Genomic DNA, 72,089 nt, shown 5'->3' on the forward strand with positions numbered 1-72,089 from the left:
CCCAGATGCATGAAAAGGGAGTATTACAGCCCAGTCCAACTCAAAATGTCCAAATGATGAGATCGGAACCATGCAAAGAAGACCCGAGAATAAATATGGTATTGAGGAGCGACACACCCATGGGAGGAGATGCATGGAAGGAATTCATAGAAAATGCGATGGATCGCGATACCCCAGCAAGGGAACCCAAACTGGAAGTGGAACAAGGGACGAAGACGCCTAAGGAAGCTCCAAAGAGCTTCACGAAAGTCTCTACTCTAGGTAGGAGGGACCCAATTGACCCAAGGATGGATCCCTCATGCTTACTACCTTTTTAGACACATGTATGAAGTTGTTGCATGATAGTACAATTGTCAAGGGTCTCGAAGAGCTGATTACTAAGTGCGCAGGGTCGAGCGAGCCATGCGTAGTTCAGAAACTGGGAAGACATGCTCTGCGTACTGGATGGGAGATGCGTATGACAGTGCAAATCGGTGAGTACGAGATGGACCAGGTCATTCTGGATTTAGGATTGGATGCAAATGTGCTACCTAAGCAAATGTGGGAACTCATGGATAGGCCCGCACTGCAGTGGTCTCCTATTCAACTAAGGATGGCCAACCAGTAAAAGATCCTACCGATGGGCCGACTGCAAGGGGTGACAGTGGACATTGAAGGCGTAAGTATGCAGACCGACTTTGAGGTAATAGAAATTGTGGATGAAACTAATCCCTACCCTGCGTTGCTAGGACTTGATTGGGACACAGACATGAATGGGGTCATCAATTGAAAAAGGATGAAAATGACGTTCGAAAAGAAGTCACTACGGGTAATTGTCCCGCTGGACCCAGCTAAAGGCGAGCGCTACACCGAGCCAGTGTGCGATGAGGAAAATGATGATGTACTAGACTGCATATACTAGATAATAGCGCAAGATTAGGGTCAGGTGAATCCCTCAGTGGACAGAAGATTATCATGGGAGCACGATAGTTCATGCACATCAGATATAGATGAAGAGATGGAAAGATGGCAGAATAGATTACAGGAAGTCACCACACTCAACTGTAATATGATGATTAGATCATTGCGGCACATAACCACTAAAGTAAGGGAATGGTCGGAAGATAGCGGCACAACCAGTGAGGGGCAGTTCGCTAACCTTGTCACCTTAATCGTCACCCAGAAGTAGCATGTCACGTCAGACGAAGCACCATGCATGTAGAGGAAGCTGAGAAAGAGAAGACAGTTCCATGTACAGATTGTAGGACGTGCGCACTGGAGCAAGGCAGTCATCCAGTTACAACAAAGGGCACGACCATCCCACCAATTGAACCTGCGCGTAGCAAGGGTCTGCTGGGCTAATATGACCATACCCAGAGCAGGGTATGCCAAGGGAACTCCATCCACAGATGGATGGGCTACTATCCCCACGGTCCAACCTGAACATGAAGACCTGCGTGATGGTATTCGACAGTTATGGGAAGCTATTCGGCGCGGTAAAATGAGACTTCATGAGTTAGAGGAAACGGGGGCTCGGCTACGAAAGAAAAGTGCGAGGCTGGATGAAGAAATTGATAAAATAAAATTAGAAGTCAACCACACGGGTCGCACGCAAGAGCTCTTGAAGGGACCAGACCCAGCCAGTTCTCCTACACTACTAGGACAAGCCACAACCCTGCTATCATGGTTACGACTGCACCCTAGAGCACAAGGGAACACAGACCATGTCACGCTATCAGACTCAAAGAAGTGTGAAGGGTGCCCGTAGCCCGGGCTAGTAGGGCAGTGGAAGGCTCGCACGACAGGTGCGACCACCTGACTATCTGTAGGGGGCCCAGTCCCAATGCTCCACGCAGTTGGAAGAGGGCGTGGGACTATAAAACAGGCTGCAGGAAAGATACGCAAGTTGACCTCGGTGCGCACGACGCATCTGCATACCAGGGGCTGCGCTACCGCGGGGATGGGATGGAAAGTGACCGTTGCAGGTACTATTCATGATAAGATGTACCATTTAAGACATGGAGGAGTGGGCGGCGGGCAATTAAGGCGTAAGGATAACCGCCAACATCATATTAATGAGCCACGAGGAGGGCGACCTTCCGACTTTGAATTTTAAATTATATATAACAAGCGAGAAAAGGGGCATACCACAAAGTGCGATCATTCGAAGAGTAGAACGCTCTGGGTTCAAGCCGAGAGCAGCAAGATGAATGAAAACGTACTGGATGAAAACCTGTGGTTTCAGGCATTGTCGAAGGAATACCGCGAGTCATTCCTTGGGCCGATAAACCCTACCACGGAGAGTCCACAACATCCCATGCCGCAGGCAGCCAAAATCCCAAAATCACCCAGAATGTCGTGGCCCAAGAAGGACCCTCAGATACCAGGACCAATAAGGAGGTTGCCAAGACATCTGCAATTTAGCAAGCTCACAATGGAATAAAACGGCAAAGCTATTACAATTGAAAGTGAAGAGGAGGAAGAGGAACCTCCAACCTATGTCGAAGAAATAGACCGAGATGAGGAAGGCGGAGTAGATATCCAGCCAGTCCAGTGACCCAAGTATGTTCCCCCGAGCAAAGGAAAGGCTAAGGTCCCTACAAATATGGATGATGTTGATCACATACTTGTCACCTCGTCGCTTCCCAAAGGGGTTTCGCTTAAAGGCACGGTAACTAGCCGAATTGCGCCGATGAAGTTTGAAAACTGGGACCTTGAAGATATAGCAAAATTTCCCCATTTGGCGACTGGCGAACTGATGGAGCAGAGCACGGAAGGGACAGTTACGACACTTTGACAGAAGGAATGGCTGCGAAAGGTGGAGAAAGCCGAGTTACTCTGTCTCTTGTCCATTCCCCACTTTCTCTGGCCCCCAATTAAAATATTTGTCATCAGACAATTGCTCTGTCTGGTACATGATGCATACTTATGGATCGGCAAACGCATCCCCATCACGATCATTCATAGGATCTCACAGCTTCCCTGCGATAGAAGAGACCCCAGGGAAATTGTTGATAAGAGTGGCGATGTGACGATGATAGAAACCCTAAAAAGGAAATATAAGCTGGAGAAAGGGCAGCGAGGGTATGCTATCGATAGTATTTCAGAAAAGGTAGTCCACGTTCCTACCCAGTTGTTGGAAGGGAAAGTGATGCAGAAATGTCGCGGCAACGAGGTTCCATTTATAGTCATTGCGCTAGCAGAGGAATGTGTAGCTGGAGAATGGTTCAATTGGGCACAGTTCCTTTTTGAAGATTTCCTGACCAACTATAGGGAGGTCCAAGAGGAGGGAAAGACCTTCCACTATGTGTGGCTGATGTTGTCCATTGTGCTGGTTACCACTGAATTACCCGAAGACAGCGAGTTTCCCTCCTTGGACTAGGATTGGCCAGAAGCTGCAAGTATGTGTCACTTTGGGCGACAAGGGACACTGCAAGAATCTAGGGCATCAATATTTTTTGGATACTGATGGATGCAAACATTTGGCAATGGATCAACCAGCAACCTCGGTTGTCCAACAAAATCTATGACAATGTGAAGCACATACCCGAGTTTAAAGCGGACATGCACTTTGTCTACATCTGGGCGTGAAAGGACCCCGACAAAACGTGGACTACACTTCCTTTAATTTCCATTGATGAAGCTATCGATGCAGTATTGGATACTTGGCCACCGGAATGGTGCAGCCCCAATGCGGTGGGGCGCGATGAGGTCACCATCAAGAAACAAAAAGCTAAAGTTAAGCACACCGCACAATAGAAGCAGAACGAACAGCACGCTGCGGAGGTTCGAGTAGCCTGGGAGGCATCACAGATTGCGACAGACGAAGAACCAGCTGGAGTGGCTGCCAAGGACGAAAGCTGGCAAAAGGTGCCCACAGAGATGGCCATAGAGATAGGGGCAGCCGGAACACCATCAACCACCACGAGTGTGCCCTTAAAACAACCATTATCGACAAAACAGACGAAGCTGCGGAAGAAGGAAAAGGCATCTAAATGGGACAGAGAATTGACCACCTTGACCAAAGGTGACCTAGGTTACATAGGGGACATAGTTTGCGAAGTCACTTGGGACACAATCGACGAGGCCATGTCAGAGCAATAGATTGTGTTGGGGGAGCTCCGTGCACAGATACAAGAATTATGGACATGGGCAGCGCAAATGAGAACCACCGCTACTCTGGGGATTACTGGTATGTCAGCTACTGAGCAGCTGCTGAAGGCCCAAATAGCTCATACTATTGCAACTCCAACAGGAGCATTGATAACCGAGAATGAAGAGGACAGAGCTATGGTAGGATGACTTATGGGGCTGGGCCTCAATTTGGCTGCCCTCCCGCGCGAAAGCTTGTACCAGCTCCAGGACAACGCCACGATGGAGCTCCGTGCTAGGGAAGGGCACGTGGAATAGGTACTCAGCGAACAAAGAATTAATATAGAATAGTTGAGCCTCCAGTGGGACGAAGCCATCGCACAGAGTCAACAAGTGGAGAAACTTGTAGGGGAAGCATGTTTGCGTGCCCCTGAGTTGGAGATTGTGGCCGATTTACCTATTGGCATACGAATCCACAAGCTAGCTAGTGGGTTCCATGAAGCAAAGGAGGAGGCTGCGAGGATGCAGTTGGAGCTTAGCTTGCAAATCGATGAGCTGAAATTGAAGGAACAGTCTTTGATGCCACCAAAGGTCACCGAGTAGCGCAAAAGCATCATTAACGTCGGGTGGGCAATGATCACACATTCCATAAAGGACTGCACCGACTTGTTGGCTCAGTCGCTTATTATGCTCACTTCACTTCAGCAGGATCCCACCCTATAGTGACTGGAAACAGAGGCAAGGGAGCTCCAGCAAGCCTACGACAATGTCAAAGGGACCACACAGACAGTTTCTATTACGCAACACTTGGCCAAGATGAGGGAGGCCAAGGCCCTGAAAATACAAGCTGATGTTGCCCAACAAAAGGAAGCAGTGATTGAAGAATGACTCCAACCATGGATTGATGAGGCATTTTCTGTTTCGACCACCATCGAGTGCAAGGTGGCACACATGTAGGCACAATATGCAACCGAGGAAGCAGCTGAGACAGAGATTGATGTGTCGACGGCACACGTTGAACAGGTACATCTAATAATGGAATAGTTCGCTGAAAGTACAAGCGAAGCACAAAAGTTCCTCACTGACCTCCATGTGAAGATTGTCGCACCAGCCGAGTGACTTGGGACGAGTCACATTGATTTTGTTGGGGGACTGTTGGGTACCAGAGGCCCTGTGTAATGGTTTTAGGGCTTAAAGCCCACAATTTTGGGTAAAGGTATGGTAAAGGCTTTGCGAGATGTGTGGAGCATGAATTAGTCAAGACAAAGGGTTTTCCACCCAAAGATAATGTAAAATAATTCGGCCGCCCATGGTTCGCGGACCATGGAAATGTATAAATAGAGCAAGGCTCTAGAGTTAGGAGTCAGTTTTTTGGTATGTACTTTTGGATCCCGAATGTAAAGGGTTTTTGAAGAGCGAAGTCTTGAAGTGTCTGTAAGTCCGAGTCAAGGGGGTTGGTAGGTAGATAGAGGCTCTGCAGCTGTGTGCGTAGAGGCCTAGTAGAGTCCACAGCTGTGTGCACGGAACCCTGCCGCTGAGTGTGCAGGGTGGATCTGGATGTATTGGTGAAGGAAGTAAATAAAGATAGGTTGATTCTGAAGTTCTGTGTTAAATCTGAATTATTACGGATCTGACTAATTTGTGGTTGATATAACTGTTTTATCTATGTGCATATGCTTATGTTATGAGTCTATGTGAATCTGTATCTTTTCTAGGTGTGCGAACTGGTTATTTCTTTTAAACATTTTCTTAAAGAACATATAAAGTAGATCTAATCTATAAACAACGCATTAATAAGTAGTAAGGATTTCCCTGGATCCGGATCTACGCGAGACCGAGTGGTGTGAAGCCACAGAACAGAGTGCAAACCTTCCACACCACATCAAGACATCCCAAGTGTGCGGAAACCTGGTTCTAGCACCCTCCCTACTACCTCGAGTGAGACCTCAGTCTGCGCTCCGCGGGCTATTGCCGAAAGGGCCGGTAGTTGCTAGATTTGTTTGGCTAAGTAACTCTTCCGAACCTGGGTCAGGCCCATATAAGCCAACACCCCCATATTTGACTGTGATCTAAGAGTTGAATATAAGATCGACGGCTAGGATTGAGTGCGAGACTTCAGCCACGATCAAGGAAATCCATACTTTCCTACCCCCGCAGTTGCTAATCACCGTCAATCTAACAGAACTATCGATCAGATGATCCAGATCCATTCCTCCACCATTCTTCATCCGCAAGCACTTGGGTTTGATCTCCGCCATTCATTTCTTAACTCCATTATGTAATACTCCCTCCACTTATTTCTTTCATATTACTATTAACTCCTTTGTTAACACTGTTTATGCACCTCCGCCAATGTGTTCCTCTTTGTTTCTCTTGGCTTCCAATGACCTCTTCCTCTTACACTTTGGCTTCATGATGACTTCCGATAAATTGCTTCCAATGAACTCTTCCAATAGCTCTTCTTTGACTACTCCTGTTCTTGACATCCAGTGGCTTCCAATGTCTTTCCAATGGCTTCCCTAATGGCTTTTATCATTGGCTTCTTGCTCCTATTCCTTCACGGATCTGCTCTTCTTCTCCTTAGCTTCATAACATCATTTAGTATCCTAGAATATTTCCATATTGACATCAATGACAATCTAGATCAACAATATCCCCCTTTGTCATTGATGGAAATATTATTCTTCTCTCCCCCTTTGACATCAACGGAAAAGGAGTGCTCAGGGACACTCCTTGTCGAATTGCTCCCCCTATCAAACTGCTTCTGTTCTTTATGAATAGTAGATCTTCAAGGGTATGTTACTCCCCCTGTCATAGAGCTCTTATTTTTACTCAAGATTGAAGGATTGATGCCTTATCATCAACTAGCACATTATCCCTTCTTCATGTCTCAAAAACTACTTTATCTTGGCTTCAAAAAAGCTTAAATATGCTCCACTTCAATGCTTCCAAACAGATTGCAAATAGCCACACACCAAATGTTCAAGTCCAAGTTTTTATGCTTCAATCCATAGTCTGTTATCTCCATATTCAGAATTAAGAAGCCTTCATAGTTTGAATCAAGAGAAAATTCCACTGAAATTCTTTCTTGTTATCTCTCTTCAGATCCAAGTTCCTTTGTATCTTTGTGCTTCTCCTTAAGTTGTTGAGCTATATTCGACATCACAAAATTCTCCCCCCCTTTGTTTTAATATCTAATCTGTGACTGTCTTTTAAATTCTTTTAATTGATTGGCATCTTTTTGCAATGCTTCAGTTTTGTTAGATGCTGCCAACTGCTCTTGCTTCAAGCTCCATTCCCAAATGTATCTGTTTGTTTGAAGGTTGCATCTATTTGTGTCCATAATTTACCTTTTCTCACATCAAATCCCTGAGCAGAGACATTTAACATCTATAATAACAACAACATAGTTATTTTCCTTATTAGCATTAGATGGCCTTCTCCACTGCTCCAATTTCTTCTTAGTGATGAAGTGGAAAACATCTTCAACAACAGTCCAAAGAATAGTTAAGAGATCATGTTCTTCAATGGAGTGCTCCTAAGAAATGATCTTTATCAAAGAATGATTGTTAATATAGCTCATCAAGGATTTCATAAGGACCCTTCCATGGATAGCTTTTGCAATAATGATCAAGAATAACAAGCTCCCCCTAACTGTATGCACGGTCTCCTTTTGGTAGAATCCCATCATCAAATACTAAGAATATCAAGGATATCTTCATGAAGTCAACAACATGTGTTGTTGGTTGGAGAGTTCAGGAGATTTTCAGATTGTATTTGCTTCCTTCTCCATACTTGTGTAACTTTCTTCTTTTGCATGGTTCTAGCTTGAGAAGGTGCCCAAATCAAGTTACAATTATGTGCCATATGACCAATGTTATGACACTTGAAGCATTCTATGTTGTTCACGAATAAGAATTCATGACTTCTCCTTGTTGAATTTCTTCTCGTAGATTGACGGGGATCATTATAATCCCTACAATATTTTTCCATGTGGCCAAAGTTTGTACAAGAATAACAATAACCAAGAAATAAACTTTGGTACCTGGGAGATGGAGATTTCCTTGATGTAATTCTGAAGCCTTTTTGCCTTGAGATCCTTTGATGATCATTATTGCTTCTTGCATCCTTAACAACATTTTCATTTCTTCTTGGAACATGACTTCCTTCATTATCGCCTTGACTCTTAACTCTACCTTTGTTGAAACTAGGAGCATCAACATTTTTTTCTAAACTCCTCATATGCTTGTTGTTTGAAGCATTATCATTCTTGCCTGAGGATACACCTGCATACCCAAGACTTGATTTATCAAATGGACATCTTTGATGGCTGAGCATATCATCCAAGGCTTGAGAGCTCTTTAAGGTTTTGTCCATCCCTTCAACCTTTTCCCGAGGGAGACAATCTCTTCTTCCAATCTTTCGTAATCATTATTCTTCTTAGCAAGTTGTTTCTCAATCTCTTCCTTATTACGTATTGCTTCATTTGCTTCTAATTTAAGGGAGATGATATCTGACTTCATTTTGAAGATTTCTTCATTTTCCTTTGCTATAATGCTCTCCATTTCTTCCTTGATCCTTGTAGCTTTACAAGTTTCAGCCTTGAGAAGGTTGATGTTAGATTTTAATTTGAAGATTTCTCCATCCTTTTCTTTTAGTTGACATATCATGGTGTTTCTCTCCTTTTTTGCTTCATCAACCTATCCTTCTATGATTTCCAATGCTTCCATTGTCTTCTCAGCTCCTTGTGCTTGTTTCCTTGCTTCTTCTAGTTGTGATCTAAGGGAGGAGACCTCTTCCTTGTATTGACCAATCTCTGCTTCAAGTCTGTTCAAGATCTGGTGCCTTTATTCAAGGTGGCTTGACAAGTTATATTCCTGTTTCTTTGCTTTATCCAATTGATTTTTCATGGATATGACTTCTTCATGATGTTTTCTTTTTCTTTGATGAAATTCCTTCTTAAGATTAGCAAGCTCTTCATCCCTTTCTTGTACTTGAAGCTTGACAAGGTCAACTTTCTTCCTTGTTTGGTCTTGGTCACCAGCTAGTGCTTTCTTATTAAGCTCCTTGTTTTCCTTTTTCAAATTGATAATCTCTTCCATGGTAGCCATAATTTTAGTGAGGAGATCTTCTTCAAGATCTTTTTCATTCTCTTCATCTTCCAGGTCTTCTTTAGCCTTGATGTCACATTCTCATTTTCAACTTCTATGATGGGTTTTGGATTTCCTTCTTAGTTTCCATCATCTTCTTGACTAGTGGTCAAGGTCAATGCTCCTTTTGAGTGAAGTTCAAGAAGTTTGTCCCATATACCCTTCGTTGATGAAAATTTTCCTAAATTGTTCTTTATGGAATCACGTAGCCCATTCAATATTTCCTTCATTGCTTTTTCATTTTACTTCTTAGATTCTCCATTCATCATGTTATCAATAATTACTGATTCCCGTACTTCAATGCCTTGAGTCTTTAAGAAATTCCCCATTCTTGCTTCGCATATATCAATGTTTCCATTGAACCATGGAGCCATCACAAATTGATTGACTTCAATTTTGGTGGTTGAGGGAGATACATCTTTAGGAGGATTGGAGACTTTCTTCCTTGGCTTCGCCATTTGTGTTCTAATGGTCAAGCTTCAAGCTGTTAGGCTTTGAGTGAAGGTACTGACTCAAATACCAATTGTTGGAAATATTGAGAGGGGGGTGAATCAGTATTCCTTTTCAATTTTTATTTTTACCAGTTAAATCATTTATATTTAGAACACAAAATGAACAATAGGAATAAATGATTTTATTAATATAATCTTTACAATAAGTCAGGTACAATATATATAACGCTCCAACCTATTTCCAAGAACCAACTTAGACTTTTTGTGAGGCTCCAACCTCCAGGGCACCAACCCTGTCTTGTCAAGGCACCAACCTTGGATTTAGGAGCACCAACTCCAAGGACACCAATCCTTCCAATTCTGAGGCACCAACCCCAAGGGATCCGACCCTATCTTGTCAAGGCATGTTTGATAGTAATTCTCTGCTCCCAAAATCTTCTTCACTGAATTCTTTCAATCTATAGCTTCACTGTAGTCTCCATGCTACCTCATCAATGAAAACCTGTCTTCATATGAAGGAGTCTTCACAACTCTTCATACTGTCCACACAGAGTTTGCAAAGTTACCTCATGATGATTTCAAATAGCCATCATGATCTCCAATAATGTCTCCACACAACTTCAATGTGTCTACAATGAACTGCACTAAGATCTGCACAAAAAAAAACTCTCTGTTTCAAGCCTTTGTTCTCACTATCACGGTAAATGCTTCAGAAGTGACTGCTTTAGGAGTAACTGCTTCAAGAATGAATTCTTCAGAGGAGTGACTGTCGCAGTTTCATATTGTGCGTTCAATTAAAAACAACCCTGTTCATACTCATATAATCTTCTTAGATCCGCAGAGCATCTTTTTGAACTGTTATCTAAATCACTGTCAAACACAGGTCCAAGCATTTCAATAAATAACCCAGTCAACAGACTGCTCAACTTTCGACTTCCTTCTTATTCTGCTGGACCTTTTGGCTTCCTTCTTCGCTTGTTCGACCATCGGCTTCCACTTTCGTTCACTCGACCTTTGGCTTCCTTTTTCGCTCACTCGACCTTTCGACTTCTCGATCTTCGGCTTCCTCTGTCTCTTCAAGTTCACGAGTTGTGAACTATTACTTCTTCTCTCTGTTAGATGCCTGAGATCGATTACCTGAAGTGAAGCATTTCAACTTGTATATATGTGATTTTTTCCAATAACAAAGAGACATGTCCATTGGGAGGAGAGGCTGACTTATGAGTTCACATATTAAAATTATATCAAAGAGTATTTCATCCATAGACTTGATTATTCACGAAAACCATATAAGAGAGGCTATACCCATAGGGAGGTCCCACATGCCACATCACTACCTCAATTGCAATCGCAACTTTCGGAGGTCTTTTATAAGTCGTGCCCATAACATAGCCAATAGCCGATTTCCCCTACTGGATGTGATATTATATTAAACTGTTTTGATAAACATGTTGGGTCCAACACTTTATCACAATCGTAATTTCATAAGACTCCTACAATCGCAACTTTATGAAAATCCACATTAATATAGGTCCCCACACATCATGGCTTTAATCTTGCGATCACAACTTCATGAGAATCCCGCAATCACAACATTCAATATCATTGATATTCACATGTCCCCCGTAGCGGATGCGATATTTAATAAACCATTTTTAATAAGTCCAATGGGTCCACACCTCTATCGCAATTAGCGGTTTGACATCCCTTTGAAACTTGCGATTACTGCGGATGAGATATTTTATTAAGTCATGCTATAATGGTGCAGCAGGTCCGAAATATATATCGCAATCGTGGGTTTTAACGTAATATCCCTTTAATTCTTGCGATATGAAGGTTCTGAAACGACAGATGTGATATTTCTTTGGGGTGTCTTATAATGGAGTGATCAGGTCCACACCTTATATTGCAATTGGGGTTTTCAGGACTTCGACTAGCACACGGATTAAATCTGCCTTAACCCCCGCAGTTGAATGTGATCTAATAGTTGAGTATGAGATCGATGGCTAGGATTGAATATGGGACTTCCGCCACAATCAAGGAAATCTATACTTTCCTACCCCCATAGTTACTAATCATCACCGATCTAACAGATCTGTTGATCTAACGATCCAGATCTATTCCTCCGCCATTCTTCTCCCTCAAGAACTTGGGTTTGATCTCCACCATTCATTTCTTGACTCCATTAATTAATACTCCCTCCTCTTATTTCTTCGATATTACTGTTAACTCCTCTGTTAACAGTGTTTATGCACCTCCGCTGATTTTTTCCTCTTTTCTTCTCATGGCTTCCAATGACCTCTTCCTCTTATGCTTTGGCTTCATGATGAATTCCGATAAACTTCTTCCGATGAACTCTTCCGATAGCTCTTCTTTGACTGCTCCTGTTCTTGACTTCCAATGGCTTCCAATGTCTTTTCAATGGCTTCCCTAATGGCTTTCCTCCTTGGCTTCTTGTTCCTATTTCTTCATGGATCTACTCTGCTTCTCCTCGGCTTCATATCATCATTTAGTATCCTAGAATATTTCCATACTGACATCAATGACAATCTAGATAAAAAAAAAAAAAAAAAAATCAAAACTGGAAACGCTTACTTGGCAGTATTATAGAATAGTCATAGGTTGACTTAGAGAATAATGGCCCTTGAAAATGAGTCTGATATTGCTCAAAATATTGCACAAGCTAAAAAAAATATTTGGCTAGATATCAATGAATCCATAACTCAGTTATGACCTTCAATAGAAATCATTTTCAAACAAGAATAATTATTGGAGAAATCAAAGGAAGCAGTATCAGAAGTGAAGAAGGACCTGGGTCATAAACCAAGAGATGAAACAACAATAATTAAGATTTTAAATTCAAAAACAAAGGAAGAGCTTGAAGATAATGAGATTGGAGACAAGACTAAAACCATTCTATAAGTCAGGAGGATACTTACCAAGAGAAATTTAATGATCCAATTAGAAAACAAGTGTCCTAATCTAGAAATTCAAATCAATAAGTTTCATAAAAAATTCAATGTACTACATCATAACGGACTTCCGGGTTTGCAAGGGATAGGAGATAGGTTGGTTACTCTTGAAGAATACTGGCGTAGATTGCATTCTAGTTGTAGATAAATTAAAATTTGCTAAGATGAAAGGAACCATTACAGAAATGGATTTTATTGAAGGATTAAGTTTTGATTTACTAATATACCATGAGATCAAACACTTGTTCATAGTCAAGCCCATCTTTCAGAAATACACTAAAGTGGATGAGACTTGCAGGAAATTGATAAAGTTTTCCATTCCTGATGAAGGCAGATGGGAAAAAATATGTCAACTCATTGATTGACAAAACAAAAGGTTTACAACAACATGCAACAAACTTTTAGCGATTGGATGTAAGATTTTAGGAGCAAAGGGACATATAATTAGGAAAAACAATAGAATAAAATATTTACAACCTTAGTTATCAACATAAGCCTCGAATTATGTGCAAGATGTTCAAGAAGTTCAAAATTTCTATTTTCTAGTTCCATTTTTTTAATTAGTTTCAAAAGATATTTTGTAAATAAATCTTGATTTTTAAATCAAGAAATTTTGAGGAAAACTTTATAAATACTTTGTAGCTTGAATTATGAAGGGTTGAACCCTTGTGATAAACTAGTAAGCAGAATGTAATTTTCTGAGTTTTGTTGTGATTAATACAAGGATTCTGGATTCATCTTGAATCATCTTGTGTTTATGTGAGTATTTCAGTTTTCTATTATGTGTCCAGTTTGTTTATCATTGCATATGTTTGAAATTAATGGGAAAATATGGGTAAGATAAGTTTGAATATCAATATATCTGGAAAAACCTATGAAGTTATGATCAATTATAGAGATTAGTTAGTTGAAACTTTATGTTTGAATTAATTCCTCTACATCTATTAATTGTCACTTCCCTTTAGTTTTAAATATATTTTGTTTAGCTGTAAAAGAATTTTACATGCATCATCATATGATTAGTTGAATACTCAGCTTGAATATTTAATGAATCATATATTTTCTTAAGTTCAACCTTACATATCATTTCAAAGCTAAATTCTATTAAAGGTGAAGAATCAACCCTTTTAGTATATCATAAATAATTAAGAGTCTGCATCTATTTAACAATTTAAAGTATTGGTAATCCAAAACTCCAAATTTAAAAACATTTTAGATGCTTTGGCACACTTCCTTGACCTAGAATTGTCTACATATGTACAATAGACCCTTCAGTATCATTGACATGATGTTTTCCATGTGTGATTACTTAAGAAGTATGTTAGAGATGTTGATCATGTGATTGACTGACCTGTATTGTAGGTGGAACCAAATGGAGAATTCCAGTCAAAGCCTCAGTGTATATTGTAGAAAAAGGTGCTCATCTCTGGAACTGAGAAATCGAGTAAGTTAAGGTGTAATTGAAGCACTTTGGGCCCGATGAATCTACATGGGAGATGTAAGATCAAATGAAAGCTATGTATCCTTCCTTTTTCTCTTATTGAGGCAAAGCAATTTTTTCTTGTTGTTTTGGTGAGATTTTAGTATATGCTTTGGTATACGTTTTGATATATGTTTGGGGATGTTGGTATATGTACATATGCATATGGATGTAAATACCTCCATGCTCTATGTTATAAAGCTCCAATAAGCGGTATGGGTGTCATGTCATTATGATGTTATGTTTGTTACGTTTTCATGTTGGTTTGCTTCTCACCAGGTTGATCATTGTAAATATTGCATTGAGCTAAGTTATAAAGCTCCATTAGTAGTATATTTTTCTTACAAAATTTTGGTGTTTATAAGTGTTGTTGAACATCAAGGACAGTGTTCCCCCAAGGGTGAGGGTTCTATAACAACCTTGGTGAAAATTCCATGTAATAAAAGTAAATAAAGGCAAAATAATAACCACAGATGATGGGACACTTATTCCAAGCTAAATGTTGGGTAGAATCCTAGTGATGAGGATCACTTGTGGTTGTTTATGGCTAAGGAAATTGGTAAAGGAAATGGATAAGTCTTTGGAAAGGAAAAATGGAATTTTTGGCACATTTATTTATGAAAATAATGGAAATTAGAAGAAAAAGGAGGTGTAAGGTCATAGGTTGCATGTGAGGAGGAAAATGAAGGAAAATGAAGAAAATAGAGGCCTCATTCATAAAAAGGATTATGAGGATTAGTTGGTAACCTTTTTTCAGTTCATTTTTGGAGCTCTCTCATTATTCTCTCTCTCTCTCTCTCTCATACTCTTGAAGGCTTAGAGTTTTCTTGGAGCACTCTTGGAGGGTGTGGCATACTTGGATTCTTGGAGAAATAAGGCAAAGGAAGAGCAAGAAAGAGCAAGAAGGCATCGATATCAACAACTACATGAGATTTTCTTGCAGGTACCATGTTTCATGTATGTTTCCTTATCTAGTTTTGGAATGTATGGCTTATGCATGTCGACTTTTGGTTGTGACCTGTCATTCGCATGGAGGGTGGCCGGGATTGACAATCAATTGCCTAGCCTTGCCATTTCCTGGATATCCATTGTGATTGCGGGTTTACTTTCATTGTTTGTTTTTGGTTGGTTCTCATGTTTCCTTAGCTTGGGTTGAGTTACTAGGCCTAGAAGCCCTGGTAGGAAAAATGCTCTACAAACCCTATAACAGCTTGGGTTGAGTTATTAGTATTGGAAGCCTTGGTTGGATAAATCCTATGGAAACCCTTGGTGGGTTGAGCTACTAATCTTGGAAGCCATGGTTGGAAAAACGCTCTAGAATCCTTGTATAAGTTGTGGGTTGAGTTACTACGCTTGGAAGCATTGGTTGGACAAACACTCTGGAAGTCATGGAAGACTTGGATGGAGACCAATTTGATGATTGTTTTACGATGTCTGACCATGAGGTGGAATCAATTTTAGATGGGTTGAGGTGGATGGCCTATGGAAGCCCTGGATGAGTTTTGATTGATGTTTTCTATGAGATCCCACATTCATGCTTGGAAAATGGAAAGGGGTGAATGGTTGAAGAGATATTTGGTTCAACCATTCTATGGTCAAGTGGAACGTGGAAGTCCCATCCCAGGCTTAGATTTTGCATCATTAATGAAATTTTATTTCTATGAGAATTTTTATGGATTATATGTGGTCTATATGGTTATACTTTCATGAGTATTGCTGCTACTATTATGTTGGTTATGTATGTGTTTTATGACAACAACTATGTATGGATTTCATCATTTTTTACTTGTAATTAAATGATTAATGTATCTATGACCTAATGGATGGAATGGATTTTAATGTGTCGAGACATCAATGGTTCTTCGTGATTCTCAGCTAAGTATGAGACCCCTATGCTCATAACTATTATTTACACTTGTATATTACATATTTGTGATATGTTTTATGAAAGGCCTGTCATGGCTAGTAGGGGTCTAGTCAAGGTTTCATTCAAGAATTTGATTTGGTACTTTCATTTCCATGTTATTTTACTGTTATTAAGGTGTCATGAAATTATGGGTAGTGACCTGGGCTATGGGCCTAAAAAAGTGGCTCAAATCCCCGGGACACTGGCATAGCACTGAAAAATTTAGTCTCTGGACACTGGCAGGCAAGCCCATGAGAGCGAATTTGGGTTTCTAGACATTGTCATGCCTATAGCATGAGAACGACTAAGGCTTAAGCTGTCCAAAAGTTTAGTGGGACCCAAGGTAATCCGTCTAAAGTATTGGATTGTTTCCTGAGGGCCCTGAAGCTGATGTTGAATGTCTATATGGTGTGTTTCCATCGGTTCCACTTCCTTAACATGACTTAGGAGGTCAAATCATATCATAGTGGCCTATGTTTTCATAAGTTACATTGATATCCAATATGCAAGAATTGCAAGAGATAGTAGCATCAAACCCACAATAAGCATCAGCATGCAAAGCACAAAGTGATGAATACCCACAGACTAAAACACAATAAATAAAGAACTAAATAATGCACAGGAAAATATGAAAGTGGGAACCAAAAATACCATCACCACAAGTCTTTATCGATACCTTTAAATCCATAGATTATGATGTAAACATATTGACTACATAATCCTTTAAATTGTACCAAAACCATTCACTCAATCTATATTTTCTTTGAATTGATTTTAGCACTAAGAATTGAGCTTTCCTCAACTGCCATTATGCATTTTTGCAATATCCTTCTAGGTATAAAAACAATATGTCAATGAGATACCAAAATATCAATATCAAACTTACCTTATCATGATGGCCCTTTCATAATTTTCTTACTTGAATCTTTTGAGATCAACATTCTTTCGCATGATCCATCTCCATATTGTAAAAGAATATTTTTCCATGCATTCATTTTTAATCAATGTGCCTATGGATCAAACTTGATTATCAAACTACAATATCTTCCTTGGAGTTTTCATTGTTAACTCTTTTTCATTCTTCCATAAGATCATACTTGATGTTGATCAATATCATTTTGTTTATGCCATGCTACCTTGTGGAAGAATCTTGATATTTTAGCCATTACGAATCATATCAAACTTATTATTTCAAGCTTCGAGTAATCACATGAAAGAATAACTGAGAATAATTTTATAACAAAATATTTTTGCAATATTGTTGCAGATATGAACCTGTTGTTTCTACTAGAACAACCTTTAAAATATCACTACATTTAAATTTTGGAGCCTACCTCATTGTTGTATCAAGTGTCGCCTCGGTCACCAAGTGTCATTTTGTGTTTTTTTATATGTCTTAAGTGTTCTTGAGTGTTCCCAAGAGTCGTCGCATTGACCAGAAATTATCTATATGCTTTTCATGGTCATAACACCTTTGTTGTTGTAAACTGACACTTTCAAGTCGTAGTCGCACAAACTTCACTATTTATACTTGGGGAATGTGCATAAAGTGGCATTTTGATGTATATTAATAGTTTATCAAGACTTTCTAAGTTTTATTTATGATTTAGCTTGTGTTACACATGTCTATATTTCTAGAACGCATCATGCTCACCCCTTGACTAATCATCCAGACTTAGATAAATTTTGGTTGCAAAACGAGCTCGTTAAGGCCAAGAGCACATGAGAAAACTTTGAATCCTTAATGGGAGACCCTTCATTGTTCAAAATTTCTCCCTAATCCCTCCTTGAGAGCTAGGTGCACTCCAAAAGCCTGAATCCCCTTCCTTTTTCCGAAATGCACCCTCCAAAAATGGCTAAGTATTCCTTGAGTTCATTCCTTTGACTTGAAGAAGTGTGCCCTCCTTGAGCACATTGGTGCACCCTGAAGACCCAAAGCTTAATCCTTTAGCCTTCCTCTATATGCCATGGACCCTCCTAAATTTCTTAAGTGCAATGACACAACCTTAAGGCATGAAGCCTCAGCCTCCAGCCTTCAAGAGTATGCCCTGCACCCTTCCTAAGGCCTCTTAGGTGCATGAGCTCACCCTGTTGGGCAGCGGATCCCCCCATAGCATGTTTTTGGGGCTTGAAGCCTAAATTTTGGTCAAGTGTAATGTGAAGACCACGTGAAATGCGGGCACGAAGTGCAAGAGTCTAGGGTTGTCCACCCTAAGATAATGTAATTTAATGTAGAGTGTGTCGGCCTACTCCCATGGTCCGCGGACCATGGGATTGTATAAATAGAGCGAGACTCTAAGTGTAAAGGGAGTCTTAGTCTTTGGAGAAGTAATAGATAGATGCAAAATTATGTTTAGAAGTTAGAATTATATTTGAAGGTATTGGGTCATACTGATAGGTAGAGGCTCTGTAGCTAAGTGTGCAGAGGCCTAGTAGAGTCCGCAGCTAAGTGCGCGGACCCTTACAGTTGAGTGCGCAGGGTTGAGTCGGGTCTGTAACTGAACTTGAGTACTAATAAAGATAATATTGATTCAGAATATTGTGCATCTTTTTGTAGATCTTTATTTCCATGTTCTGGTTATCTTTATGCATTTATATTGCTTTTAAGTATGCACGCTAATCTGAAAGTTGAACAAGTAATAAGAATATTGGGCCCACATAAACTAAGCAATAATATAATAGCACAGTAAGGATCGGATCGGAATAACATGGTATTCACCAAGGGCGCATGGGTCGTGAAGAATAGAAAGTTGCGGGGAGCAGCGCAGCGTGCGAATTAGGATCGCGAACCTTCAAAACCCTCATCAAGACATCCCTAGGGTGCGGAAACCTAGTTCCAGCACCCTCCCATACTACTTCAGGTGAGACCTTAGTCTGCGCTCCATGGACTATTTCCGAAAGGGATAGTAGTACAGGGATTTGCTTGGCTAAACTCACTTTTGAACCTGGGTCAGGCCCCACATAGCCAACACACCCCAAAGTTATGAACCCTCAGCCTTTAGCCTTTGAGAGTGCACTCTACAACATCTCTCTCTCCCTTAAGAACATAGTGCACTTGGGAATCCCAAACCTTTCCCATTCATCCTTCGGACTTGCGACATGTTCCCTACCTTGAATGGCTTCTTCTTTTGGGTGCATGACTACATGTCGAAGTTGTGAAGCTCCTCCTCCCTAGTATTTCATCCTTTTAGTGTGTGCCCTTGCACCCTGAAGCTTATGTGACTTTTTTAAGAACACTAAAGAGGCATGAACAAGAAAATTGTCATAAAACATGGTAGAGTAGGGAATTTTTAGTCTAATAGATACTCATCATGAGTGATTTCAGAAACAAGAATTCTGGGGACCTAATGGCAAGCAAACATGCAGAATATCAAGAAAAGAGGATAAACAAAGGACACACGAAAAGAACTAATAATACTTGAATCTTGATGAATGAAGCACCCTAAAGAATCCAAGATTGAAGACCCTTTGGAGGGTGGAAGCACTATGATCAGAAGATGAATAAAGAAAAGATACAGTGGGAACTATGTCACCATTGAAGAAAATCCATGTCATCAGTCAGAGTCAGTCCCAATCATCGAAGTTAGTGGCGTGTCTTGTTTCATCATATGATGGTGTGGAATTCAAGATATAATATTGTAATCATTGTAAAAGACAAGAAAGTACAAGTCCAAGAGTTATGTATGAACTCAAGATTCATGGAGTCCAAAGGACATGTAATACCAAAATACATATGTAATTTCAAAAGTCATTTGGAACTCCAAAGGTGATAGAAGTCCAAAGGTCACTAGAATTTAGAAAGTCAGGAGTCATGACAATATGAAAGGTTACTCCTAAAGTTCTAAATATATCGTCATTTCTCATGGAAACTTACTTTTAACCTTGGTTTCTACCATAAGTTATAAGAGAGAGAGCTTAGTACTTTTGGGAAGCAAGTAGTGGCTACAACTCTCCACTATTGGAGAAAGTGATGTTCACTATATTTACCCCATAAGGCATTTCCCTTTGAAATGAACCCCCCAAAATGCCTCTGTGTCTTAATTGTAGCCGTTAGATGTAATGTTAGATGATTGAAGAGAAATCAACCGTCTAACTAATTAGGCCGAGAGGCCTTCCTGAGCTTTTCGTCTACTCTGCTGCAATCTGTTGTGCACGACCTAGCCATTGGTTATTTCAGTATACCCTGTTTACAGCGTCACTGTGGAGGGCGCTTTAGGTCCATTGGTTCGGCTCCTGGAATCCGGGAGCTCATTGTGTAAAGAAAAGGCTGCGGCGGCCATTGGAGGGCTGACGAGCAATGCAGAAAATGCTTGGGGAATTGTGGCTTATGGTGGGTTTCAGTTCTGAATCATATTTGCAAATCGGGAACCCCGGCTGCACAGGCCATGGCTGCAGGGGCACTGAGGAATGTGGCTGCTGTAGAAGATATAAGGAAAAAGATGGCGGAAGAAGGGGCAATTACTGTTCTGCTCAATCTGGTTTCTTCTGGTATGTCGTCTGCGCAAGAAAATGCAATAGAGTGCCTGCATGCAATGGCTTCCCAAGATGAGAAAATGCGTCAGTTGATTGCCAAAGAAGGTGGAATTCAAACCTTGCTACGTATTTTAGAAGAACCCACTACGCCCAAATCACAGGAGCTCGTCATCAGAGCGATAAATAGTCTTTTTGCTTCTGTCAGCACTGTTAAAGCCTTGGTTTCTTCTTCAAGGTTTCTGAAGTAGTTGGCTTCTATTTTGAAATATGGGCATTCGACTATCCAGAAAATGGCTGCTTCCTCTATCTGCAATATTTCATCAGCAATGAAACCAAGAAGGCATTGGGGGAAGCAGGGTGTATTCCCCCTCTGGTGAAGATGTTGGAAGCCAAGCCAAGCATATCTCAGGAGGCAGCTGCTCAGGCACTTTCTGCATTGCTCGTTGTGCAAACCAACTGGAAGGAATTCATCAAGGATGAAAAGAGCATGGCCCGTCTGGTGCAATTGTTGAATCCCAGAAACTAGACTCTGGCTAAAAAGTTCCCCCTTTCTGCATTGTTGGCTCTCTCAACCAGCAAAACCTGCAGGAAGAAGATTGCCACAGCTGGAGCATGTCAACATCTGCGGAAGAAGATTGCCACAGCTGGAGCATGTCAACATCTGCAAAAGCTCGCAGAGATGGAGGTTGCAGGTGCCAAGAAGATTCTTCAAAGACTTGCAGGAAGCCAGATCCGCAACATCTTCAACAGGAGATGGAGAGAATAACTTATCCAACAGGTACAGAAAACCCAACATCTACACCTAAACCACAAACCCTATTGCTGTCAATTATAAAATTTAATGCTCTCTTATTTCAATATCTTCGCTGGCTCTCCCTTCTCCTAAATCCAGTCCCTCTCCTTATCACCATAATTGGTGCTAACATCATCAGCTGCCATTGCATAAAAAATTCTAGTATCGAGCATGCGGGTTTTGCTCCTTTCCCTCTACAGTTACCATGTTTTATATCTCTAAATTCTAATTATTCGACTTTTAGGCCTTGTTTCATAGTCACCACTGGGTCATGAAATTACCCTAAAATCAGATGCAGAAGAGTGTTAATTATTAATTTGGTTTGTTTAGGTCCGTGCCATTTATTTCAGAAGGCAAGGATTGTCCCAGTGTTTTCGGGCTTATATAATTTATTTACTGAGAATTTGTCTTGTGATCAAGAACTCTTGATCCAGGTGTCAGCCATTCTGTTGTTTGTGCATATTCTGGTATGGGTTGACACAGTTGGGAGAGGAATGCAATCCTCTGAACTCATATCATATATATTGCCAAAATATTATACCTGATATGATTGGATGGGTAGCTAATTCAATAGTTAACACATTTTTTCCCAACGTGATAAGCATTATGCTTTAGTGTGTTTAGTAGCTCTAGCATATATGTGCAATCACTTCAAAGATCAAATAATCTGTACAAGGTTTTTGGACAAATTTTGTTCATAGTATCAGCTGTGGCTACAAGGGGTGTATTGTGTCTCGGATTCCTCTTTTACCGATATTGAAATAAACAATACGATGTAATAATTTAATCTGATTTGTCAAGCACAAATGTCGTGCCTGTGTTTCTTTGTATTGTTCCTGTCCATGGTTTTTGGACCAATTTTGTTCATAGTATCAGTGGTACTGGTGACTACATAAGCTTTATTGTCTCAGATGCTTCTTTACCTATACTGAAATAAATTATATAATGTATTAATTTAATCTGATTCCTCAAAGCACCAATGCAGTGACTATGTTGTTTCTTTCATGGTTCTATTTCCAAACACACAACGAGAATAGACTCTTTATTGTTCATCATCCACCATGTATACACCAAGAATCAGGATTCACTAACAGGTTAAGGTATAAATTAAGAGTATTGTGGCATTTTCATTCAGTCTGTTATATCATCCCAGCTTTTTATCTTTCATTAAATTAAGGAAATTTTATATAGATCAGAAAACACAGTCGAACATCTTTTCAGTTGAATAGAAACCTAAATAATTACATACATCGGTACGTGAATAAAAAAATATGAAGAGTAGGTTTGATCCTATGCATGCAATGGCATAAATATCTATCTTTACTTATATCTATTTACACTGGAACAACCTTTTCTCATAATCAAAATGTTTAATAACTCTAGTTTCAAATTTACAGAATGATTTTCTATTTCTGTTTTTATTATCAAGTTGATTTTATAATTTGCAGTTCACTTTAAACTAACCGTAATATACTTATTTTCAATATATTTTACCAATATTTTTCAAAATATTTTACCAGTATTTATCAATGTAAAAACTAGATGAAAAACTTAAACATTAGAGTTTCTGTCTCTGTTATTTAGATGTTATTTTAAGAAAAGTATCGAGTATTACCTGAGCTCCAACACCAGTAGCTTCTAACTGCACTGAAATTCCCATGTCGTAAGATAATTCTGAATCAGGATTAAATGCAAATTTTCTCCCATTTTTGGAGTTTTCTATGACATGTTTCAAAACCGAAGCATACATTATATGCTCTGAAAAGCAGTCCTCCTCTGTAGTATCCCAGGGCTTTTCATGGCTCTGCATTGTCAAATGAAGCATCTTCAAAACGGTGTCAGAATTCTCAATACAAGCTGCACCACGGCTTGAGCAGAACATGTAAGTGCCAACAGGTCTATAAGGGCTTCTCTGTGTGATCCTGTCCGACCACTTTTGAGAATCAAACACATAGCTTGGAGTATACTGCAGGACATTATTAAGAAGAATCCGGCAAGCGTCTTGAATAGAAGAATATGGGACTTTGCCATCCCAATAGGGAAAAATAGCAGTCAAAGGCGCAGAAATTGCCTCAATCGGTGCAAGGAGCATCCGAGGAACAATGTCATGCTTGGAAACCACATGACAAAAGTTGCCTCCCCAATTCTCACGGCCAACTGCTTCAACAAGTCTTTCATCTCCGACCAGAGGGCAACCAAATGTGATACAAAAGGAAGAGATTTGCCTTATCCTCTTTTCCAGGAACCACAGTGTAGCCAAGGTTGCAACTGCCCCTCCTAAGGAATGACCCACAAATATAATGGATTTGAGTTTTCTTTGTCTGGAGTCAGTAGAAGCCTGTAACTGATCGATCTGGAATACATCAACACAATGTTACTTTTCCCTTTGAATTTCAATAATTTCATCTATAATAACAGAAGTAAACCCTCTTGTTGTGAAATCGAGTTTACTTTTGACAGGTGCATTTAGATAAATCACTTTACCTTTGCTTGGAAATCTGTTTTCTCCATAATATCCAGGAACAACTTAAGAGCTCCCTGATGGACTTGGGCTGGTTTATCATCGTAACCCTTGAGGCAATCCAAGAATACCTGGTTGTTTGTTTCTATAGTCCCCTCTCCATCGATGAAACTTTCAATTCTGAGAAATGATGGGAAGGCAACATATGTAACGCCTCCATGCTCCTTCAGACTAAAACTCTCTGAATTATTTGCACGACCTGACTCTTCCCAAGCATTCAACGGTATTTCGCATGAAGCCAGAAAAGCTGCAGTCTCCTGACCAACAGTCAACCTGCAACAACAAATGAGTAAATTAGCACCGTAAGGGAAACCGAGTATGGATCCCTCAAAATTTGGAATTCTGTGCATACAATTTTGCACATTTTTATGAATCAGGAGATAGGGATGCCTTCATTATCTGAGATGAAGATCAAAAAATGTGACAATGAAAAACACTATATAAGATTACATATACAACCTGGGCTTCTAAACAGGATAACTGAGGTGTCTATCACACTGAAACCACTTAGCTTGCCAATTACTGCAGATCAAGAACCAGATTATTGCATCTGCCATTACTGGACAGGAATAACTCACAATACTAATACCAAAGCTGTCCTCCCCTGCCTACACCTCAGGAAGATTAATACCCATACTATTCAAGGGGAAAGCCTCCTAAAGCTTAGTGGGGAAATGATGGACCTAGAGCCTGCAATAGATGAATGGGTAATTTTACAATGAAAAAACACTATATAAGATTAAATATACAAACTGAGCTTCTAAACAGGATAACTGAGGTGTCTATCACACTGAAATCACTTAGCTTGCCAAAAACTACAGATCAACAACCAGATTATTGCATCTGCCATGACTGGACAGGATCAAACTCCCATTACTATACCACAGCTGTCTTCCCCTGCCTACACCTCAGGAAGATTAATACCCGTACTGTTCAAGGGGGAAAGCCTCCTAAAGTTGGCTGGTAAATGATGGGCCTAGAGCCTGCAATAGATGGATGGGTAATTTAAAATGAAAAAACACTATATAAGATTACATATACAAACTGGGCTTCTAAACAGGATCACTGAGGTGTCTATCAAACTGAAACCACTTAGCTTGCCAAAAACTGCAGATCAACAACCAGATTATTGCATCTGCCATTACTGGACAAGATCAAACTCCCATTACTAATACCACAAGTGTTCTCCCCTGCCTACACCTCAGGAAGATTAATACCCATACTGTTCAAGGGGGAAAGCCTCCTAATTATAAAATCAACCTAATAATTTGTAGACGATGTTTTTGATATAGGGCAAGAGAAACACAGAGCTATAACTCTCTGTTTTTTAGGTACCTATGTTTGATTCTAGACTTGGGAAACACAGAGCACTGTCTGTTTATTAGGCACTTGTGTTTTTCATTGTCACTAGGGAAGCCTGCACTGCCTACCTATGTGTGTCAGAGAGGTTTTAGCTTTTTCGAACATAGACTTTGTTCAGAGCATTTTTAATGTGGCATTGTTAAATCTATTTTGAGGTGTAATAACGGTATTTCACAGAGATGAGAAACTTTTTCAATTTACTCTCCAAGCCAGCGAAGCTCAGAGCTTTAATGAAAATTGATGCTTATAATATCATCATCCACCTTCTTGTTACCTCTTTGTTACGATGTATGATGTTTCATATTGGCCTGGTGAATATAAAACGATGGTTTTATTAGGAAAATACAATTCATTGAGAAGAAGGTGATTATAAATGTCAGAACAAAATCTCAACATAGAAATATTCCAAGATTACTTATAACATCAAATGTATGAATAATAATAAGAAGAATAAGAAAAAGATAACTTGTAACATTACATGAACAATAACCATAAAATATTACACTAAATAATGTGATGGAATATAATAAGAAAAAGATGATGTTTTTGGTTTTTATTGAGAAGAATCTGTTGGTCTCTTACTTCTTACTTTTTGGTGACATGGAGTTAATTTCAACTACTACCACTATAACCTAACAACTACTATTATTATGATTTTTAAATCCTACTTGCAAGCACAGATGAAAACTTCTTACGTCACATAAATATCAATTACAATATGATTTGAACAGAGATTACACTGTAAGGTTTACATAGCAATACACCAAAACAGTGAAAAACAACATTAAAGTGAAAAAATTGATTAATGCTAATAGACAATTTTTCTCCTTTTTCCATCCATGTTGATGTTTGTACCCAATTGAAAAAGAGAAATATTTGTTATTTTTCTCATATTTGTTATCCTGTGGGCAGAGAGTGAGTCTTTTCTTAAAAAACAAACTCCCAAATTAAGTGAAATGTATATGTGGGATTCTGAAGCAGGAAAGGAGATGGGCCAGGATGGATATGGACAAAATATTTGTGAACTGGACAAAGGATGAGACAAAAACTTTAATCATAGATGACACATGCATTTGTTTCTAGTTGGATAGGGGACAGCCTTACCTTTCAGCATCTCAAATGTGTAAAGTCGTGCATTTTTCAAAAGCCATAGACGCCGCATATAACGCTACTACTACGCAGCACCCACCACCACCACAATACCTGGGTGGTGCGTTCGCTTTATCCACGAAAATGACCGACTACTAACTAAAGACGACACTACACAGAAGATTCCATTGGCCTGTGTTCGAAACGCCTTAACAGTTATATCCACATTAAGTTAACAGTTATATCCATCGAATAAATCATGTAAGGCTGATTAAATTTACATATTTGCGGTTATTTAATTGGATGGAATGATTGTTATCTTTCCATGTGGATTTAAATCTTTACCAAAGACATGTTGAGCTTTGAAGCATCTTTGTTTTATTATAAAGTTGACTTAAATGTGGGCCAGAGCCAATTTATCTATTCATCAGAGTTTTATTTGATACAGTGATTAACAATATTTTGGATTTTCTTGATTGTGGTTATTTAATTTGGTGGAATGATTGTTATCATTGTTATCTTTTCCATCTAGGTTTAAGTCTCCACCAATGACAGGTTGAGTTTTGATATTTTGATGATTTTTGTTATAATGTGTTCAAGTATAATTGTAGGCTGACCGGTGGTTGGGTGAAATGATTGTTATCTTTCTCATCCAGGTTCAAATCTTCAGCTTTGATATCTTGATGAATATTATTGTAATGGCTTACAGCCCCAGAGAAACACTCTTGAGTATAACTATGAGCTGGCTGGTGGTTCAGATCTATGTAAATACCATGTTTAGCTTTGATATATTAATAAATATTGTTATAATAAATTAACATGTAAGAAAAACATTGTGAACTACTTAATATCAGCAATCTCACTCTTTCCTTAAACTATAAAAGAGGTTCATTTTTTTTGAAGAGGTTAATATCAACAATCTCACTTTTTCCTTCAACTATAAAAGATGTTCAATTTGTTTCAAGAGGTTCATTTCTTTTTTGTTTGATAAAAAAGAAATGTTTCACATTGCTGTCATAACAATGTTTCAATGCCCTAATACTGTTTCTTTTTGTCTAAGGCCCAAGACCCAGAGACAACTGGCAGGTGTGAAAGTTTGCCCCCTTACTCACCACCAGCAGGTTATTCCAGTTGGGGCATGTTTTTCCTTGAATAAGAGTGATACATTAACTGTTAACAACCAAAGATAGTTGTCCTCACTGCTGGTTTGACAACTGAATTATGATAGGTTTTTCCACCTTGTTAAAATAACACACAATATTTCATAATTTTATTCGATGAAAGTTGATCGTAAATCATGAGCAAAGTAATGAAGTTCCAAGGTTGGTCGTAAATCATGAGAAAAGTAATGAAGTTCCAGGGGATTCGAAGATCATTCACTGCATTAAAATGTGAGAGTTACATGGTCCAGCTAGCCAGCCAGCGTTACCAAAGGATAATGGAATATTTCATCAAATTGATCAAGAAAAAGCACGGAAAGGATATTAGTAAGGATAACATAAATGAAATAAGACATTCAATGTGTTCCTTGTAATATAGATATAAACAAAACATCTAAAGAAAAGTAATTGCACAATGATCCACTCCAAGAAAACAAGGTTTTCCACAAACCAATTAACTCTTCTAGAAAAATTCAACAATTCCAGTTTAATAATCCTATCGGCCTCTCTTTGTACCTTTTGGGACAATTGCTAGTAACTAATACGTTAATAAATCGGTTTTGTTAATAAATCGGTTTTAGTTAATAAATCGGTTTCTGTTACGTACCAAACTTTACCCTAACGACCTCACTAAACCCGTCCTGCCCGCGGATATCCGCGTTTGATGCAGAGGAGGGCGGGGGTGTTGAGGATGGCGCAGTGGAGTTGCTGCAGAGGAGGGCGGCAGACCTGCAGAGAAGGGAGAAGGGTTTCGACGAGGGCCGCAGAGGACGAGGCGACTTTCTTCGCTGCATGAGGGCCGCGTAGGCCGTTTTTCCTGCAGATCGTTTTTGCCCTCGCCCTCTGCCTATTATGGTGGTAGTTATGAGGTTTTATATATATTTGGGTCACTGTTATCTTAAATTTTACTTTATCTTTGCTGTTCGTGAAAACCTGCAGGTGTATGGAGGATTGATTCTACTCTGCGTAAGGAGAAAGCCCTACAAGATTTTTCGGGTATGCATTATTATTATCTCATGTGAGAGGTTCCTCTGGATATTTTGCTCATGTGCATAATCGATTTTTTAAACTACTGTTATCTGAAATACATGTTACTTCACTGTCTCATGTGAGAGATAACTCTAGATATCTTGCTCATAGACAAAATGGGTGTGTGAAACTGTTGCTATATGTGCAATACTTGTTAATTTTTGTCTCATGAACTTTGGTTCATTACTGTGCATAGATCAGTGGTTGCATATTACATTTACTATTTGCTTAACAACTGTGTATGTTTCATTTTTTGCGTCAAAAGCAGCAAATCGTCTCCCAAGTCCACCATTTGAGACAATGCCCCTTTTAGAGCTGCAAACCAACCTCAAGAAGCATTCCTGTTCTCAAATGTGGTCTTCTCCTGTGCTGAGACTCGAGAGTCTGTAGGAGTTTTCTTCCTTGTTCATGGGCCTTCTCTATATCTGTTGTTTCTATAATTTTGGTTCGTTTCCTTTTGGTTTTCTTCTAATCTAACTGGGTCTTATTTTCGTCCTCTCAACTTTTTGGATCCCACAGCAGGCCATCTATGGAAAATCTATTATGGCTCTGAATGTCCTTCCACTTGTTGTACCTTTCTTGTGTAGCCTGTCATTAGACGGCCTGCATCTTGGCAGAGTCTGCATTTGAAGATTGTACTTCCATAGTCATCTGGCTGGGTTGATTGAGATCCTTTCAAATCTAGGTCAACCCTATGAGGCATACCTTTGTTGACAGTTCTACACATGTTCAGGTACAATTGAAGATTTTACTCTCCTCGTTGGTCTATAATACCTGAGATAAACATTGGTAAAAAATTACTTGAATCTTGCAAGGGGTACCAACCAATAGTAAAGGGTACATGCGTGAGGCATTGAACCATTAAGCATAATTTCATTGTAAGTATCTCTCATTCGTTCATAGTTGAATTAGGTGCTAACCAACCAAATCCAAAATATTGAAATCCTCTTAAGCCACTTGTAACATCTATTTCCTGCAAGTTTTATCTGTTTTATACTTCCATTGAGTGTACTTTCGTTACAGAAACCCTTTTTGTCATTTCCACTGAGTGTGAATTGTTTAAAAACTTAGAATTGTTTAGATACTTTTTGGGTCATGAAATCGGTTTCATCAATAATCTGAGCCAGACCAAACAGTTCCTTCTTTTATATGCATTATGTATATTAGATCCCCTGCCTTAACACTCTAATCTGTAGGTTTTGTCTCACTACTTGTTGACACAGACCATCCTGTGGTCAAATCATGTTAAAACATGGACAGTGAAGAAAGTCAAGATATGTATTTCCAGTTCCACAAAATGGGGGATATTTCAAGCTCACAAAAGCTTTTTCTCTCTGACCCTCAAGAGAATAGCCCCACTTTAATGACGACTGATATGACATTTTCTAAAAGGGCAGCAACATAATTGTATTCTGCATTTATTATTATATAGCTCAGGAATCTTGCTTTTCATTTATCCAGGCTATTAAAAGTCTTGATTGGCCCTAGATTGTATGCCTGTGGGCCAGAAAGCTGCATGAATTTGTACTATGTTTTCATTCTGAGTAGTTTCTAGGTTTCCAAGAGTGCCTTTTTTGGAAAAGTTTTCCTAGCATCAGATGGACATTACACATGAATGCTCAGTAGAGTCCCCACCTTGTTAGAGAAGGTCCACTCTGCCATGAATTGTACATTAGCCACAGAGCAGATACAGAGTCTTATAATTTTGATTCAAAATTAATTCCCAATTGAATTGATTCAGTTATATATATGCTTTCTTGATTATTTAAACTTTATTCCTATTTGATTGGCAATTTATCTTTACTGCTGTTAGAGGATGCTGTCTATTCTGCTAAAACAAAACCACCAACCAGACATCGCTTTTTGATCCTTGTTTGAATCGATTTTTGTATCCACTTTCCACTGTCGAGGATTTGGCAAAGGGATCTTATGCTTTCTTGATTATTTCAACTTTATTCCCGTTTGATTGGCAATTTAACTTTACTGCTCTTAGAGGATGCTTTCTATTCTGCTAAAACAAAACCACCAACCAGACTTTGCTTTTTGATCCTTGTTTGAATCGATTTTTGTATCCACTTTTCATTGTCGAGGATTTGGCAAAGGGATCTTGATCTTCTGTGGTCTTCTTCATTTCATTTTTTCCCAAATTCGGCTGTGGTTGGTTTTCTTCTCCTGGTTCCTGATCTCAATTGTGGTCTTCTTCTGTGCTGAGACTTGTTTTTAGTGATTTGTTCATATGGTTTCTCTAAATTCAGACTTCTGTCAGTGATTCGTTCCGTTGCCATGATAGTCAGAAATAATGATGAATAATGCAATAATTGGTTTGTATCTTATTGTCAAGTTCAAAGATTAGAAAAGGAAAACTAAAACAAGGGAGCCTATGTTGAACAACAAATAAATTGCATATTGTTTATGCTTTTAAGGGTCCTATCTGAAGCAAATGGCACTGGAAAATATTGTCTACTATACATTTGCATGAGTTTCTACAACAACTTAGATTTGTACATTGATTTATCATGATTCGGTGGCTTGCTTCTATCCCAAACGTTACATTGGAATGTCATGATGTCATCCTTGATTGGCTAGAGAATTGGAATTTCCAAAGCACATTCAGTGGACACCACATCGAGCTGAGATATGTCCGAGGGTAATGTCGATTGATGGTTGATTGAAATGCATCAATTAGAAGTATATTCGCTTAGCCTAATAAGGATTTTTAGAAGAATAAAGTAGAACTGTGTTCTCATTAATTTTTTCATAGCTACTTAAGATTTTTTAAAAGCATAATCCTTCATTTAGTATCATGATAAGATCGTCTTCTAAGGTTAGCTGTGAACTGGTGAGAGTTTACCACAACTAGCTAGGGGTTGATTTTCGTTCATTCTTGTCTGGTTTCTACTTGAGAATCCTTCATGCAACACATCCCCACTCCCATGCAAGGGAAAAAATTGGGTAGTTTCTGTCCCCAACAAAAAGAAAATTGGGTAGCTTCTTTCCCCAACAAAAAGAATTGATGCTTTACGTTCTCTAAAAAGGTTAGGATTTATCCGTACCAGTTGGGAAAATTTGGGGACGTGGCCTTTCACACTTAATGGGGTTAACATTGTATCTTAACACTCTAATCTGTAGGTTTTTAAATTGTATTTTAAATCTCTGGTCTATACTTTGTACTGAAGGGGAATCATTCTAACTTAACCAATGTAGTATTTCATCGATGGACCATGATAGAGAATCCTCTGCCATCAATTGTACATTAGCCACAGAGCAGATACAGAGTCTTATAATTTTGATTCAAAATTAATTCCCAATTGAATTGATTTACTTATATATATGCTTTCTTGATTATTTAAACTTTATTCCTGTTTGATTGGCAATTTAACTTTATTGGTGTTAGAGGATGCTGTCTATTCTGCTACAACAAAACCATCAACCAGACATTGCTTTTTTCTCCTTGTTTGAATCGATTTTTGTATCCACTTTCCATTGTCGAGGATTTGGCAAAGGGATCTTGATGTTCTGTGGTCTTCTTCATTTCATTTTTTCACAAATTCGGTTGTGGTTGGTTTTCTTCTCCTGGTTCTTGATCTCAATTGTGGTCTTCTCCTGTGCTGAGACTCGAGAGTATGTAGGAGTTTTCTTCCTTCTTCATGGGCCTTCTCTGCAGCTGTTGTTTCCATAATTTTGGTTCCTCTCCTTTTGGTTGTCTTCTAAACGAATCGGGTCTTATTTTCGTCCTCTCAACTTTTTGGATCCCACAGTAGGCCATCTATGGAAGATCTATTATGGCTCTGAATGTCCTTCCACTTGCTGTACCTTTCTTGTGCAGGCATTCATTAGACGGCTTGCATCTTGGCAGAGTTTGCATTTGAAGATTGTACTTCCATAGTCATCTGGCTGGGTTCATTGAGATCCTTTCAAATTTAGGTCAACCCTATGAGGCATACCTTTGTTGACAGTTCTACATATGTTCAGGTGCAATTGAAGATTTAGAGATCTATTATGGCTCTGAATGTCCTTCCCCTTGCTTTTTGCTCCTTGTTTGAATCGATTTTTGTACCCACTATCGATGATTTGGCAAAGGGATCTTATGCTTTCTTGATTATTTAAACTTTATTCCTATTTGATTGGAAATTTAACTTTACTGCTGTTAGAGGATGTTGTCTATTCTGCTAAAACAAAACCACCAACCAAACATTGCTTTTTTCTCCTTGTTTGAATTGATTTTTGTATCCACTTTTCACTATCGAGGATTTGGCAAAGGGATCTTGATGTACTGTGGTCTTCTTCATTTCATTTTTTCACAAATTCGGCTGTGGTTGGTTTTCTTCTCCTGGTTCCTGATCTCAATTGTGGTCTTCTCCTATGCTGAGACTCGAGAGTCTGTAGGAGTTTTCTTCCTTCCTCATGGGCCTTCTCTATAGTTGTTGTTTCTATAATTTTGGTTCCTTTCCTTTTGGTTGTCTTCTAAACTAACTAGGTATTATTTTCATCCTCTCAACTTTTTGGATCCCACAGCAGGCCATCTATGGAAGATCTATTATGGCTCTGAATGTCCTTCCACTTGTTGTACCTTTCTTGTGCAGCCAGTCATTAGACAACCTACATCTTGGAAGAGTCTGCATTTGAAGATTGTACTTCCATAGTCATCTGGCTGGGTTCATTGAGATCCTTTCAAATTTAGGTCAACCCTATGAGGCATTCCTTTGTTGACAGTTCTACACATGTTCAGGTGCAATTGAAGATTTTACTCTCCTCGTTGGTCTTATGAAATTTTATAAATTGACCTAAGAAATATCTGAACTCTTCCATAAGAACTACTCTTTTACATTACCCCATAAAGAAAGGAGAAATAGAACGTCAAGGTCTCACATTCACAACAATTTCAAGAGTACCTTCTCTACAAGATCTCCGGATTAGCCCCGCATTCAGTTTCGACTGTTACAGTAAAATGAAGGACAACAAAAACATTGCTCGCAGAAAACACATAGAAGAAGTTCTCTGTTCAATGCCGCCTCCAGATAATCTGCTCCAACCCATATTTTAACATCACCAAAAGGTTTCATCCATTTATTTACCTCATTCTATTTCATAACATACTTTTCATATATTTCAACAACAACCAAATTTAATCAACATTAATAATTAAGCAAATATTAGAATGTCTTTATATTATCTATACATCTCATTCTAACATTTTCTTTGTTTTGCAATAGGACATATGGACTCAGAAATAGCATACCTAAGCAACTACAAGTAGAATGGCAAGCAAAAAATATGCGTCTCCAACTATGCATAAATCTCCAATGGTGTTCAGTATGCCATTATTCACCATGCATCTTCCACTAAGGAAATATTTGAATGTCTTTATATTATCTATACATCTCATTCTAACATTTTCTTTGTTTTGCAATAGGACATATAGACTCAGAAATAGCATACCTAAGCAACTACAAGTAGAATGGCAAGCAAAAAATATGCGTCTCCAACTACGCATAAATCTCCAATGGTATTCAGTATGCCATTATTCACCATGCATCTTCCACTAACAATATATAAATCCCCATGGCAAAGGTAACTTCATTTCCATTCATTCCAAATTCATTTTAACACAACTCACCTGCAAAGTATTACTAATAAATTTCCACAACTGATTTACATATTACTAATTCTAACAAAATAAATATTTTGCAGGTCCATTACTGCTTCTTCAGGTCTTCGATGCCTCCGACATGTTTTGATACAACTTCAAATATGGAATGACAAGCACAATGCTCTTTAGAATATTATATTGCTTCTCGAACCTCTTTTGTTACAATTCACTATTTGTATTTTCCATTTGAAACTTAAAAAAGGAAGTTTCAAGATCAAATACCATTTTGATAGTTTATGTCTTCACAACCAATTCATTGTCAATGGGTTTTAACATATTTTGTTAACAAAATCAATTGATTTTAATGAATATAATACATGTTAATATATCTTCATATTAATTTAATTTCCCATTTGAATAATTATTTCTTAAATAACCCTATCCAAATCAATATGGATACCCGGTTGTTGTTCACGTGAATTCATTCGTTTACCTTCACATTCAACTACGCAATTTTTACCAAATACAAACAAAGGTCTCTAAACAAGTTCAATGGATATTTATGCCTACTTGCATTCCATTTCGTAGCCACTTTAACCCCCAAAAACGGTTTTTGGCATGGCTTCCTCAAATTAAAACTCAGAATCATCGACCCTTGCTTTCAAAAAAGCCCACAAAAGCCCATTCACATTTCAATATTCTTCCACACACTATGCCTTGCGGCGTTTCCTTTGAAACATTAGGTGCAAATGCTAGTTATGCATCTTGGGACTTCTACTTAATGTTTGAAGCCTGATGACCAACATGTTTTCATACATGGATTATGAATGTTTGTAAAACTATTATGTTAATGTTTATGATTCATGTTTGATTTCACCAGTACTAAGGTAGTTGAACTATTTCATATATTTTATTTCTTATCTTATTTAGAATGTGTTGTAATGGTTGTAATGATCATCACATCTTTGTGGACTATTATGCTAGATGTTAGATGAAAAATTCCTTTTTACACGTGTCTTTATCGGAGTGTTACTATTACCTTTCTCTTAGAGGCTCACTTTCTCTCCCCTCTTTAGTAGAAGAAACCTTGTTGCACTTGCAACCAAACATTCACCAAGCACACTTGCTTTCTTTTCAAAGGCACATATGTGATTCTCTCTCTTGCTGACAGCTAAATCCAAGGTAGATCTTTAAGTAGATGGAAATCGGTATGTATTCTGAATGGGGCTCCTATACCAAATGGTGCGAGGTGTGATTGGAACCAGATATTAGGGAGACCCCTTTAAATGTTGGAAGGTTCAACCTTGTCAACATTTCTAGCTCTAGAAGGAGGGAAACCCAATTTGTATGTCTGATAACTCCACCCACCCACACCATACATCTTCTGGACAAGGCATAAACATTTCCAGCACCTCTCCGACTCATATTCCTAAAGTAAGAGGATCTTCTCAGCCCAACCAAGAACAAACTTGCAAAGTTTCTTATGAGCACATCCAAGAAATTTAGCCTATAACCCATCACTTTGTGAAGGCTATTGGATTAATTCCTGGAGCACACAATCTTCCTTATTTTCCAAATAATAAAGAAGCAACTCCTACAAGGATAATGGTTTCTACAATGGAAGATTTGGTTTTCGCTACCCTTTAAGAGTTAGAGGAATTTGGAGAAAACTCAAAAAAACTAGAGCAGCCCCTGTCTTACAACGAGGGGGATGGGGACAACATTGTGCTCTCAGATGATACTTTCAACAGGTTTGGTGGTCATGGAGAATATTCCCCATATTATGAAGAAAAGGAGGATCATAGAGACAAGAAAATTGAGGACCAACATATGGATTTGATGTCTCAGACCCCACTTTCTCTCCAGGGTGCTTTACATAAGATGCCAAGACACTCGAAAAAGTTGTTAATGAAATATGAACCTGACAAGGCAACCAAAGCGGAAGACCATTTGGATAAATTTTATCTACACCCTAAAATACTCAAGGTACATTATGAAAATGTTTCATGTAGACTCTTTCCTTGTACGTTAGACGGTAGAGGAGTTGTTTGATACCATAGTCTTCCTGCAAATTCAATTCAGAATTGGAAGGGGTTTAAAAAGTTGTTTCTAGAAACGTTCATTGATGCCAAAAGCCCAACCATGTTATTAAAGGAGTTAGTGAATCTAAATATGGAATAGAAAGAAAAGGTTAAACATTTTAATCATAGGTTCAATTGCATATTGAAGAAATTTCCCACATATACAAAACTTCATGACTCCATCACAATTGATTATTACACTTTTGCCTTTCCAACAAGCATTGCACAGTTCACGAAGAGAGCTACGAAAGAAACTTTGACACAAAATTTTAAGGAATCCATTGTTGTTGAGAAGGAATTGCATGCAATTGGAGTCATTGTCGATGATGAATCATCTAAATAATCCAAGGAGATAGGAAAAAGGTCTCAGGCCTCTTTGAGAAAGGCCAAGGATAAAGAACCTATTGATCTAGAAAGCTTGACCCAAACTATCAAGAATTTGTCGAATTAGTTGAAATAATTAAAAACAGGACAAGTGAGACAACTGTGAGCAACAATCCCCCCAAGTTTAACTTGTTAAGAAGGACTAAAAATAACAACAATAACAACAGTAGTCATCCGGCTAAGTCTACACAAAGCTCAAACGTCATTCTTAATGTCGAAAGCATAGGCATGGACCAATACTTTTATTTTCATCAATAATATCATTCAAAAAATACATGTCCATAGTGGAATCACAACATGAATGCTATGGTTGTGCATATTATTGACTCAGTACTTTCAGATGAGTAGAGTGAGAAAACTAAAGAAAAGGAAGAATCTAATGCGGCTGAAGAGACTGTGGGTATCAGACACACAATAAATACTTTTAAATGTGTTTTCACTATTGAGAAGAAAAACACTGAAGAACCACCACTAAATGAGGCCCTGGCTCAGAAGCAAAACCATTGATACAAGTTGAGAAGTCAGGGACATGTTCATGAACAAGAGCTGACGAGGAAAAAATTGAAGGAACATTTGTTAAGAAAAATGATACCGTGCATCAAGCAAGCTCAGAACAAGTCTAGAGATGTTATGACAACAAACAACACTTTCACCAACACTAAAAGCAACTCTACCATTCTGAAAGTGGAAAACAAGGTTACCCGTCCTGACACTTCAACAATGCATGTTGCATTAGATTATAACATAGTGGAAGATATGAAGAAAGATCAAACAAATATTTTAATTTTTGAGTTTACAAGGATAACAAACCAATGAGAACTGCTTATCCAAGCCCTTGCCTTGTCCCCATCAGGTGGTAATGCTTCTTCTTCTTTGAAGGTCTCTGGTAAGTCTTTTGGTCCCCTGAAATCAGTTGTAAATGTCATAACATTATAGGCCAATACTCTTTGCCCTCCATTTTTATTGACTTTTGAGATTTTCAATCACAATGTTCACAAATTTTTAGTTGATTCTGGTGCATCTGTAAATATAATGCCATTATCTATTGTCAAGAAAATAAATTCCAAATGGGATAAGGCTGATGCATAAATTATTCAGTTGGACAGGTCTCTTGTCTAAGCTATTGGTGAACTTAGAAATGTTCTTATTCATCTATCATCTGATCACCAAGTTCACCAATGTATAAACATGTTGATTATGGAAATCCCAGAAGATTATGGCATATTGATAAGTAGATACTGGTCTAGCAAACTACAGGGGTATTTTGCTATCGATTGGTTGTATTTATGGCTTCTATATAGGGGCAAGAATAACCAAATCTTAGTTGAATCAAAACCTTACATGAAACACACTGTTACACCTTTCGAAGGGAAAAATAAACCTATTTCTTCCGTGGACCTAATTTTCAGGAACTTCTTTTTGGAAATTGACCTTGGGTGGTACCTTGCACAGCCATCACCCATTCCACCAAATACATAGATGGAACTCCTTCCTTTTTCTCCAGCTGTATGTAATAGTAGCAATACCAATATTAGTAGAAATAATAATACAAGAAATAGCTTAGTAGCTTGCAATTTTTGGACTCTTTATTTTTATGGCTCTAAGAAGAAGGATGGTTTTAGATACAGGTGTGTTCTTATAAACCCATATAACAAGAAAAATATACTTTCATGTTGTCTGAAGTTCGAGTGCATGAATAATACTGTAGAATATGAATGTGGAAGAAAGATATAGACCTGAAGGTATAGCTCCTAAAGGTAATTGGTGACTCAGAGGTAGTCACTTGTCAGGTACAAGATACTATACATTGAGTTTCACCTCATCTTAAAAACTACCAGCATGAGGTATGGTGTTTGAAATAATTTTAAAGCTTTCAATATTGTTTCTCTTCTAAGAGTTAGAAATGCGGAAATAGATGCATTAACAAATGTTGCTGCTAGGATGTCACCATTGAAAAATGTTTTCTCTATTAAAATTTTACATAAATAATTTGTACCTAAAAATATTACTAATTTATGTGTTTCAATGACGACCAACATATACTACACTTTATGGCAAATGATAAAGTATTCAAAAAGGTCATCATAGACGAGGATGAGCATGAGAAAACTTTACAGGAAGCATCCAAAGCACCGAAAGGAAACACTATTCCAAAAAGTGTGGTGTCCCTGGAGAAATTATATGACTTGCAGGAGGACCTACAAACACAAAGAATCAGAGTTCGAAGCTCACGTACGAACAAGTTAACCTTATAACCCCACATGATCTGAAATATGTGAACCTCGATACCTATTATTCCCCGTAGGAATGATAAGTGTTTATCTTCCTATTCAAGAAATATCGAGACATGCTCACATGGACATACAAATATTTAAAGACTTATGACACTCGTATCAACAAGCACGTAATTTCTATAAAAGAAGGGGTGAAATAATTCCAGTAGAAACTACAGAAATTTCATCCAACACAGGAACCCCTCAGCCAAAAATAATTGAGAAAGTTGTTGGATGCCCAGATCATCTTTAAAGTTAGACATGCCACGCGTGTTTCCAACTTGGTCCCAGTTAAAGAAGTCTAGTGAAATACGTTTATGTGTTGATTTCAAGAATCTTAACTAAGATGTTAACAAAGATAACTATCTAGTGCCATCCATGGAGTAGATAGTCTAGATAGTATTTGGGTCTGAAATGTTTTCACTATTAGATGTATTTTCAGGTTATAATCAAGTGCTAGTAACGGAACCAGACAAATTAAAAACTACATTCTGAATTAAATGGGGAACATTCACTTTCAAGAGAATGGCATTCATACTAATCAATATCGGTGCAAATTTTCAGAGAGTGATGGGCATCACCTTTCATGGCCTTATAGGTCAAAGTGTTGTTGTTTATTTATATGATGTTACTATGTTTTCAAAGAAAATATCAGATCATGTACATCATCTAAAGAAAATATTTGAGTAGTTTCGGAAGTATGGGATTTCCCTAAATCCCAAGAACAATTTCTTCGGTGTGTCTGAAGGGATTATACTAGGGCACATCATAGCAAAGAGCGGTATTAAGATTGATCCTGAGAGGGTCAAGGCTATCAGACAAATCCCATTTCCAGTGGACAAGAAAGCCATGCAGTCTTTCTTAGGGAAAATTAATTTCGTCCAAAAATTCATTTCTGATTATGCTCAAATAGTCAAACCTATACAAGTGATGATCAAGAAAGATGCAAGATACAGATGGGATAAACGGGAGAAATACGCTTTTGCTCAGATCAAGCAGGATATCGATGATGCACTCGCACTATTCAGTCCATGCTATGGCAAGGATTTGTTGCTCTATACATTTTCTTCGTATTTATCAATTGTGGGAGCGTTAAATTAAAAGGACAATGAAGGAAATGAAAAGCCTATTTATTTTATGAGTGCTAGTCTACAGGGGCCATAATTAAACTACCTTGCCATTAATAAACAAGAATATGTGGTATATAAGGTAGTTAAGTATTTTTGGCCCTATTTACTCAAATCTCATATAAATGTATTTTTACCTCATCTAGCAGTGAGAACACTGCTTGTACAATAAGAGTTGGGTAAGAAAAGGGTTACCTAGATGAATTTTCCTCAAGAATATGACTTCAAATTCAAACTAGTTCATACCATAAAGCGTCATGGCCTATGTAGACTAGCAATCAAAGCTAAGGATTCCCCTGAACAAGAATTTTCAAGATGGGAGCAAGTGATAGAGATGTACAACATTGATCACATTCCTTAGTCCACGTCTATAGTGCCCTGGCATGTAGACTTACGACAATTCTTGGAGCATGGAACCTTGCCCTCGCACTTATCGAATAAACAAAAGAGGGTGATTCATTTAAAGGCTCTATCATATCAATTAGTCCATGGAGTGATTTTTTAAAAGCACCACAATGGATTTCTCCTAAGGTTCAATGAACCACAAGATATATAGAAGGTTCTTAAGGACTTACACGATGGATTGGCAGGTGGCCAATATGCCTGCGACACCACAACACAAAAATTTATGATGCATGGTTATTATTGGCCCACTCTCTTAAAATATATGCATGCCTATGTTTGCAAGTGCCAATCTTGTCAAAATTTTATAGTTGTGATCAAAGGTCAGCCGCGTCAATGCTTCTAGTAGCAATTGAAGAATCATTCCAATAGTGGGGTCTTGATGTTATCAGAGAGATTTTCCCACACTTGTCAAAGTAGCACTACTAAATCCTTACAACCACAAATTACTTCACCTAGTGGTTAGAGGTAGTTCCTCTTAGACAGGTAAATGACCAGGGAGTCATTCATTTTTTTGCAATAGAACATCATAACTAGGTTTAGCGTTCCTATGTCATTTGTCTTTGATAATGCAACTTATTTTTCATCATTAAGACTTTAGAAATTTTCATTGGAGAATGGGATTGTTTTAAAACATGCATCTAATTATTATCCCCGAGGAAATTGTCTGGTTGAATAAAAAATAAAGATCTTATTTGCATAATTAAGAAGAACATTTTATCTAAACAAAAGAACTGACATACTACTTTGACTAGTGCACTTTGGGCTGACGTCTGTGTAACTCCAAGACCTTCCCTGAAAACCTCGCCATACTTTCTAGTGTATGGTAAGGGAGCTATCTTTCCTACGGACCTATATCCCCCAGCCTTGCAGCTCTCCCAAGAGTCAAAAGGCAAACCTTTCCTATTGGTTTAGAGCAGGATAGACACTTTACTCAAACTTGAGGAAGAGAAGTTCAAATCCAAATACTGATTTGTTGTAGATTAAAACTCTATAAGGCATTGGTTTGATATAAAATCCATAGGGGAAAATAGCTTTGATGTGGGTGACCTAGTTCTAAAATGGGATAAACCCCATGAAGACAAAGGTAAACACACTAAGTTACAACCATTATGGATTGGACCATTCACAATCGAAGAGAGGCTCAGCCATAATGTCTTCAAGCTGAAATATTTGGATAGGAGGATTAACCCCCTTCCATAAATGGTTGTTTCACTAGCAATTATGAGATGCATTTCATGTACATATTGTTTTACACTTCCTTTTTTTCTTTTATTTGAGCCTGTTGTGTGTCCATTGTGTAATCATGTCATGTCGTGTCTTATTGTTGGTCATTGTACATAAATAAGAATTGTGTGTAAAGTGCATGGCTGGAATACTTTGTAGTGAAATCAAAGAGAAGTGTGATAAATGAAATGCTTGGCTTACTATTTATTCTATTTCTTTGTTTTGGAAAATGCTATAGGTTGAGGTAAGTTCAGTTGGAAAATATGATTCGTCCAATAGGAGAACCTTGAGTGAACCTATTGGATCTACACTTATGATAACACCTGAACTGTTCCACTTGGTATATGTTTACTTGTGTGTTAACACTTGTCCAATTTAGTAAAGAAGGGATAAGGGAAAAATATAAAGAGAGAAAACCTAAATCAAAGGTCTTAAAATACTTATCTAAAGGGGAAACCTCCTCTTCTCTCAATAAGTTGGGATACCTCTTCCTTTGGTTGAAAATAATAAGTATTGATGCACAGTTTTATTCAATAGATAAATAAAGGGTCAAAGAAGAGAAAGGTTGCTTACACAGGGAGGTGAAGCAAGCGACTTCACCAGGGTACTTTCCAGGCTTGTTGGCAGTGAAGCAATGTTTGTGCTTCTGAAGTTACTCCACTAGGGCCTTGTCTAGGTCTACTGATAGTGAAACAACACCAGATATAAAAACTCTATACTCTAAAAATATAAACTTTCCGAGAACATTATCCTTTCCTAGATTGAATCGATTGTGATATGGTGTACCTTTGTGTGGGTTCAACTAAGTAGAGAAAAGAGGAGATTCTAAATATGAAGCAAGGTCGAAAGGGGGAACTTGGGGTAATCAATACTTCTTAAAGGTTTGGTACTTAACTAAAGTTTATTCCTATATAAAGAAATTTAAGTCTTCCTAGTGTGTTTCCAAATGTTGTCGTTGCTACAACACCCTCCAAAATTTCAGTACATTCAAATTTTGGAGCCTACCTCATTATCGTATCAAGTGTCACCTTAGTTGCCAAGTGTAGTTTTGTCTTATTTTATATGTATTAAGTGTTATTGGGTGTTCTCAAGTGTTTTTGCATTATCTAGAACATATATATATGAATTTCATGGTCATAACACCTTTGTTGTTGTAAAAGGAAACTTCTGGGTTGCAATCCCACACACTTCACTGTTTATATTTGGGGAGTGTGCATAAAGTGGCTTTTCGACATATATTCATTATTGATTAGTCTTGTCTAATTTTATTGGTGAGTTAGCATGTTTCACATATGGTTCTATGTCTAGAACGCATCTTGCTAACCCCTTAACCAATCATCCAGATGTAGACAAATTTCGGTTGCAAAACGAGGCCAATAAGGCTAAGAGCACATGAGCGCACTCCAAAGCCTTGATGGGAGACCCTTCGTTGTTTAGAAGTGCACCCTCCTCCCTCCTTGAGAGCTAGACCCACACTAAAAGAATGAATTCCCTTTCTTGTTCTAAATTGCGCCCTCCAAAAATAACTAAGTCTTCTTTGAGCACAATATTTCAACTCGAAGAAGTATGCTCTCCTTGAGTGCACTAGCACACCCTGAAGACTTGAAGCTCAATACTTTAGTCTTCCCCTATGCACCATGCACTGTCATAAACTACTTGGGCACATTGTTTCATCATAAACTACTTGGGCCCTTTCTGAGGCCTCTTAAGCGCATGAGCGCACCCTGAAGGCATGAAAACTCAACCTTTAGCTTTGGAGAGTGTGCCTTGCGCCTCCCTCTCTCCCTTTAGCGCATAGGGAACTTGGGAGGCTTAAAGATTTCCCCTTCATCCTTCAGACTTGTGACGTGCACCCTTCCTTTAATTCCTTCTTGTTTTGGGTGCATTAGCAAATATCGAAGCCTCAAAGCTCCTTCTCCCTAGTCCTTCAACCTTTTAGAGTGCGCCCTTGTGCCCCGAAGCTTCTGTGACTGTTTTAATTGCAACGAAAAGGAATTAACAAGAAAATTTTCATAAAACATGGTAGAGTAGGATATTTCCAAACTGATAGATGCTTGTGATGAGTGATTGTAGAAATAGGAATTCCAAGTACCTCATGGCAAGAACACACGAGGAAGATCAGGAAAAGAGGATAAAAAGAGAAAGCGTGAAAAGAACTAAGAACACTTGAAGCTTGATGATCAAAGAAGCCTAAAGACTCCAATATTGAATACTCTTTGGATGATGGAAACACTATGATTAGAAGATGAATAAAGAATAGATGCAATGGAATCTATGTCACCACTCAAGTAAATCCATGTCATTAGTCACTGTCAGTCCAGTCATCCAAGATAGCGACGTGTCTAGTTTCATCATATGATGTTGTGGAAGTCAATATGTAATATTGTAATCATTTTAAAAGACACAAAATTAGAAGTCCAAGACTTACGTATGAACTCAAGAGTCATGGAAGTCCAAAGGACATGTAATTCTAGAAAACATATGTAATTCCAAAAGTCATTTGGAACTCCAAAGGTCATAAAAGTCCAAATGTCACTAGAAATGAGAAAGTCAAGAGTCATAAGGATATGGAAGGTCACTCCTCAAGTTATAACTAGCTCCTAATTTCTCATGGAAATGACTTTTAACCTTAGATTCTCCCATAAGGCATAAGAGAGACAAGTTAGTACTTTTGGGGAGCAAGTAGTGGCTCCAACGTTCCACTATTCAAGAAAGTCATGTTTGTTGTATTTATGCATCTTGGGACTTTTACTTAATATTTGAAGCCTAATGGCCAACACATTTTCATACATGGATTATGAATGTTTGTAAGACTATTTTGTGAATATTTAAGATTCATGTTTACTTACACTAGTACTGAGGTAGTTGAGCTATCCTTATCTTATTGAGAATGCGATGTAATGGTTGTCACGATCGTCACATCTTTGTCGACTATTTTGATGGACGTTAGATGGAACATTCCTATTTACGTTTGTCTTTCTTTGGGTGGTACTATTACCTCTCTCATAGAGGCTCACTTTATCTCCCCTCTGCAATAGAAGAACCTTGATGCACCTCCAACTGAACATTCACCGAGTACACTTTCTTTCTTTTTGAAGGCACATATGTGATTCTCTCTCTAGCTAACATCTAAATCCAAGGAAAATCTTTAAGTAGATGACAGAAGAGTCGTATTCTAGATGGGTCGCCTATACCAAATGCTATGAGGTCTAATTGGGACCACAGATCAAGGAGACCCCTTTGAATGTTGGCAGGTCCAACATTTTCAACAGAACCCTTACCTAGAGAAGAGTTACTTAAAATATGCATACCTTTGCTTCCATACAACCATATAGCCATCTTTTCTTGAATGAGCTTGCTTCTGATATCTATCGAATATTGTTTTATTCTCTTAAAAGTAGAAAAATTTTAATTATGCCTTTTATATTGAAACTCAACCATCAACATTCCTTTATCCTTCAAGAATATGGAATATATACTAGTTATAATGCTTCTTCTAAGAACCTTCTTAGATGGTGGTTCTTATTAGATTTCTATGATCCCTCTTTTCAAGATGATTACCTCTAACATGATGTTAGAAAATGCTTGGATGAAAAATAATGGTACCAAATGTCTCATTCTTGAAAGCTAGATGATCCCTACCAAAGCAACTTGATCATGTAGACGCTAATTTCTTGACAATCATATGCTTCTTTTTATGATGCCATGCTTTTAGAAAAAAACAAGACTCCTCTAATGATGCAGTAATGCATGCTACTCTATTTTATAATTAATAAAAGAAAGAAACATTGCATAAATGACCTGATAGAGATGGATCTTCCTTTAATATTAAATATCCTTTGGATCTTCTCCTTTCAGCTTCTTGTCAGGTTCTCCTTTTACTTGAATTATGTGACATTCACTTCCTTTATTTTTTCTCTTATTCTTGTTTGGACAATCCATATTAAAGTGTCCATACTCATAGCATACAAAGTAGTGAATCATGGACATATCTAGATTTCCATTAGGCTTTCCAAACTTCCCTTTCTTCTTCTTCTTGGACCTTGCAATAAAGGCTTGAGACTTATCATTTGATTCAGTGTCATCCTTTTCATTTATCCTAGTTTCTTATAAGATACATTGAGCCCATAACTCATCAAAAGGAGTAGTATCCCATTTCGAGTAGGTAATAGTTAAAAAACTTCTCCAATCAAACGGTAGAGAATTTAATACACACTAGTCATTTTAGAATCAGAAACAACTTCCCCAAGCCCTTACATCTAGTCTCTTATTTGTGAGATATTAATAAGATAAATGGCCATATATTCGTCGTTTGATTTCCTTATTTTATATAATTGATTACTCAAGGATATATTTTGACCTGATGTACTTATAAAGTAAAATTTTACCAAATTATCATACATAGACTTGGATTTCTTCAAATCAACAACAAAGGGAAGAGGATGAGCCTTAATAGATTCAAGAATAATTGTTTGTGATCTCACTTCTCCCTTCTTGTATTTTTCTAACTCTTGAGTCATCTCTTTGGCTGTACAACAATTTCACCAAGAACATATTCTCTCACTTCATTTTCTATGAGTGCCAAGTCAATCCTCTTTTTCCATGCTAGGAAGCTTGCTGATCCAAAAATCTTGTTGTTATTCTTTCAAAATGTAGACATATGATCTATAAATTGAGACACAGAAGATAATATGACACTTACTTGTAAACCAAGATTTCTCCCCTTCGATGATGTTTCCAACTGTCTTGATGCTTTCAAGACCTTTAAAGAGACTTCAAATATGCCTTAGAATGATGAACTCTAGGATGCCTTCAATAATAGTGTCTTCAAACAATTTCAACGTGGATGATAATCCCAAGATTCTTTTATGCTTCTCTTTCTTCAAGATGATGAATTATAGAGCCGTCAATAAGAGATTATCCTTCCTTCCTTCAATGAGAGCTTGATCTTCTTGAGATGATGAGGCATTCAATGATATAGTAATTGTTATAGCATGTTTCAACACTCCTGTAGACCAAATGCTCTTATATGGCTTGGGAAGCTCCTTTTCCCTTGCATACTTGAGTTGACCTTAAAAAAAGTGTTTTTCAAAATCCACATGCAACTCTTCCCACTAGACAAGCATGTACATATGCAATTATTATAAACTATATCTACAGACAACATTTTCAATTTGCAAAAATAAATAAAAGATTTATTTTTAGGCGGGGTTTACGGGTTTCACCAAAAATGCACCTACAGGAGCCCATGGCTTAAATTAAATAACCAATTTGAGGTGGTATATATACACTCCTTGGGTAGGATTAATGGATATCATATGAGGTATCAATGTTATACATAAATTCCCCCAGATCAAGTCTGTATTTTCCTGTGCCTCCTTTGGGCATTGATGTGTGTTGCAATATTGCAGATGTGTGGTTGGTTGGAATTGTTGTCAACCTGGTTTCTTTGGTTGCAGGTGTATTGGATATGCATGTGTATAGGTGGTTGCAGGAGGATTGTGTATGTTTTAGGTGTATATGGTCCTTGGCATGTCTACTAGCCTGGACTAGCTTAGATATGTGATTGATGATCCTTGGAATGTCTACTAGCTTGGAGATGATGATGATATCCTTGATCATGTTGCCACATACAGGTGTTAGTGGATGCTAGAGCGTTTAGAGTTGAGGAGACTTGTTTATTAGGTCTCCATGTCCCAGTGAGGTCTCCTATGTTTATGGTGTTATACCTTGCACTTGGAGAGGATATACATGTGTCAGTGGATGCTTGAGATCATTGTACAGGTGTTGGAGGATGTATGATAGGTATTGGAGCTCGATACTAAAGGTAGAGATTTTGTGGAGAATTTTTGATGGCCCAAATGTTTAGTATGGTTGTTGGTTGGAATCCTAGTCAACCTAGTTTAACTGATCATGATAAAAATGATGTGGAAGTGATTTGGTGAAGTGTTCCAGAGGTGTCATTGGCTTCCAGAGGTCCTATAGAGGCCTGTCAAGATCTGGAAGAAGGTGGATTATTTTCTGAGTTAAGGAAATATGTTTTCCTTCATCCTCTTCAGTAGTTCCATGGATGTTGAGTCATGGGAGCAGCTGAAAAGCTCTAGTCGCTCGCAGGAAAGCCTATGGGAGTAGCTAAAGAGTTCTAGTAGGATGGAGCCTGTGTTGTGTGTGTGACTGAGCCTTTTCACAATATTTTCTATGAATTCCTCATGCTACTCAACTAATTTTTGTGTGGTGGCGATGTTCCTGGTTAGAACATTTCGACATATGTTTAGAAAAGGTAATGGAGCCTCTAGAAGCTAATCAAGTTTGAAGATATCAAAAGGCTAGTGGAGTTTGTGGTTGATTTGGTCAAGAAGTCTATCTCAACCAAATTTGAAGCACATGGAAATGATTGTTGAGTGGTCCATAATTGGTAGAATTTACTAAGTTACTCAACACAGAAAAATGATAAACAAAGGAAGGCTTTGAGTCTATTTGGTTGGTTGTTTGGAGAGTGTGTGAGTATACCATTGTTAGGTAATTGTGAGTGGGTAGAGAATGCAACAACTTCTAATAGGCTTTACGTAAAGATACATCATAGAATTGTGTGCAGAAATCAAAGATGAGGTTGAGAAGAAGATTCAGAATTTGTTTGTAGTTTGTGACAGGAAATTGGCAGTTTGAGTTGTGTTTGAGAGTGGTATTTTGGTGTGTGAAGTAGTAAAAATTTTCCCTCCTCTGGGAAATATTTTTTATTCAAATTTTATTCGTACAATGATGAAGTTGTTGGGTTGCTCACCAACATAATACCACCACTGCATCCAAAATTCAACCTTCTCTCTTCTTCGGTGACTGTGAAGTCGAAAAACCTTTAGGTGAGAAACCTTACATATTTAAAGAACTTAGAAGGGAAGAAGAAGAGGAAGAACCTAGGGAAACCAATGGGGACACTAAGATGAAGAATATAAGCCCCTCTGCTCTACTTCATTTCCATGGCCTGACCACATAGGACCCTGACAATTTCCTATTTAAGTTTGTTATTATATGTTGAACCTATGACTATACAGATGATGACCAAAAGTTAAAAAAAATTCCATCTACCCTCAAGGATGCAACATTGCGCTGGTTCATGGGTTTAACTGGAGATAGCATCACAAATTGGGCTTAGATGCAGCAAACTTTCAGCAACAAATATAGGGACTATTGTAGGTCAAAGGACACTAAAGAATAGATTTTTAGGATGACCATAGGCCAGGATGAATCCTTATAAGACTATGAAGAAATATACCAGCTCAGTTACAAAAGGGCTAGGTGCACACTTGACCCTGAGTCACTAAAGTTGGTCTTGCTTAGTGGAGTAAGGGAGGATCTCCTAGATACCTTACATATGATAGCAGGAGGATATGTCTACCAATTACCCTATGAGGATATTAAGACTGTCTTTACAAACCATTATAGGGCATCCAGGAAAAAGGGTAGGGGTAGTCAACGTATGGCCAATACATCATCCTCCAACTTATCCATCAAGGGTGAAATTGGAAAAGTGCTGGAAGATTTCAAAAGTGACATGCTGCAAGCCCTTGCCTTGCAATTGGACACCATGAATATCAAAAGGAAGCAAGAGGAAGCAGAGGGATCCTTGGCCATCTTTTGTCCTAGATGCACCAGGAGACATCCTAGGAACGAATGTCCATTGAACTATATTAAGATTTGCTCAGCCTGTGAAGAAAACCACTCCACAGACAAGTGCCCTTCTTTGCCTGCACTTAAATTTGTATATCAAGGAGCTGAAGGGGTCACTGATCAGCTTTGCTACATCAAAAAAAGGAGACCTATTCGGCCTAGACCATACCAGCAAGGTATGCAAGGGTCATCCAATGTATATTACAACCCCAACCAAACCACAACTATACCTTCTTGGGGACCCCCTGCTCATCCTTCCTGGTCTACACCCCCTCCTTGGTCCTATGCATCTCAATATCAATCCCAGCTAGCCAACCAGTCATTTCAACCTTATGTTCAGCCACAACATCAATGGAATACCGCACCCCAGGGGTGGATGCCCCAATTCAACAATGTTCCAACCCTATTGCCTCCACCACCTACCCAACCATAACTCCTACACTCTGCTCCACCCAAACAACCCCAAATGCCTACCCAACCAAATCCGAACCCAAACAATAGGCAGGCTCAACAAGCATACAGTGGAGAGACATCATACCCAGCTTATGTTGTAGAAATCCAAGAGATCAACCTCAGATCTCGGAGGATTCTCTGAGACAACCAACCTCCCTCTCCACATAGGGAGGTTGAGGAAGAAAGAGAGGAAAGAAACCTTAAAGTAAATCCACCCTTTCCTGAGATATGAACCCAACCACTCTAGCCTACCCTAGAAGAAACTAAACTTCTAGGAGAATTGAAAAATCTACGTGTAAAGATCCCCCTTCTCCAGGCAATCAAAGATGTTCCCATTTACAATAAATTGATTAAGGAGAAGTGCTTCAAGCATCCAGGAAGAAGAAAAAGGGATCCCCCTACCATTAATGTCATTAGGTAGTTGCCTGACTTAATGCTGGGGCAGGTAATATGTCCAAAATATTTGTACCCTGGAAGCATTGTAGTTGATGTGCACATCATTGGCACTATTGTCCCACACACTTTGATTGATCTTGGGGCTGCCATTAATGTGATGACCAAGGACACCATGCTCAAGCTCAACCTCCAAGGGTCATTGAGAAAGACCACAACAGTTCTACAACTTACAGACCGTTCCATAGTCACCCTTGAGGGAATTGTGGAGGATGTGATGGTCTCCATTGATTCCTAGGAATACCCTGTAGATTTCCTAGTTCTCCAGCCTAAGGCTAAGCTTACTGGTTACCCTCTCATCCTTGGGAGGCCATGGTTGGCCAAAGATGATGCTTACATTAGCTGCAGAGCTGGGAATATGACCATCAAGAATGGGCATATGTCTAAATAGTCAGTCCTATACCCTCTTGCTCAACCTTCCCTAGAGCATGATTTACCTTTATGGTTGGTGGAGGAGGAAGAAGATGAGTTTTATTCTGCCCAACTTTATGTTTTAGAAGCAACCATGGGAGGAGGACAGCAAGATGAGGATGAGTTAACTGAACACCTGCTCCAAAGTCCAACTCCTAGTTCACTACCATTAGAAGAAGAAGTAAGGGAAACCCAAAATCATCATCCAATTGACTTATGCTTGGCCAATTCCAACCCACTCTGTGTCAAAATCATAGAATTTGGCCTAGAGAAAACTTTGAAAATTAATCCATCTCTTTCTGCTTTAGAAGAGAAAAAGTTACGCAACATGTTGAGAGAAAACCTAGAAGCCTTCTCTTGGAGTTATAAGGAAATGAAGGGAGTACACCCCTCAGTGTGTACTCGCCACATATACATCAAAGAAGGTTGCAAGACAATCAAGCAACCACAAAGGAGGATGAATCTAGCTCTTAAAGACATAGTCAAAGAAGAACTGCAAAAACTAATAGATGCAGGATTCATTTACCCTATCTCAGACAGGGAGTTGTTCTCTCCTTTAGTGTTGGTTCCCAAGAAAAATGGTAAGTGGAGGATTTCTGTTGATTAGAGGGAGTTAAACAAAGCCACAAAGAAGGATCATTTTCCCCTACCCTTCATTGACCAAGTGCTAGATGGCCTCGCAAGGAAGAAGTTTTTTTCCTTCCTAGATGGATTCAGTGGGTACAACCAAATCCAAATCTGCCCAAAAGACCAGGATAATACCACATTCATCTGTCCTTGGGGTGCTTTTTCCTATAGGGGCCTTCCTTTTGGCCTATGCAATGCTCCTGCCACCTTCCAGAGAGCAATCTTGAGTATTTTTGCTGAATTAGTACATGATGCTATGGAAATATATATGGATGATTTTACACCTTAGGGCTATGATTTCTAAGAAGCCCTCACTAACCTAGGCAAAGTATTACACAAATGCATTGAAATGAATCTGTCTCTCATTCCAAAAAAATGGGAATTCTTATTGACTGAAAGGACTGTGCTAGGTCATTTGATATCTTAGCAAGGACTGTAGGTGGACCCAAACAAAATATCAATCATCCAAAGGGTCCCACCTCCACAAAAGCAGAGAGATGTCAGGAGTTTCTTAGGGTTAGCTAGATACTACAGAATGTTCATAAAGGACTTCAACAAGTTGGCCTCTCCTTTGTTCGGGTTGTTGGCCAAAGATTCTGAGTTTATATGGTCAAAGAGTTGTCAAGAGGCCTTAGACATTCTAAAGGGTAAGTTAACCACTGAACCAATCCTTAGAGGCCCAAACTAGGCCCTCCCTTTTCATATTCATGCTGATGCCTCACACAAAGCCATAGGAGCAGCCTTAGGTCAGGAAGAGGAGAAATTGCCCTATGCCATCGATTTTATCAGTAAGAGCCTGTCAAAGGTCACTAAACTATACTATGACCAAAAAGGAACTCCTAGATGTTGTGCATTCATTAAACAAATTTAGGCATTAAATTACAGGCCATCAAACATTTGTGCATACTGATCATGTTGCAATTAAATATTTAATGAGCAAACCAGATGTGAATGCTAGGATTATAAGATGGTTTCTTTTATTACGGTAGTTTGATCTAACTATTGTTGATAAACTTGTTAAGGAAAATGTTGTTGCTAAATTTCTATCTAGGATAAATCTGCCTATAGGTGAAGAAGGAATGGTGGATGACCAGTTACCAAATGAGAATTTTTTTTCTATTTTAGTTCTCTCCCCATGGTTTGCTAATATAGCAAACTATCTGGTATCAGCACAGTTCCCACCAAACTTGCCCTCCAAAGAAAAGAGCAATATAGTCAGGAAAAGTGCCCCCTTCACCTCGATTGGGGGCAATCTGTTCAATCTTGGCCCATATCAAATCTTGAGAAGGTGTGTAAGGGAAGAGGAGGTAATTGACATCCTTTTGACCTGTCATGATGGGCATTGTGGAGGTCACTTTGCAGCAAAGAGGACAACATTCAAAGTATTGCAAGCGGGCTATTATTGGCCTACTCTTCATCAGGATGTAAAAAAATACATTAATTAGTGTGATCAGTGCCAGAGGATGGGAAAGTCTACTCCAAGAGATGAAATGCCCCTACAACCTCAAGTGACTTTCAAGCCATTTGAAAAGTGGGGCATGGACTTCATTGGGCATATCAACCCTCCTTCAAAGCAAAAACAACACATCATTGTGTGCACTAATTATTTGACTAAGTGGGCTAAAACCATGGCAATTAAGGCATCAACAGAAGAGAAGGTGGCTGAGTTCCTAAGGGAGAATGTATTCTACAAATTTGGGTACCCTAGAGAGCTAGTCATAGACCAAGGCAACCAGTTTACCTCTAGCATGATTGAAGAACTACTCAGCGATCACAAAATCAAGCATAGGAACTCCACTCCTTATCATCCACAAGCTAATGGGCAAGTGGAGGTGACCAACAGGGCATTGGAGAACATCTTAACCAAGGTAGTGAGTAGTAGCAGGAAGGATTGGGCAGAGAGACTAGTTGAGGCCATCTGGGCCTATAATACAACATGGAAGACCACCACTGGATTTACACCCTATGAGCTGGTCTATGGGAAAAAGGCTTTGTTGTCCATTGAGATTGAATATAACACATTGAGGATGGTAGCCCAAGTAGATTTGGATCTCAGTCATGCACAAAAAGAAAGGTTGTTACATTTGAATGGGTTGGATGAATTCAGAATGCAAGCCCTCCTACATACATAGATAGTTCAGCTTCAAAGGAAGATCTGGCATGACAAACACATTAAGGAGAAGCAATTTCAAGAGGGAGATTGAGCATTGTTATACAATTCAAGGTATAAAGACTTCAAGGGAAAGCTAAGGACAAGATGGCTTGGACCTTATGTGGTGGAAAGATGCCATGACAATGGTTCATTGCAAATCATAACTATTGATGAAGACGCCATTCCATTGCTAGTTAATGGACACCAATTGAAAATGTATAAGAGGCCTTTATCAAAACAAGAGTTCATAGACAATGTCAATAAGACAGTGATGATGGTGGAGCAAGTTCCAGCTCCTCCCTCGTTAGGACACTGAAAAATAAAAAACAATAAGGATTCAGGTGAAAACCTCCATGAGGCACCTAATTCTCATATTTGGGTTGAAAACCTTGTGAGGCAGCCCAAGGATCAGAAAAAAATGAAAAAGAGTAAGAATATCCCTGGGTGAAAACCTTCCTTAAGGCGCCCAGGGAAGTTATCTAGGGTGAAATCCTCTTTGAGGCAGCCTAGGTGTTTTTTTTTAAATATAATAATAAAAGAAAAAGAAAAAAACATAATTATTATTTTTAGGTGGGTGAGAAAGACAATCAAAGAGCAAAGAGAAGATCCAAAGGAAACCCTACCTCACATATATTTCATCTCCTCCACTCCTTACCATGCATCCCTCCACCAATTCCATTGTTTTTACTTCATTACTTTAATTTCAGGTAAAGATTGTGTTTTCTACAGAATCACCTCGTCCATTACCATCATCCCTGCATCCACACACACTCCTACTCCCTCTATCCATTCATTACAATATCCTCACAGCACTAGCCAACAACATGAACAAGAAATTCTAAGGGAGACACCAAACATTGCCAAGTTGTAATCTAGGAGCTCCACAGCAGCAGCAACAAAATCAGATCTTCAATCATAGACATTTAAAAAAGCTAATAAATCATCAGCAGGTTGTTAGCGCTCAAATCTGCCTCAGGCTGAGGAAGGCAAAACTCAAGGCCACATCAAACCAAGCTCAGCCTCGTAGCTAGCCCTACGAGGACAGGAGAGGGCTCTCTCCGGGTCTATCTCGACAAAAGGTCTTCAAAGGGGCTGAGATGACTCAAAATTAATACTGATTTTAGGCTAGTAAATAGATAGGAAAGTTTGATTTAAATTTTTTTGTTTTTTGTTGGAGAAAAGGGAAAACCAATTTTGGGTCCGGGGATAAGGCCAGATCTTTGCAGAATTCGAGTTGGGGCGAGGTAGGCAGTAGTTTTGATGCCTTTGATTAGGTGTATGGATGGATCAGAACGACAAGGAGCTGAAGAGGGCAAGGGAGAACATGGATCCTCTCCAAACTGGCGAAAACATGTAAAAACTAAACAAATTTAAAGGCAAAGCACTATAAACAATGGATTCAACCTCATTTACTCATTCATTTAGTTTTAGAAGCATAAGAATGGAATGTCATACATTAAACATGAATAAAATTACAATAAACTGATAGATAACACCATCAAGAACTGAAAGCCACAAGAATCCCAACAGGTGCTGCAAAACCTCTGATCTTTCCTTAGCCAAAATATGAAAAATATGTACAATAGTGTGCCAAAATCTTCCCAAGAGTCCAACCCTTGCTACTGACTGAAAATTTACATCATATAGACCAAGATAACCCATTCCCTAACCTCTAGGGGTCAAGATCCTCCTTCTAGGAGCAGTTTGAACCAATTCTAAACAAAGAACTTAAATCTAGGTAGTCAAACAACTAACCCCTATATGCTAGGAAACTGATTCATTACATTAAATTTTTGCTATTTTGTGAATGAATCATCTAGAATAAGGTAAATAAGTGCCAAGTTACCTCATACACATAAAATTACATCAATCTGGGTCAAAAATCACATCAAGAAGTGAAACTGGTGAAAACTGGCCGAATTCCTGAGCTGGAGGATGAAAATTTGACCAAAAACCTCTATGCGTAGCGCCCTGATCTCTATGCGTAGCGCACCTTTCAGCCTATTTTTGGGGCACTTCCTGACATTGAAATCAAGCTCACAATAGCTGGTTGGAAATCCCTGGATGTCTGCTATCCATCCCAAGTGGAATTTCCCAATTTGGAGCTCATTTTCCCCCTCAAAATTGCATTCTCCCAGAAGTACTTCTTGCTATTGCAAAAGGTGGCAGCAAGGTGGTTTTCATGGTGTTTTTGGGCCTTTTGATCATCCAGAACTTGATGAAATGCTTCGGAAATAACTGAGAATGCATAAATTACCATGAAAAACCCAAAAATATAAAGTTTTCCTCCAGCAAGTGTCCCAATCATAAGCGAGCGTGTCGACGCGCTACTCATATAGCTGAAAAATCTGTTTTGGGACCAAAAAATTTCAAAATGACAAAAATTTCCCGGATTTGCTCAAATTTGGAGCAAAGAACCTCCATCATGTATCATTCCCAGCCAGCGAATCCTCGGCCAAAATCCAAAATGGATCAGGTGTTTCACGGCGCTTCAGTGTCCTCCTGGTGTATGCAGTTCAATAGTGCAATCTCTGTCTTGGTTGTATGATGTGTTGTTGTCCGCCTCCATGATGTTGCAAAATCTGTGTTGGCTTAAATGAGATGAAGAATGAGGATTTGGTGCTTTTGTTTCAAACGCCAAATGTGGGAGGAACTGTGGGAAATAGGGCCGTGTGAATAGTGGACTGCAAGAGAGTAGGGTTTGTGTTTTTCAACATTCATACTCTTACAACCAATCTTCAAACAACTCCAAACACTGACCAAAGATAATAGCAAGATGATTTAAACTTACATGAGGCAAAGAAGACTGAGAGAATTTGAATTTTGAAGAGCAGTGGCAAAAAAAAAAAATTCTGGCCTAATGCGTAGCGCTCCTTATATGCGTAGCGCCAGTGTTATTTTACAAAGACAGGGGAAGCTATATGCGTAGCGCTCCTTATATGCGTAGCGTCATTTGTCAGGAGGCTTTTGGAGGCCTTCCCGGTGTCCAAATCAAGTGCAAGATAGCTCATTGGAAAGGTATTTGAGTCTACTTTTCAAACCAATTAAAATGTTTCAATTTGGAGTTCATTTTCCTTGCCAAAGATCAAATCTCCCAAGACTGGTCAAAACGTGCCAAATGAGGCTACCTCAAGGCAGAGTGCTGTTGAAGGCAACTTTTGAATGCCTTCCTCAACTCCAAATTGAGCTCATGATAGCTCATTGGAAATATTTTTTTGTCTAGTTATCCTTTGACTCATCAAGAAATTAATTTGGCCAACCAAGCTAGGAGCAAAATTGATTTTCCCAAGGTCACTTCAGAGGTGCATCAATTCTCCCGAGGCGATTGTATTTTTGACATTTCTCCAAAACCATTATACCTGTGTAACAAGTGAAGAAATTTTTTCTTCCTTGGCATGTTTTGAACAAAAAATTCTCTCAATTTTCCAAAATTCATCTTTTATTGCTCTGAAACATCATTTGAGTGAAACCTATCCCGATGTGTGAAACAAGGGATTTTGTCGAAATGAAGCGAAATGAAGGGGATAAGGGGCTTCTAAATTCTTGGGAAAATTTTTGGAAGTAGGGAGGGATGTTAGAAAGTAGGGGAAAGTGGAATCTCAGAGATCGAGTGAGGGGAAGGGGTCCAAAACGGCAAAACACAGGCCTAGCCTAGAAAATTGCCAAGTTGTGGCAAGAAACTAGGGTTTGTGGAAAAATGAGGAATTTGGGGGATCTCAGTGATGGGAAGTGTTTAATAAGGTACATGAAGGATAGGGGAAGGTGTATGAACATCTGGATACAAGTTTTTCTAATGATTTTACCATTCAAGAGAAATTGCCTCGAAAACCCTAGGAGAGGGAAATGGACCTTACCAAGGCACAACTGAAGCATGAATAAGCTGTAAAATGACCCAATGGAAATTGACATGATGATGAAAACCCTCTGAATGATGATACACTCAGCTGAATTATGACATGGATTGCCATTTGGACAACTTTGAAAAGAGTGAAAACAAACCCTAGACCTAATGCCTAGTGACCAAATTTTGCTTGAAGACTCACTGAAATGAAAAAATTTGACCTTGACACTCTGAGACCACTTTGTAAGAGCATATTTGATCACTGGAGGAAGGCTGGAAAGACTGAAACTAACATTGGCTCCAATGGGGATGGTAGCTCCTTGGAGGTGCCAAGAACGGCAGATCTTTGGGAGAGCAGACCAGTGCCTTCATCCATTGGGCAATGGAGTCAAAAACTCAAGCTGAAATGCATGACTGAAAACCGAGACAAACTAACTTAACAACAAGACTGAAAATTGATTCACAAATGACTCATGACTCAACTAAAAACTGACGCGATACTTAAACACAACCGAAAAACTGAAAATGATGCTCAAAGGGGAGCTTATTCATCACAACCTACTCTAACAGTTTCATTCATCACCTGATCAAGTGAAATGAAACAACCAGTGTAACCAAGTAAGTATTCCATCTGCTGTTCGAATTTTTCACAAGTGCTCACTTATGAACAACAAGAGAGAACTACTGAAAGGAAACTCCCATGATAACTTAGAAACAGATCCGTTGAATGATATGAATTCTCTATCCGCCTCCAAAAACACTGCATAAGGATCTTGAAATTCAAGCACACTGGAACTTAGCTCATCCAATGGATTACTTCTCTTTTCCTCATACCATGAATGCAAACTTTGATCTGAGCCTTGTGATGAGACCTCTGCTGAAAATGACAAAGAAACCGGCTGCCGGATCAAGTTTGTATCAATACACGTTTCAAGCTCACATATAGTCAATGGAGAAAGACTTTGACTGCAAACCTCATCCAAAACATCAGCTATTGGATCATGAAAAACTTGAAAAGACTGCTTCAAACCATTTTCTATTGGTTCCAATGTGATTACATGATTGCCTACATGCTGCTCATTCTTCACTGAAGATGTACTATGCAAATTTCCTGTCAAAAATTGAAATGATTCGAAACAAAATGGTATGGAATTATCTTGCCGAGCATATGTTCCAGCTTCCAAGTCTTTATTTGCAACTTGACAATCAAAGGCATTCGGGGGCTGCAATTCTAGATATGACAAGTCTTGAACAAGGTTTTCATTGCTCTCAAGATGGTCCAAATCAAAACTTGTTGACAACTGATTTCTGATTGCATAGAAGTTGTTTGTGATGAACTGACATGAATCAAAACAAAAAGGCAAAGATCCTTCACTTAATTCAAAATTTGCTGCACTTTCCTCGTCACTGTCATAGCTGATATGTGATGGCTGAACATTGTATTTGAGCTGCTGAAAATGAACTTCTTCCTCCCACAAACTAGCTGCTTGTTTGATTGCAAGATTAGCCTCTGTTTGGAGAACATAATCATCATCATACTGATCAAACTAAGGAAAATCATCGGTATAAAACATATCATCAAGCATGAAGGTCATATCAACAAATCTCTCTTCTCCAAGATGATCTACAAAACAATCATTATCAGATCTATGACAACTAAGATAAGAAACAAAATGTTTTGGAGCGGCCATTTGTTCTTCTTCAATCAACAAGCCATGGACTTGAACATCATAATCATTCCTTGGGTTGATCCTTTGCATCATCTCTTCTACTACACTTACCAAAATGTCAAGCTTCACCTCTAGAGATGTTGATTCCTCCGGATCTATGTTTTTCATCTCTTCTTCTTTCAACCTTGCCCTTCGGATCAGTAGATCCACCTCTACATTTACTGCACTGTTTTGCATCTCGTGAAGTGTTGCAATATTCCTTTCTCTCAGCTGAAACTCCATCTCTGGATCAAAGGCACTCGGATAGTGCAAGAGAGAAAATCTAGGAGTAGGCCTTATCTCAATTGGCATTGAATAATAAACTTTATTAAATCTGGCCGAAAACTGTTGTACTGTCTCCCCTGGTAGTCTTTTCAGCTGGTTATACTCTTCTACAATCAAGAAAAGGTTCTGCCCAATCATCCACCTGTCGAGAAAAACTTTGACGAACTGCCGGAAATCTGAGATGCTCGCATCAGGCAGGGTTTTGAACCAACTCTTGAATTTGCCTTGCAAAGAGAGAGAAAAAAGCCTTATACTAACATCCTCTTCATCAACTTCAAAAAGGTCTAGAAAAGACTCAAAATTCTACACATGTTGCTCAGCGTTGACATTCTTACATTCACCGTCAAACCTCGGCAAGTATAGATCATAGTTTTTGGGGAAAGCATGAAGAAAAGAGGGTAAAACAAGAGGTTTATACCGATCTAGAATTTTACAAGGTATAGGGGTATGTACAGCAGGTATAGAATCAGTCTTGGTCTCTTGAGGCTCATCAATTTGAAGATGGTCATCACAAGATTCGGAAAAAGGATCCTGATCAAGCTCAAAGGCATGCAAATTTTTGGTATTCACAATCTTCAAAGGGAGAGAATCAAATGTAGGCCTGGGATATTTTCTCAAATACAATATACTTTGCAAAGCCTTCTTGACATTCTTGGGAAAAGAGAAGAAATAATTTATGACAAAGAACAAAATGTCTTGGATGAAATTCCAACTTGAATACCTGATTTGTTTGTGTTGTCCTTTCATTTTTTTGCTGGTCGGGATCATCCTCCAGTGGAGTCTTTGGATCTGATCTCAAAATTAATTTAGAGTCGCCAGGTGAATGATTTCAGCCTTGCCAGTGTCTGATCGTTTTCCACCATCAACAATCAGATCTGAACTTGATACATGTACTGGGGCAATTAACAAGTTAGATGTCACGATTACAAGCTAGACCGGAGATTGACTAAAGCAGCGTTTATCTACTTCTGCTAATGCAAAGCAAAAGCATTTCGAAGGCTACCTGGCATAACTTCAGGCTCTGTCTGTAGCTTATAAAACAAATGACATCAACAAGTAAACCATTCGTTCTTCCCCAGTATGGTTGCCACTATGTTAGCGCTCAAATCTGCCTCAGGCTGAGGAAGGCAAAACTCAAGGCCACATCAAACCAAGCTTAGCCTCGTAGCTAGCCCTACGAGGATAGGAGAGGGCTCTCTCCAGGTATATCTCGACAAAAGGTCTTCAAAGGGGCTGAGATGACTCAAAATTAATACTGATTTTATGCTACTAAAGAGATAGGAATGTTTGATTTAAATTTTTTAGTTTTTTGTTGGAGAAAAGGGAAAACCAATTTTGGGTCCGGGGATAAGGCTAGATCTTTGCAGAATTCGAGTTGGGGCGAGGTAGGCAGTAGTTTTGATGCCTTTGATCAGGTGTATGGATGGATCAGAACGACAAGGAGCTGAAGAGGGCAAGGGAGAACATGGATCCTTTCCAAACTGGCAAAAACATGTAAAAACTAAACAAATTTAAAGGTAGAGCACTGTAAACAATGGATTCAACCTCATTTACTCATTCATTTAGTTTCAGAAGCATAAGAAGGGAATGGCATACATTAAACATGAATAAACTTACAATAAAATGAGAGATAACACCACCAAGAACTGAAAGCCACAAGAATCCCAACAGGTGCTGCAAAACCTCTGATCTTTCCTTAGCCAAAATATGAAAAATATGTACAATAGTGTGCCAAAATCTTCCCAAGAGTACAGCCCTTGCTACTGACTGAAAATTTACATCATATAGACCAAGCTAACCCATTCCCTAACCTCTAGGGTTCGAGCTCCTCCTTCTAGGAGCAGTTTGAACCAATTCTAAACAAGGAACTGAAATCTAGGTAGTCAAACAACTAACCCCTATATGCTAGGAAACTGATTCATTACATTAAATTTTTGCTATTTTGTGAATGAATCATCTAGAATAAGGTAAATAAGTGCCAAGTTACCTCATACACATCAAATTACATCAATCTGGGTCAAAAATCACATCAAGAAGTGAAACTGGTGAAAACTGGCCGAATTCCTGAGTTGGAGGATGAAAATTTGACCAAAAACCTCTATGTGTAGCACCCTGATCTCTATGCATAGTGCACCTTTCAGCCTGTTTTTGGGGCACTTCCCAACATCAAAATCAAGCTCACAATAGCTGGTTGGAAAGCCCTGGATGTCTGCTATCTAGCCCAAGTGGAATTTCCCAATTTGGAGCTCATTTTCCCCCTCAAAATTGCATTCTCCCAGAAGTACTTCCTGTTGTTGCAAAAGGTGGCAGCAAGGTGGTTTTCATGGTGTTTTTGGGCCTTTTGATCATCCAGAACTTGATGAAATGTTGCGGAAATAATTGAGCATGCATAACTTACCATGACAAACCCAAAAATATAAATTTTTCCTCCAGCAAGTGTCCCAATCATAAGCGAGCGCGTCAACGCGCTACTCGTATAGCTGAAAAATCTGTTTTGGGACCAAAAAATTTCAAAATGACAAAAAATTCTCTGAATTTGCTCAAATTCGGAGCGAAGACCCTCCATCATGTATCATGCCCAGCCAGCGAAGCCTCGGCCAAAATCTGAAATGGATTAAGCGTTTCACGGCACTTCAGTGTCCTCCTGGTGTATGCAGTTCAGTGGTGCAATCTCTGTCTTGGTTGTATGATGTGTTGTTGTCCGCCTCCATGACGTTGCAAAATCTGTGTTGGCTTAAATGAGATGAAGAATGAGGATTTGGTGCTTTTGTTTCAAACGCCAAATGTGGGAGGAACTGTGGGAAATAGGGCCGTGTGAATAGTGGACTGCAAGAGAGTAGGGTTTGTGTTTTTCAACATTCATACTCTTACAACCGATCTTCAAACAACTCCAAACACTGACCAAAGATAATAGCAAGATGGTTTAAACTTACAGGAGGAAAAGGAAATGAGAGAATTTGAATTTTGAAGAGAAGTGGCAAAAAAAAATTTGTTCTGGCCCAATGCGTAGCGCTCCTTATATGCGTAGCGCCAGTGTTATTTTACAAAGGCAGGGGAAGCTATATGCGTAGCGCTCCTTATATGCGTAGCGCTCCTTATATGTGTAGCGCCATTTTGCAGGAGGCTTTTGGAGGTTTTCCCAGTGACCAAATCAGGTGCAGGATAGCTTGTTGGAAAGGTATTTGAGTCTAATTTCCAAAACAATTCGAATTTTTCAATTTGGAGTTCATTTTCCTTGTAAAAAATCAAATCTCCCAAGACTGGTCAAAATGTGCCAATGAGGCTGCCTCAAGGCAGAGTGCTGTTGCAGTCAACTTTTGAATGCCTTACTCAACTCCACATTGAGCTCATGATAGCTCATTGGAAAGATCATTTTGTCTAGTTATCCTTTGACTCATCACGAAATTTATTTGGCCAGCCAAGCTAGGATAAAAATTGATTTTCCCAAGGTCACTTCAGAGGTGCATCAATTCTCCCAAGGCGATTGTATTTTTGACATTTCTCCAAAACCATTATACCTGTGTAAAAAGTGAAGGATTTTTTTCTTCCTTGGAATGTTGTGAACAAAACCCTCTCTCAGTTTTACAAAATTCATCTTTTATTGCTCTAAAACATCATTTGTGTGAAACCTATCCTGATGTGTGAAACAAGGGATTTTGTCGAAATGAAGTGAAATGAAGGGGATAAGGGGCTTCTAAATTCTTGGGGAAATTTTTGGAAGTAGGGAGGGATGTTAGGAAGTAGGGGAAAGTGGAATCTCAGAGATCGAGTGAGGGGAAGGGGTCCAAAAGGGAAAAACACAGGCCTAGCCTAGAAAAATTGCCAAGTTGTGGCAAGAAACTAGGGTTTGTGAAAAAATGAGGAATTTGGGGGATCTCAGTGATGGGAAGTGTTTAATAAGGTAAATGAAGGATAGGGGAAGGTGTATGAACTTCTGGATACAAGTGTTTCTAATGATTTGACCATTCAAGAGAAATTACCTCCAAAACCCTAGGAGAGGGAAATGTTCCTTACCAAGGCACAACTGAAGCATGAATAAGCTGTAAAATGACCCAATGGAACTTGACATGATGATGACAACCCTCTGAATGATGATACACTCAGCTGAATGATGACATGGATTTCCATTTGGACAACTTTGAAAAGAGTGAAAACAAACCCTAGACCTAATGCCTAGTGACCAAATTTTGCTTGAAGACTCACTAAAATGACAAAATTTGACCTTGACACTCTAAGACCACTTTGTAAGAGCATATTTGATCACTGGAGGAAGGCTGGAAAGACTGACACTAACACAGGCATCATAGGAGGAATAAGAACGACCATCAACAACACCTCTGATCTTTGACAACTGCAGTATGGCATCAAGACCACAGGTAAGTATCCCACTCACTCACTCATATGCATCATTTGATCAAAAGTTGTAAAGGTTCTGAGATAGTTTTTTTATAAGTGAAAAGGTGGCAAAAAGGAAATTATTTAATAAGTCAAAATAGAATGCAAGAGTCCATAGATACAATATTGTTATGACAACCATTTGAGAATGCTTGAAGAATTAAGACTTGGGGGAGAAACACCAATTCACCAAAGACTCAGCATACCCTATTTTCTTGATGCAATCACTCATATACTCCAGCAGCAAAGTAAAGGAAGGAAATTCCCAGGAGTTAGCTAACCATGGGTTGATCAAGATCCTCATTAAGGATGTGCTCCAAAACCTTAGGATCCCTATAACATGGCCAGTCTTCAGAAACTTACCAGCAGAGGATGAAATCAAAACCCTCACCTATGATGTTAGTCCTTCTATCAGTGAGGAGGAGGCAAAACAAGAAGAAGAAACTAATACAGAGAAACATGATGAAAGAGAACACAAGGAGGATGATGTTGAAATGGAGGAGGAAATGAAGGAAGAGACTGATGGAGATGAGAAAAACAGCAAAAGGAAGAAGATAAGAAAAACAGAGAGGACCGTTGCAGGAAAAGGAAAACCAAGTAGCATATATGGCTAGCCCCTCCTTGGAGTCCATCTAGTGTAGGATGCCAGCTAAATCCTATGCTCTTTACCTTAGATAACAATGGCTGCAATTTCAGATTAAAACACTAGCACAAAGGAGAACCATGCCATTTCAGGACTGCAGAAAATTTATTGATCTTTGTAATCAAAGTGCACTAGAGGATCGGGCCAAAATGGCTGAGATTTACTTGCACAATATTGCTCCGAGAGATACTATCCAACCCAATATGGAAGAGATGTTGTCCTATCCTGTTATGTTAACAATTTAACTCAATCAAAATACACAATAAATAAATAAATTAAATAACTTATATTAATATATAGGTTAGAATGTAATAATAATACATAAATTAGAATTATATATATACAAAACAAGGAAAGTCAATGGAAGGGGGGGTATAAGTTTCATTTGGTTGATTAATTTATTAATTAAATAATAAATTATTCCTATTTTATATTAATTAATATAATATTAATAAGAATGATATTATAAAGGAGAAGGGAAAGGGGGCAAGAAAAAAGGAGGAAGAAACTAGAGAACAAGAGGACAAGTGGGGAGGAGGGTTAAAGATAAATGGGAATAAGAAAAAAGGAGAGGTATATGGTTAAGAAACATGAGGAGGGAGGAAGAGAGAGGAGAAAAGGGGGGATCAGGGGGAGGGAGGAACAAAAAGAATTGGGTCCAATAGAAAAGGAGGACTATAGAGATTAGGTTAGATAACATGGGACAACAATCGATTATGATATATAATGGGGGACAGGGATTCATATCAATTAATTGGTGGAAGTCGATTTCTACTAATTTCGAGGCATTCATCTTTATTTAGGTTGCCATGATTTTTGGCAATTTCCAAAGCCTCTCTAATGTGTCTTTTATAATGATGATTTTATTTAGCAAGAATTTTGGTGATTTTAATATAGACATGTTTTTTTAATAGAATGTTCAACTATGGACAATTAATACATTCATGTTCTATGTTTGTAGAGTATTATTTTACTCTAATCTTGAATGATCTCCTAGTTTCACCAATGTAACATCTCCCATAGGAGAAAAAAACCTTGTAGACCCCCTTTTGTTAGTGGATGTCAATTTTTCCCTTAATAGAATTAGTCCTTTGATTTATAGAATTCATCCTTTACTTTTGAATATTATCTAAAAAAAATGAACACACATACCCTTTTCATATTTCCACTATTCAGGTGATATCAACTTTTTGTAACACTGTGTTGATGTTGTTGGACCCGCCAACAAAGGGGATCTCCTTCGATGTGAATTCCCAACTAGACCTCACACCGTATGGTGTAGGAGTCTCATCCAGTATGAAGGCCCAGTTTCCATATACTTAGACATCTGCCTTGGATCTAGCTGTCATCACATGAGAGTGGTACGTTGGCATCTTCAAATAGAAAGGTATGTGTGCCTCATGAGTGTGTAATGTAATTGTGTGAAGGTTCTCTTACTATCAAGGGGGAGAGTAAAGTGAGCCTCTAAATGAGAGGTAGTAGTACCACCCAGGAAGAGACACATGTGAACGAGAAATGTTTGTATAGCACCCAGCAGAATATTCCACAGTAGATGCAGCAATCGTTAAAACTGAGGTAAAGGGTACAACATGTACGCCACCCAACGGAGTAGTCCAGAAGGATGTGATAGCGATCATAGCCAATACACAAAGGTGGTCTTTATACTATCCCCTGGAGTATTCGACAGGGATGAGACAGTGGTGATAAGCAATACAACAAATATTCAACAGTGTGAGTACTAATATAACAAAAGCAGTTCAACTATCTTAGTACAGGTTAAGAAAACATGCATTACAAATGTTTAAAGAGTAGTCTTACAAACATCTACAAAACGTGCCTGAAAACGTGTTGGCCTTAATGGCTTTTGAATTCAGCAAAATTCCCAAGACACATATGTACACCATACATCACTAGTCCCAGTAGTGGGACATTGGAGCCACTCCTCGCTCCTCAAAAAATAGACTACATACTCTCAAGGCTATGTGGGAAGAGCCAAGGTGAAAAGTCCTTTCTCATACAATGGGAGGGGTATATATAGCCAAGGCTAATCCTTGACCCTTATGACTCTTGGACTACCCTTGTGACTATTCAACTTCCCATGACTTTTCAACTTCCATGACTCTTCAACTTCTTGTGTGTGTCCATTAGACTTCATTTTAAATTACACTCAGTTACAATGGATATGGCCCATAGTGGTTATGTGGAAAAGGCAACTCATGACACAACTCGACATGACACTGGTGACGTGTACTGGCTGATTGTGGTGTCAGTGTCAAGTTGTTGCACTACTAAGTGATAGATGTACTCTTGGTTTACTTTGTTTTCTACTGTGCATTCCATAGTGTTGTGGGGTCTTCGATGGTCTTCGTATTTCATGATGGTTCAATGCATGTGTTCCTTTTTCTTGTTTCTCGATATGTTTGGTATGTCAGTCCAGCTACAAGCAAGTCTTCTAGCATGTGTTCTACTTCTTCATCTTGTTCGTCATTTCGTCATGTTCTATCAGTGTACCTATTCCTGCAATTCAATCATGACATGACGACATCAAATACAAAAGCTCCTAGTCTAGCATGATGCATTGTTCTCGGGTTTCGAGTGACAAGGAGGGAGGACAACTCACTAAGACAGTGCAAAGCGAAGCTTAGACTAGAATGAGGAACTCTGAGAGGACAACCTGCACTATCAGGAAAAACTGTGCAGTGACCACTAGGAGACAGAATTGCGCAGTGAAGGACACCAGTGGCAGCTCCAAGGTGGGACCCCAAGGGGGGCACTTCTCCACAGTTCTTGGAGGGAAGACAAGATGGGGCCTGCAGGGAACCTACTGGGAACTTCTACGCAATTTCTAAGAGCAGTGCAGGATAGGAAACAAAGGGTCAACTAGGCATGTCTATGAATTTTTGGAGAACAATGTAGAGCAAGGCAATAGAGGACGTGCTAGACATGAATTTGCAGTTTTCAACAGCAAGGCATGATAGGTCTGCAATGGACCTCCTAGGCATGACTGTAAAGTTTTAGAGGACAATATAGGACGGCCAGCAGGGGGACTGCTAGACATGTCTGTGCAATTTTTGAAGGCATTGCAAAGCAAGGCAACACAGAATCAGCTGGGCATGTCTGCGCAATTTCTCGAAGCAGTGTTGTTGGTGTCCCAAATTGCCCTATTTTTAACCAATTTCTATAAACATTAACCTCTGTTTTATCTCAACTTAAACCTTTCTTTCCTACACTAGACCAAGATAACTACCTAGTCCTGCATATGCTTCGTATTTTACATTAAGATTTATTAAAGTGCTTTATTAATCATTTTTACATAGATTTCATGCCTATTAAGTACATCTTGTAACTTATGATAATTTCCTAGAAGTAATTGAGTAACTTAGTATTAATTATGAGTTAGTATGATTAGTGCAGGCATATTCCTACACTGTCATGATGATTAGTCTGAGATTTCCATGAGCTAACCTTTCCATGCGAACGTTTTGATCCATAACTCCAAGTTTGGTTGCTGATTAACTGAGGATGGATATCGGTGGCACACAATCAGGGATGTATTCCAAGGATGGTCTATGACCAACGAAGTATAACTGTTAGCTGATTTTGTAATGTTCGGTTGTTAGTTTGTTCATCTGAAAGGCCTGAATAAGAAAATGACTATAATTAGTGGAATACGGTTAAGGCCGAAAGGATGTATAAAATATAGATTGTAGGTAAAACTAGGTATCGATCCTTAGACTGTAATTTCATTTTCTATGTAATCTGGTATCGCCCTCAACTCTAGGATGGACTTGCACTGCTATGTACATTTGTTGATCAAGTAATACAAGGAATCTGCCATGTTATGCATGCACTGTGTTTAATCTATCTTTGATGCGTACTTGAGTGTTGAATCTGTTCGTACCTTAAAAGGGAAATGAGCTGGTTGGCTAGGGCCCAGCCAACCCAGCTTGTTTACCCTTGTGCTTTCATTATTCAAAAAGACTATGTGGATATTTCCCTTTGCAGTTGCATGGTGTGAACAATTTTATATATTTATTTCTGAAGTTCTTATTTAAATCTATTTTGGAGTTAAGTGTGAAACGAATCCATGGCTTGGGAGTTAATTGAGTTATTTCCTTTATGTAATTTCTTTCTCGCATTTCTTTACTTGTGATTCCTTTCTCGATTTGCTTCCACTTGGATCATGCAAGAAGCCCTTTTCCTGTACCAGTGCATGTGATTTCCTGCACTCCAGTTCAGTCATTTATTTTATAGCAAACATTGCATTTCTTTCCCTCATTATCATTTCAGATATTCTTGCAAGCAAATGGGTTGCTAATTTAGTAATTGTCTTCAACATTAAAAGTATATTTCTGAAGGATCTGAGAACAATTGCATGAATTTATCATAGACATGTTATACTTGCATTTTATGCTTTACGACCAAGGAACATCTATACTTTAAGTGGATTTCCAAAGTTAGATGATACATGTAAGATCACTTAGACTACTTCTTTGATTACTTTGAGTTGCTTTTATTTCATGAAGTTTACGTCAAGATTTAATTAATTAAATCATTTCTTTTCCATAGATAATTTATCGCAGAATTCCATTTGCAAGTGCAATTCTTTTTCAACACGTCTTTCAATATTTTCGAAAGTAAATTAGAAACTTGGTGAAGGAAACTCTAGCTCAATGCAAGAGTTGATCTCTTGTGACAAAAACAAAGTGCTCTAAGCCTTGAGGCTTAGAGCACCTCCACAAAGACATAAATCTTCAGTAAGGGATGTAAAATATACTTTTACACAAAGGCAATGTACCTGCACTACTGCAAGCACATTGCAATAGTACAAGAATAGGTTGTTTGTGTAGAAGGAAGATCAAGAGGAAAACAAATATTTGTAAGGGCCCACTTGTCAAAATGAAGATAAACATAACATTTCCTTCCAGCATTTAAGATTGCTTCAATTGTGTGAAATCTCCTTTACTTGATTTACTTGCAAATTGTTCTTTTATATTCCAACACTAGAGTTGCTTTGGTGTCAATTTCCTTTAAAGATTATTTTTTGTCTAATTATGCAAACATTTCCTTTAAGAAGTAGGATTAAGAATAAGAAAATTTCATACCACTTCTGGAATTCCCCGTGCTTCGTCTCTAAGTTTTAGAAACCCCCAAGTTGACAATTAAGTGTTGAGGAGTTTTCTTAAGTGCAATTCCTGCACCCAAGATTTTTGCGCCATTGCCAAGGAGGCGATTTGAATTGGTAATAATTTTCTATTTTTGCAATAGGGGTAAGTCTACTATTATTTTTTCTTGCAATGTGCTTCTATTGTTTGAAGGAATCTATAGGTGCCGAGTTATTTTTTTGAAGATTGCAACTTTTTATTTGAATTTCATTTTGTCATTTTTTTTAAATGAATTCCTAAAAGAGGTAGGGGTTTGAAGCCCACTAGGGGCCAACGAAATACTAACAAATATGAAACCAAATCTCATATTGAGCCTTCTTTCGCAGGTAGAAAGTCCAAACAAACTCAAACTCATCACACAGGAACAATCCATTTGGGCTCTGATAGCAGTAGTCCAGGTGTGACACAACCCGCAAAGGGGAAGAAGGAGGCTATTAGAAACCATAGTCAGCCTTCTCAACCTGTTGAGAGCAGTTCACGTGGAAAAAAAACAATGGAAGATCAAGAAGACCATGCAGAAGGAACAGGTGAAAATCAGGTAAGTGAGGAACAATCCACTTTTGGATTCCCAATTGTGGATCATGATACACAAGTACAAATGAATAATATTTCACCATCATTTCTTCCTCATTTTTATGGTAAGGTACATAAAGACCCAGAACCTTTCTTATTTGAGTTTGATATTTTCTGTAGAAGTTATGATTATTCATCTAATGCCCAGAAGTTAAAATTGTTTCTTGCAACTCTCATTATGATTATTCATCTAATGCCCAGAAGTTAAAATTGTTTCCTGCAACTCTCAAGGACGCAGCACTCCATTGGTTCATGGGACTAGGAGGAAATGCTATATCTTCTTGGGAGCAAATGAAGGGGGCGTTCTTGTCAAAATATCGAGAATATTGTCAAACTAGAGATATTCAAGATGAAATCTTTACTATTGTGCAAAATGATGATGAGACTCTAGAGGACTACTTGGAGAGATTCATGTATATCCTTCAAAGGTCAAAGAACAAATTTGATCCAAGTACCATTAGAACCTTGTTATTACATGGGCTTACCGATGATGCTAGGAATAATTTAAATATTTTAGGACAAGGGGATATTGCTCAAAAATCTTTTGATCAGATCTTTGACTTGTGCAAGAAATTCTCAAGGAACCAATATAGATCCGGTAAAGGAATTTGGAATAGAAACAAGAAAACTGAATCTACTGATGCTATGATTATTGGATTAGAAAAAAGAATGGATAATATAAAAATTGAAATAATGAATACTATTAGTAAACAAATAGACTCTTCGAAGTTTCAGAAAAAACTTGAAGAGAAAGAGTCATTGGCTATTTTTTGTCCAAGATGTAGAAGAAAGCATCCTTTAAGAGAATGTTCTCTAGATATTAAAGAAACTAATAAACGTGCAATTTGGTCAGAGAACCATGCTACAAAAAAATGTCCCTCCATACCTGAGCTAAAATTTATACTTGAAGGAGGAAAACCTAAAGTTGAATCACTGCATGTTATGGGAGCACAAAGAAATTGGCCTCAGGTAAGTGCAGGTATGGTTCCTGAACCTCCACCACATTTTTTTGGTTATAATGCACACTCATATTCCTATCCTAACACTAGTCACTCTCAACATTGGCAGCATGGGAACCAATATTAGTATGGACAACCCTCCCAATCTTGGAAACAAGGATGGAGAGGGCCAAACCATTCACATCATTCACATCATTCCTATCCTGCACCTATGCAATCATAACCTCCTACATATGCACCTTACCCAATGCAACAACCATCATTACGTCAGTTGAGTCAACCTATGCCACAATTACCTTTACTCCACCATTTCGACCCTCTCATATTATTGCTCAACCTTTACCCAACCCCAATAACAAAGTGGTACAAATGATCCATTATATGAACCCGCTTTCTTCATCGAGATATCAGACTATGCCAATTGGAGTCAATGATCTCCAATTGAGATCAGGGAAGGTAGTAACCTCAGAAAATCAAAAGTAGCCTATGGTAATTATCAATGAGAAGGGAGAGGAGGAAACTCCTGACCATTCTGAAAAATATGACACCATTCAGCCTATCCCTATACATTCTGAGCCCTTTTCATCATCTTCCAACCGGCCTCCCTATCCAGAGAGGTTAGTTGTGGAGATGAAAGACCCCATTCCTGAGTCTAGCCTGGCTTCTAAGCGTAGGAACCTTTTCATAAGGGTACCTTTGCTCCAAGGTATTAAAGAGATCCCCATTAGTACAAAAATCATTAGGGAACTCTGTCTCAAGAAGCCAGGAAGGAGAAGAATGGAACCTCAAACTATTCAATTTGTTAGTAGAGCAATGGAGTTAATGATGGGGTGTATGCACATGGAAAAATATACCGACCCTAGAAACCCTGTTGTCTCTGTTCAAATAGGTGATGTCCTTGTCTCCAATGTACTTATAGACCTAGGGTTAGTGTTATGACCAAGCAAACCATGGATCAACTTGGATTGTTCCATATTCGTCCTACTCCCATTGTGCTTGAACTAGAGGATAGATATAAAATCAAACTGGAAGGGGTATTGGATGATGTGGTCGTTTCCATAGACTCTTAGGAATATCCTGCAGATTTCATTTTTCTTCAACCAAATAATCATGTGGGAGGGAATCCCTTCATCTTGGGAAGACCATGGCTTTCTATAGTCGATGCTTATGTCGGATGTCGTTCTGGTAATATATATATTTCCCATTGAGATTCCAG

The 72,089-nt window shown here is 38.6% G+C and overlaps 2 protein-coding genes across 2 annotated transcripts; one reads left to right on the forward strand and one right to left on the reverse strand.

Annotated features, from left to right (window-relative positions):
• The first annotated feature begins 20,416 nt into the window (after positions 1-20,416).
• On the forward strand, positions 20,417-21,270 carry LOC149147918 (uncharacterized). The gene is made up of 3 exons (XM_089442005.1): positions 20,417-20,739; positions 20,829-21,011; positions 21,093-21,270. Exons 1-3 carry the CDS (start codon positions 20,417-20,419, stop codon positions 21,268-21,270), a joined length of 684 nt encoding a protein of 227 aa, XP_089298131.1.
• Positions 21,271-21,386: 116 nt separating this feature from the next.
• LOC149147919 (protein EDS1-like) lies at positions 21,387-24,422 on the reverse strand. The gene is made up of 3 exons (XM_089442006.1): positions 23,782-24,422; positions 22,913-23,650; positions 21,387-21,491 (listed from the first exon to the last, which is right to left on the reverse strand). Exons 1-3 carry the CDS (start codon positions 24,166-24,168, stop codon positions 21,387-21,389), a joined length of 1,230 nt encoding a protein of 409 aa, XP_089298132.1. The 5' UTR covers positions 24,169-24,422.
• Between the last annotated feature and the right edge of the window lie 47,667 nt (positions 24,423-72,089).

The sequence above is a fragment of the Pinus tabuliformis genome, chromosome 9 (assembly GCF_031772625.1).
Source record: "Pinus tabuliformis cultivar Carrire ecotype Pingquan chromosome 9, CPIR1, whole genome shotgun sequence".
Lineage (NCBI taxonomy): Eukaryota > Viridiplantae > Streptophyta > Pinopsida > Pinales > Pinaceae > Pinus > Pinus tabuliformis.

Bases quoted from the DNA above. Each gene is read 5' to 3' on its own strand.
- LOC149147918 (XM_089442005.1), top strand. From the start codon at position 20,417: ATGGCTGCAGGGGCACTGAGGAATGTGGCTGCTGTAGAAGATATAAGG. The intron at 20,740-20,828 runs GTTTCTGAAGTA...ATATTTCATCAG, and splicing joins GCCTTGGTTTCTTCTTCAAG to CAATGAAACCAAGAAGGCAT. The intron at 21,012-21,092 runs GTTGAATCCCAG...CAAAACCTGCAG, and splicing joins ATGGCCCGTCTGGTGCAATT to GAAGAAGATTGCCACAGCTG.
- LOC149147919 (XM_089442006.1), bottom strand. From the start codon at position 24,168: ATGCACAGAATTCCAAATTTTGAGGGATCCATACTCGGTTTCCCTTAC. The intron at 23,651-23,781 runs GTAAAGTGATTT...GATGTATTCCAG, and splicing joins AAACAGATTTCCAAGCAAAG to ATCGATCAGTTACAGGCTTC. The intron at 21,492-22,912 runs GTAATACTCGAT...TGGTAACTGTAG, and splicing joins CTACTGGTGTTGGAGCTCAG to AGGGAAAGGAGCAAAACCCG.